Source organism: Electrophorus electricus, chromosome 10 (assembly GCF_041902795.1).
Source record: "Electrophorus electricus isolate QZ-2024a chromosome 10, ASM4190279v1, whole genome shotgun sequence".
Lineage (NCBI taxonomy): Eukaryota > Metazoa > Chordata > Actinopteri > Gymnotiformes > Gymnotidae > Electrophorus > Electrophorus electricus.
In genome coordinates, this window is record NC_137506.1 from 24,734,735 (window position 1) to 24,789,717 (window position 54,983).

A 54,983-nucleotide genomic window follows, 5' to 3' on the forward strand; every position below is an offset into this window, starting at 1 on the left:
TATGAGATCCACTTTAAGGGGTGTCTGGAATATCCCTCATCTTCTCCATGTGCCCCTGCCCCTCTCTTTTTCTTTAACTGAAGAGCCAGTATTTGTGATTTGCAAATTTTTAGATGGATTCTGAGCTAGGAACTAAGGGTTGTGCATTTATAGTAAGGTTGAGATATGATTTGTGTACACTAATCTATGGACTGTCATTCCCATGTGATCACTCTCATTCCCTTCGATGATCAAGGTGAGCAGCTGTAACTTTAAGCTAGTCACCACCCATATTCCCACCCCCACTATGTCTGTTAAGAGCTCTGTATGGGGTGAATTACACAATACTAATCAGTTAAAGGATCACATGAATAAGGATACGCATCATTCATGCAAAGATGTTATGGATTTCTGTGGTTTGGCAGCCATGTTTGAAGAATAAGACCTTTTTTTCTATGAGGAACCATCATATTACACTCTTTGAAAGTATTCAAAGTATATAGCATTTAATCACGTGATGTTAGAAGAATTAATCAGAGAGAAAGAATTTGTTTCTACTGTGTGTCACATGGTGCTGAAGTCAGGGAGCGAAGCATGAGTGGAGCAACAAATAGGAGTTTATTACAAATGAAAACACTGGCTCGCAAATGAATGGCAAATCAAAGGAAGTCTCTGAGAAAGACAAACAACAAAGAGAACTAGGCAAGCTCAGGCAGCATAAAATAATCAATTCAGAGTTTAGATATACTTAGATAATTCAGCATTTTAAAGAGCTCATTTGAAACTCTTCATATTCTGCCTTTAATTTAGATGTATCTGCTAATATAGCGGTGAGGTAGTTTCTTTAAAATTCTTTAATAGCATAATATAGTTAATACTACATTGTGTAAACTATGAAATGTATTTATTTAATTAAACATTCCACTGAAGAATATTCTTTAAAAATAGGTTGAATGCAAAAGATTTAAATATTTTCTTCCCAGAATATTAATGGCTGTCTTTATTTTTAATGCATTTTTAATTTTCCATGATGGTATTCAACTCTATTTAGGAATTTTTTGAGCAAAGTTTTAAACCTTTAATGTGTCTGTAAGATTTTAGTTAAATAATTCATGTATTATGATGGAATATTTCAGACCTTACATAGTTTGAGATCTGAGAGATTTCTGGGTTTCCTCATCACTGTTCCCACCATATACATTCTTTCCAAACCAGTTCAAATGTCATAAATACACGGCAGAGGCCACCCAAAGCATATAACTGCTGCCTGAGCGGTTTGGAAAATTACATATTTGGAAGTTTTAAAGCTTTGCATTCATGCCCCATTAACCTTCACTGTATGTCTCCTGGGGGATGTGTTTAACCAAATTACTAAATAAAGCCTCTGTCATCTTGAATAGGTGTCTGGATTAAATGACAGCATTCAATTAAGATGCAAATAAAATCATACATAGATGAATGACACCAAATTTGCCTTTTAAGTATTTGTTCACAAACCCATATCAGCTTATATTACTGCTTGGGTATCAATTTTGACACTGCATATGTAACTTTTTTTTTTTCTTTTTGGCAAAACCTGCCTGGGATGGTAGATCTTGGAATGTAATAAGGTTTGTTATTTATATTGACCTCTATCTGTGTAAATATAATGGTAAGGAGTCTGCCTTCCATCTCCCTCTTCTGACAGACCGCCATTGGTGGTAGCTTCTAACCCACCTTAGTCTGTATGGTCACCAGGATCTGCTGTACCACACTGGCCTGGGGTTCACTGTGACGTCCCCTTATTTGTAACCATGCCCCTCTTGTCAGCATTGTCACTTGTTACACTTACACCCTGTTAAGCGTATCATTTATATATGTATTTAAACCCCTGTGTTTATAGTGTTGGTTATCAGTCATTGTTCATGTTCCTGCTCATTGTTTATATAGTGTTGTTCTTTGTCTTCACTATTCACTAGTCCATTTTACGAGTGCCATACTGTTTATTGTTTGTATTTGTCATCTATGTTTAATTATCATTTTAATAAATGTCTGTGTGTGCCGAGAGACGCTGGAGAGTGTTCTTCTAACCACAGTTAGTCTGTGCTTGCCACCACATGCTGGTGCCCAGAATAATGGTGGTCTCTCTTCCAGGTGTGGGTTGTAAACATGTGGTCTACCCAAAGCTCAGGAGGACTGCCTTGGGAGGGGCCTCCATGATGGGCTTCCCTAGGCAGCTTGTGGTCATGTGTCCTTCCCAGCACGTCTGAACCCAGGGTGGACGTGTTGGTCATTGTTCATGTTGTTGTTCATGTACCTGTTCACGCTCATGTTTGTATTGCATTGTTCCTTATATATGTTTATTCTTTATCTTCACTATTCACTAGTATGTTTTATGTGAGTTCCATATTTTTATTGTTTGTATATGTCATCTGTGTTTTGTTTTCATTGAATAGATGTCTATGTACGTTACAATGGCATTGCCTTGCATTAATTAATTATTGTTTATTTGTTAGGTTATTATTTTAGTATTCTATATTTAAGAACTTTTAAAGGTTAGAAAAGAATAAAAAAAGACAGGTGTCAAAGTATGTTTTGAGATCACTGTCACTTGCTATTGCTCCTTCAATAAGTTTGCATGAGAAATCCCTGCTACCTGCTGGCTGTCATGCAATATTGAGGGTTAATTATGATAATTATAATGACATGAATATCTATCACATGAATGTTCATGGTGACTGTTTGATTGTGTACCATGTGGCCAAGAGTGTAACGTGAACTGGTCCATAGTTAAGGCTCGATTACTACTTTCTTCCTAGTTAGTTACACTGGTTTGTTATCTCAAACATTTCAAACGTTATGTCTAAAATAGCTGATGACTAGCCTGTTTCAGCATGCTGAATTAAATTATAACATCTGAAGCTGTTTTTTTAGTGTCACCATGGCATATTTATTCACCAGTGCATCCTGTTTAAAGCACAGATCAAAGCGACCGTGTGGCATTCTAAAACTAAATTAATCCAAGTTGCTATTCCCATCAGCTTTCTTACAGAGAGGGCTGGGAATCATTGAGTCATGGACATGGCTTTGCTTTGCTGTCTCAGTTTCCTATTTATAAAATAGGTTACTAAATTTTCATCCCATTTATTTTACCTTAAGATATCAGGTTAAATCTGTTTAATATTGGACTGGCTAACTCACAACCCTTATGTTCAGCAAGTCTGGAATTTAAAAAAAAATGTACAAAGAAATTAGCCTCCTTTAGACAGCAGTAACATTGCATGTGGCTTTGTGTTTATGCTTTGGCCTTTGTTGTATGTGTTCTGTTTTTCTTTGCTGCCACGCCTCCATCAGGTGGTGTGTGTTATGCCTCATTTGTCACAGAACCTGAGGTTTTTTGTTATGTTTATACTTTTTAAGCCCTTGTTTCCATGAGCATTGTCAATTAGTGGTGTTAAGTTGACTCTTGTCTAGTGCACTTTTCTGTTCAGTTTCATTTTTTGTTAATTTCATTTGTTTGCTTCATTTCTTTTCCTGCAGGTTCTATGCATGTGAAACCTATGATGGTTTAAAAACCATCCAAGTTTCCCTTAACTGAAGAGAGTATCTTGAAATATAGGCCTCTCAGTCCCTATAATCATAAACATTATGCCTTAAGAACTGTATTATGATTTATCACTTCAATTTCAGTATGATTTCCAAAGCTAAATTGCAAACAAACTGCATTGGGTTAACAGATCATTCAGTTATAATCTACCCTCTGGTGCCAAGCATGTAATGTTTCAGATCTGTCGCAATGTAGATTTTGTAAGATTTAATGATAATGATTATGCCTCATCATAATGTCAAGAAAATGGATGTAGTGGGATCCAGCAGCCCCTGAGGGATGGGTGCTGGGAATAGGAGCGATGCCTTGGGAGATCAGTGGCGTGCCATAACTTACCTGGCCTGCTCCTCCTGTGTGCCCAATCTCCCTAGTCTTTCCTACACCACAGACCCCACTGCTCCTTGTCTGGATCTGCATCTGAGCACTGCATCCAGGAAAGCAGAGAATCACAGCCTCCTCTTCGACAGCTGCATGTCAACACTTATGGGCTTTCCGGGCTCTCATCAGGGGATGCTGTGCAGCACTGATGTTTGATCCCTCCCCCCACAAAACAAAAACAAGACACATTGAGTGAAGCCCTCTGCAGGAATATACATCTTCCAGGCTGTGTTTCAGCTCTGGAGGCAGAGAAAAGTAAACATTGAAGGCCAAGTGAGAGGCATACGATCACATTACCATGAACTGAACACAAGCACGCACAGTTTTGAGACCTTGGTGCAGGTTTATTTTGACCAGAATGGTGAGTTGAGGAAAAGGTGCTAAAGACATTGAACAAATCCCACAGCTCTTTAAATGAGTGAGAGGAGGAAATGTTCTTATGTTAACCCTGCATGAAGAAAGTAAGCCTGCAAAAAGCATTGAGCTTCAGGTTGTGAATAACAGATTTAGGAAGCACACATCTTATTTCAGTAAGTAGTAAAGAGTAAAAATTTACAGTGTGAATTTGACTACAGTATTTATTCTGCATTTATCATACATCTCCATTGAAAAATTCTTATGGAGTACTAAGGATAAAATGCAGAGAAATTTATTAGTTTGGGTTTGCACTGTCTAAACTGAGTAAGATACTCCAGTCACTGAAAAACAATGAAATGTGAAAACATTGCTGTAACTGAAGAGGAATTATTAAAACTGGGTCATAAAACATGGATCCTTCATTTACATAATCATAATTTCCCTAGTCAGGAATTAATGTTAGATAATGTTTGAAAATAAACTAAAACCAAAGCTACAAAAAAAGTGTTAGTAAATTCTTTAATACTTTAAGATCTCTTATTAAATCTAACATTGAAACTCCCATTCATGCTCTTGCAGTTCAATAAAGCTTAGATCCAGCAGCAAGGTGTATGGAAGAGCAAAGTTAGATGCAGTTCAAATAACACCAATGCCTCACAAAAGGGTTTTAATGCCAACTACTAAACTGACCAAATGGTTGTCATATGTCTACTGTTCTCCACTGACACATCAAAAGTAATTTCAGACATGTTCATACTTTACCATATCTTAGAGGTCCAAAGAGAACAAAGTGCAGTGCCACCAGCAGCTAAGGAATCTGGTCATTAAATACAGCACGCAGATTAAATACAACAGCTAAGGTACCGGCACACATACTAAAGCATGCTCATTAAATGCAGCAGCCAAGATGCATGCTCCTCTACTACAGCACTCAGATTAGAAGAGTGTTAGCACCTCCCTGTTGCATCACTGCAACTCAATTCTCACTTCTGTTTGTTTAAAGCTCCTGGATAAAATAATTTAATAAAATCTCAATTATATAAATGAATGAGGCGCAGACCAAACTTGACATCATTTGGGACACTTCTAGGGTCTGGGTAACAGCTGAAACAAGCACCATGCACACAAACTCAGTTTGCCATTTGTCTTTGTAACATGAGGGAGGTGGAGGATGAACACACTTGCGAGTGCTTGTGCCGTGGATTTGATACAAAATGGTACCAAGTAGGGAAGCCATAATATGGACAGGATAAGAAATGAAAGAAATTTAACATAAACGGACTTAGCATGGACACAATATGGAATAGAATAGGCTAATAGGGTTAGCGCAAGATCAGACAAAACATCGACTAAAGCACACAAAGCATTACAGACTAGGGAACTAAACAAGGAAAGCAACAGACAGCAAGGGTAACTAACAGGGAGCATGGGAAGAGAACATGAATGCAGGGCCAGGAGCGTGATTAAACAGGACAAAGCAGGAGGCAGACAGTAGTAAGGACGGGTCCAGGGACAAGACTCAGGAGCATGCATGGGACTCGGGACCAAACCTTGGACAGGAACAGGGGTCGCAGCAAGCGGGGAACAGGAGTGGGACTGGAGATGGGCCCCGAAACCTGGTCTGGACTGGACATGGTCACAGACACGAGAGGAAAAGAGAGGAGAATTCCTGGTCTGTGGCATAGCTGTGGGACTGGGCACATGGACAGAAGCAAAGACATAGGACATTACATGAACTATGACATGGGTACAGGAACTGGGACAGGGTAACTGATGCCACAAGGCAGGGTAACGGGTTTAAGCACAGAAACACAAACATGCATGGATGTATGGACAGGAACATGGACAAAACCAGGAACATGAGCAGGCAACAGAGGAACTGAGGTAACAGGAGAAACAGTCACAGTGGCAGACAGCCTCAGAGAGTCCACCCGTAGCAGCCTTCTTTGGCACAGGAGAGTCAAAAGGAGGCTTAACCATGGTGCTAGGACCAATATGAGGCATGAGAAATGGCCTGACTACTTCCATTCCGTGAGCAGGACCAGGCCATGAGCTGTCCAGAGCACCTGAAGCAGGACCTGGCTGGACTGGAGGTGCTGCTGCGACATTTTGTGGTGGATACAGGAGTGCAGCAGTCAGTGGCGGGTCCACAGGCATGGCCGCAGCGACCAGCAGCCGCAGGTTCCTGGGGGTCTGTAGGCGTATGGCCACAGGAACAGACCTGGTAACAGGAATAGGTTGAGTGACATCTCAGCCGGCCTCCACTAGGCCAGGAACGGGCTCAGGACAGGCGGCAGCGTCTCTCGCCTCGGGAACGTGATCAGGATGGGCCGCATCTCTCGCCGGAGGCAGGGACTGGCTGGGCGGTTGTGATGATTGGGTACAGAGCTGGTCAGTGATGACAGGGGATTTTCAGGGTCTTGATCCTGAAAACTACTCCCTTAACAGACCAAAGAAATCCTCTAAACTACCCATCTCCAGTTCTATGAGTTATTAGAAGGTTTGCCCATTGTAATGCTTTCTCTTCTAAAAACTAACAAACCTTGAGGAATTCCAGAGAATCAGGACAGAGGTGGCACTTGAAAAATTTGACTTTGTAATATGAACCCCTCCAAGGAACCCTCCCCATTGTACTCATATGGGGGACCCATACTAGAAGGGAGAGACTAAGGCTCACCAGTCTTTAGCCAGTTCAACAAGTCCAAAAATATATCTGAATCCATAGCCCCAATGTCCATTACTTGAATAGCACCTACCATGCCGGAAACATGAACACTCCTAGAGACCTCTGCAGTAAGCGCATCCGTAATGCTAGGGTTGTGATCAGTAAGTTGTGAGCATTTACCAGGAGTCTCAACTGCCTTAGTGTCTGATGTTCTCTTACCCTTGGCAAACTTCTTAGACTTATGTCAAGAACTCAGTGTCCCCACAGTGCCAGGGGTGGTCCTGCTGAGAGAACTTGTCTTCACAGCTAGGCGACAATTCGCTGTGTTCTTAGTGGGTCGGTCATTCTGTAATGTGAGGGAGCTGGAGAACGAATGCACTTTAGAAGTGCTTGTGCTTTGGATGTGATGCAAAACAGTACCAAGTAGGGAAAACCATAATATGGACAGGCAGACCGCATAGGAGAAATGAAAAATAAGTTTAACAAACAGACCTACCAGGGACACAATACGGAACAGAACAGGCTAATAAAACAATAACAGGCTAATAGGGTTTAGGGTGAGACCAAGTTAGACAAAATAACAATGTTGACTAAAACACACAGAAAGTATTACAGACAAGGGAACAGCAGGGAACCAAACAAGGAAAGCAACATAGACAGCAAGGGTAACTAAACAGGGAGCGCAGGGCGAGAAGCGTGATTCAACAGGAATATACAAAATATATACGGCCACGGAGCATGGACGAACGAGATCTTACCGGAGACAACGAATGACAAACAAGAAGCAACAGAGACAGGACTTAAGTAGACACACTAATGAAGGCTAAACGATGAGCAGCTGGAGTCAAAGGGGAGGAGACAGGGAACCATGGAGACGGACGAAAACCCGGAAGTGACTCGGTTGCCAGACTTAGGTCTGCGGATGCTCAATCCTGTCTTTTTTTCAGTAATGCAGTTTCTTAAGAAAAAATGAAATCTTATGAAATCTTTTTTTATAGGTCAGTCAAGGACAGCTATCAACCAAATGTTGAAACATGAAATAACCAACCATTCAAGCCAGATATAACCAACCAATCGAGGCACACAGGTCAGCAAAATCATTATAGTGTCAGGATCATTTTATCCAAGGAAATAACATCCAGATTAGAATATCAAAATATGTGTGAATGGAGGCCTGCTCAGGAACTGAGCAAATATCTTCATCATGGACATCTGGAAATACAGCATAGAAGATTGTCTTGTAGAATACACATGAACCTGGAAAAGTATTCAGTCCTTACAGTTATAAGTCAACATTAATAGCCACCAAAATACACTGACCTTTACAGAAATGCCATCGTGACAATATTAGGATTACTTCAGAATTGGTGGAGGTCATTTTAGCAGGCAGGGCAGGAGAAGCACTGCATGGGTAAGACGTACCCTTGAGGCCATTGGGCAAAATATACTAACAGCTTTACACAACCACATGGAGCATATGCAGCTGGACACAATGTGTGCAGCCTCTGGGCCCCACCAGAGGCACAAAGAGAAGTATGTACTGAGCTACTTCTCAGGAGCTGACCTAGGCATAACTTTGGGAACTAAGGCAACACCTGCCCTTAGAGTAACCCAAGAAAAACCACCTGGAAACAGTATATGTGATAAATGTAGGAAGCATAGAGTTTATTCATATGTAACAAAGCAGAGAGTAAGACGGACATTTAGTAAGTCTTTGTAAGAAATTCATAGCAATGAAGGTATTAGAAAATGTTCATCTTTTTCTTCTAAATTTATTAAAGTGAAAGAGGTGTGCATCTGGTCAACCGTAAATAGCAGACACCCTTAATAAATCATGTGTGCATATTTCTGACCTACTTGCACCACATCTTGCACCCTGCGCAAGTTTTATGTATCTTAGATGTTTCTTTACACTGAAAGATTTTAGTCTTCATAGGGCAATTCAACAGGGCAGGATCTTTTGTTGTGCAAATTTTAGTGATTTTAGTGAAAATATAGACTACTATATGAAAACATACAAGCTTATTATTATGGTAGATAAGCATTGGCTTCAACAGAAATTATTCAGAGATGACTGGATTTCATATAGTTTCTGAGTGGTCAGATTGGTAGCAGACATCATGCACCTAGGAAGAAGTCCATAAATCCCATTAGCTCCTCACCCCCTCACACCAAATTTGAGGCCCAAACTCCATGGACGTGGTGTTGCTTGTCCAGAAATCAAGGCTACACAAACAGAAGACATGATTACCCTGCTGAACAACAAATAAGTTCAGTGTGCCAAAAACTTTTTAAAAGTCTAAATTCCAAGAAATCAGATACTCTGTGGTGAGTGGGATGCACTTTGCTTTAACATAATAGAGAAGAAAGTCATTTGCATGCTCTTTTAATGAGGTCTTTCACTCACTAAGAAACTGGGCTGGTATCAGAAGAAATGACCATTAAGTAATCAAATCTACCTGATCTTTATAAACTTCCAGTAATGTGGATGATTCATCTTGGAGGAAATGAAACAGACTGAAACGTTTTACAAATACAACAGAAATGGCACTGATTTATTAGTTAGTCCTTCAGAAAAAGTGAAATACATGGAGACTGGACCGGCCACCCCAGTCTTTGAATAAGGAGAGAATAATTTGTGCAGAGCACCGTGCTTACACAGCATCACACTTGAGGGCTAATAGTGCTCACTTGAGGATAACCTTCAGTCGTCTAAATGTGTGTGTGTGTTCACATGTGTGTCTGTGTGTGTGAGAGTGAGTGAGTGAGTGAGTGAGTGAGTGAGTGAGTGAGTGAGTGAGTGAGTGAGTGAGTGAGCGAGTGAGTTAGTGAGTGAATTTCAAGACAGGCCTCTGAGGTGCATCACACTGAAAAACAAAGACTTTTTAATTAAGAATATGTGATTCAAAACTATGGAAGCAGTGTCATGCACACACAGGAAAATGTCTGTCATTTGCCATTACTTAGAAGGCAACAGCATAGGGAATAGCATAGTCTTTTTATGGTTGTTTTTATTAGGTTATTATATTAGAACTCAGTTATTTTATGGTAATATTTATTTTGTAATTCTATGATAATTTTATAAAATTAACATTTTAAAATAAGTATATTGTTTGTTGTTGCTATGGAAGAACTCTCAAACTACAAACTGGGTATCTAGACTTTGATTTTATGCTACTATAATAAAAAAAATTAAAAAGATATAAAGTTGCCAACTTTCTGCTGTCTAAAAAGTGGACAGTTCCTGTGCTTCTGCTGTATAAGCCAATACGCGTGTGTGCCTACATACACTAAGCAAGCATATTTGTGTTTAGACACTCTAAGTTGCACTTTAATTGCTATAATATGATTACTTTTCTTTTTGTACTATGCTTTGTAAAGTGCTCAACTAGGAATGGTATTTAAGAATGAGAATTAATGATGAAACATTTATCATGTTGATAAAACAATTCACTTCACTGAAGCATTTGATATACCACAAGTGACAAATTAGAAGCTGCAAGGACTCCAAGGAAGAGGAGAACCTCGACCATAATCAACCTCACTCAGTCTCAGACAGAGATCTACAGGACCACTTTATTTGCCTTACATGTCAGCGAGGACAGGAGGATAAACTGCAAAAATGTTACCATATGCTTTTAAACATAATTATGTGATTTCACAGCTTCAGATAATCATAGCATGAAGCAAATCTCTTTTCCAAAAGCTTCCATTCATGTCTGCTGGGCTCTTATAAGCTCAATTTCTGACTGTGGGGAGCTACCTAGACCACTGAGAAGCAATAACGATTGTGTATGTGGTAGAGAAAAATAAGGCTCTATAATTTTGTGTCTCTGTTATATCCTAATTTCTAGCATTTATTCTTTTTTTTTTTTTTTTTGGAACATCACCCACTTTGGATTGAATGCCATTTACTCAAATATAAAATTGTCTGTAGCAGAAAAAAATGGCTGTAGCAAATTTTTAATAACCAAGAAATGCAGTTAAATCGAGGTTTATCAGACTAACTTTCTACTTAAAATATTGGTAGAACTACAGCCAAGCCACTTACCTAAATCTGTGTAACATAATTGCATTTACATTCACAGAAGGTTTATTTATATAGATACTGACACATATCTTTCTTTTAGGGTTTGGATCGCATCAGTTTATTTAAAACAATCTTTAAACATCTAAGCATCCCCCTCTCTATAGAAACTTACATCACTCTAGCTGAAGGATTTATGAGACTCCCCTCCTGAAGCAATCACATTTCCTCTTAGAACTTCTAATGCAGGTGGGGTAGTAAATGTGAATTAAGAGGGAGAGGCAAGAATTGCAGGGGGGTTGACACTGACACTAGGGACCTGCCTGAAACAGTGGGAGCCTTCTTCTGGGCTTAGCAAAAACATCCTCCAGTGCGCCTGATTCTTTATGCAGTCTGCCCTCATCAGTCAAGCATGCCATACTACATGTTTATGAATACAGAGTTCTCCCATCTTACTTTGGCAGGACTGGTGGACAGAGGTGCTCCCAGCGTGTTCTCCTGCAGGTACATGGAGAGTTGTGCAGAAGCACGCAACACAGCCCGGTGAGGGTCACAACACCCCGGAGGCACACAACATCATAAACTGTTACCTATGCCAAGACAGTCATCGCAGATAAACTAGATACTGTATCAGAAGTATACTGCAGGTTTCTCTTCACAGATTTATGGGCCATTTTCAACATATGATTTGCTACTCACAAATTCCTGAGCATGGTGATGTGATTAATACAATGCTTGTGGCATTCTCTTGTGGACTTTATGTGAACTCTAAGAGCTCTGTAATGGTTTCAAAAGAGAGGTGCAAGAAACTTCTTAATGATTCTGGTGGCCCAGTTCTTGACAAAGTTAAATTTCTCAAATGCGAAATTGGCACCAGGTATGAACAACAAGCCTTATGATCACAAATAAAAGGATTTGTTGTGCTACAAGCTACAAAACTACAGATTTAACCACAGTTGATGGCCATTCTTCACTTCCTCAGTGCTTTCAGAGGTTAAGTGTTCATCAGTTCTCCAAATACACTCTTTGTCTCAAATATCATTGGCAAAGGAAAGCTTTATATAATGCATGCAATCTACATCTTTAATGTTTTAATGCCTTTAGCCTTATTCTTCCACCACTGCATATTACCATATTAAAACATATGGAACTCATTGGCAATATGCCGACTCTTCTGCACTGAATTCAAATGCAAATTTTCTCACCCACATCACATGTGCTCCCAGTGTTAGAGATGGGTGAAACAAAATAGGGCAATTTGATCACTGTCAGAATGGGGCAGAACACAGTAAGAAAACATGGTAATTGCCCCAGCTGCATTGATTTAAAGGTGCACATTTCTCCACAAAAGCATGCTTCCGGAACTCCACTAAGGCTACACCAGCCCATCCTTATCTAACAATGGTTATCTACCACCAGAACAACAACTCTCCAAGAGAGCATTTCACATATTTGATGGCAAGACAAAAATGTTCTGGTGGGAAGGATAAACAGCACACGCAGCAAATAAACAACAATTATATAAACCCCTCCTTAGGAGCATACCACTTAAGACAATTTGGAGTGCATGAACAAGGATGGTAAGGTTTTGTTCAGCTTTTATCATGAGTAAGAGATTATTTAATTGTTGCACTTTTTGCATGTAATTTGTTTCTAGATTTGAATATATAAAGCAATCTTACACACTAGGCCTGGTAATGACCTCCTACAATAACATGCTCAAAAGAAACACCAAGTCTAATAGACTGCATTCACATTACAGGGTGTAAATGGACTAATCTGAATGGTTTTGCCTTCAGGTGACACATTTTTGATTTTGTGAACATAATAACCAGATATTTGTGAATCAGGTTTGGGCCAAGTCTGTGTATGACCTATAGCTATATGACCACAATATGAAAACTGTCATATTGAAATGGTGAGGTTTTTGTCATGCTTCACAGCACAGGTGCAGCTCACTGGCTACATGCTGGTCCCACCATGCCTGACTCCTCTCTCACATGAGCATCTTTCTGCTCATTTTGCTGCTCAGAGGTGCCAGCAATAGCAACAGCTCTGGCAAGTTGCCGTCTTTACGTTTTTTGCTGAAAACAAGCTGTGATTCTAAACTGGTACATGATAGGGACATGATAGTGGTGGTTTGTTGTGTCCAGGTGATACTGTACCATGACTAAGGAGTGAGCTGGGTCAAGCACAGCTTAGTGGTTTTTCAAGCATCTCAGAACTGTCATTAACAGTCACACTAGTTGATACCACTAGTTGATCATTGATATCTTTTACAAGCAAATCTACCAGCTGTCATGAAGCCCTATGAATCTGCATGCTGCCCTGAAAGCAGCTCATCCTTCTTGAGAAAACACACATAATATTAACAAAAGGTTCAACAAGAGTGGTCATGTGTGCACTGTGTTTCCCCCATAGCTGCACAATCATTTTTGTATGCTGTAATCTTGTTGACACATCACAATAGAAAGGAAGAGACAAAATCCTCTATTTTCAGCAAGACATAAATCAGAAACCAAAAAAATGTTTTAATGATTTTCACCATAATGTAAATTACTGAATTAAGAGTAAAGTTTAAACAAGATGTGCTGATAATCTTAACAAAACTTTTCCCATGAAATGCTTGAGTGAATAAAATCAACAATTCAGTGCCTTGTCAGTGTGCATATGGTGTTTATAAAAATATAAACAAAATCATTTGTTCCATTTTCCTCATAGGCCTGAAGAAAAGAGACTGTCGAGAAACCACTTTAGAAAACAACATCTCCAATAACAAGCCAGTGAGTTTCCATTCATGGTTTTGATATGCTTGTAGTCTGATGACTAAAAATGTAAACAAAGTTTATAAAAATGTTTGTGTACTTTTTAGCCATTCAAATGAACTTGGGAGCTGACTTTATTGATAAAATTTGCTTTTTGCCATCGCACATCTAGTTACCTACAAACCATTTACATTCTGCCCCAAATTCTTAACAATTGTCTTGTAAATTGATCATTTTGTCAGGACCCTGTACCTCATGAAACAATGAACAGTCCTCTGTAAGGTACTCTAACATTTCTTAATCTAATATCTCTGCAAGGTGGGTGTCATAGGCCTCAAAGCAGAGGTCACTGCTAGGGTTTTCTGACCTCCAGTTCTCAACTACAACCTGCTACCATCACCCAGCAGGGTTTTTCCTCACAGTAACCTTAGAGTGCCCTTGTGTTTTGACACAACCCCCCCCTCACCACCCACCCACAGGAGCAGAATGGCAATCACACATGGAAATTTGCCTCAGTAGCAGGGAGGGGGTACACTTGGTGGGATCTGACCCATGCGATTATGTGAAGTGTTAGTTGTATGCCTCTCTGTGTGAGTGGGCCTGAAGACAGGCAGCTTCCTTCTCCTGGATCTGCTGGATCGTTTAGTGCTGCTGGTGTTCCCAGAGGCTTTTCCGTGGAATTGGAGAGAATGGGTCTGCAAGCGAGTGGAACAAACACCACTGCACTGCTGTCTCCTCAAGCCTCAAATGGAAACATTCGCCCTGCTTTGCCATATACCTCAAACTTGTAGTGCAGGGAGCATGGTGCTGTGGCCAGAGTGGGGAGTGTGCTTTTCATACTTGAGGTGCTAAAACTTTCCTTCGAAACAACTAGGGACTCATTCACACCAGGCATAAACAATGAAAATATCAGTTTCTGAGAAGATTTGAAAGCATTATCACCAGTTATTTTTGGTGAATCTAAAAATGGATTTCTCTTCTCCCTCTCACTGACTATTCATGCAAGATGCCAAAAATGAAGGCCCATCACATAGTAGCCTTAGGAAGTGGTGTAACAGGTCTAATCATGAGTCTAAGCCTTTTGAGTGATCAGTGTATTGGGTCCCAGCCCAAATAAAGTTATTATTTTCACATATTGTACATTTTCACTCATTCACCTAAGGTAATAAGACATTGTACTTGCAATACCAATATATGCAAATCCTTCCAGTTCAACAAAAGGTATGAAATCATATATTTGCTCATTTAAAGAAAGAAAAACTGAATCCGTTTGCATGAACAAACACAGTCAGTTTGATTTTTGTGCAATCTTCCTGACCCCCAGACTTCACAAGCATCACAGCCAATGCGTCTTTTACTAAGTTTGTAACACTGATGTAAGATCTATGACACAATATGAAACACAGAGATCTGAATGCAGCTGACATGATAACATTTGGGATCTACAGCAAAAGCCATGAAAACATGAGAGACAAACAGTAGCGATGTGCTTTTCTGTGTAAGCCAGTCAACTATCATAACCCCTTGTTTGATTTTGGCATCCAAGTGCCTGTCTAAACATTTGCTAAAAAATACTGGAACCAATATATATACTCAGGTCTGTGTATTCTTGCTGGCTTGTTAAGAGAAGATCAGAAAAGCTTGTGTGAGTTGTTGCTTGTGTGACGCATGCGGTTATTTAATGGCTGTTTTTGTGCATGCCGCTCCTTTGGTCGGTTCTTGGCTCCAGCTGCCTTTTCCATCCCTTTGCTCCTGCATAAAAACAGGGGCTCGAGAGGAGGACATTGCATTCACATTCCCTCATTGTTTAGTTATGCAGTTCCCCATCTGAGAGCAAAAAGCATCTTAAGCAGAAATGTTGATTTTAGAAACCATATTTCAGTTATGTGTAGAGTCTGCCGTGAGGTATTTAAAGGGAAGCTGGGGATGGTTAAGCTATTCAATGTGGAGATCTCATCTCATCTGTGATGGCTTGATCAGATGTGGCTGTAAGTGAGCAAGTCATAGAGACGCGATCCTTGGATCACCCCAGACATGACATGATGGTAGAAACCTCATGAATTGAACCAGCACATGGAATAGGTTTAACATCTACATGTATTGAGGGCACAGATCAGCATATGACAGCCAGGCCTCGCCTACTGCCCTATAAATGTATAAACATCTCCCTCTTTTCCTGTGTATGTGTGAACACTGGGAGTATTGTTTATGGAAGCCTGAGGTGTGCATGATAACAGTGGAGACCTGGTAACACTCCTCTTGAAGCCAAGGTTTCCCTCTTTCTGCCTGGTGGGGTGTCTCACTATTTAAGAGTGTCTATTATATCAACCAAATGTCCTTGGCAGGCATACTCTCCTTTCATCACAAGCGTTTCAGGAACCTCAGTAAAATGGCACAAAGGCTGTTACATATTAATCCAGCTTCCACTCTGCTTTGGGCCTACGGTGCACACTGCTGCATTGTGTTCTGGCAATAACCATCGTGACCATCCTTTCTCCAAATTGTCTTGTCTACTAGATGTGATTCTGTTCACTTCAGGCTTCTATGGCACAAATATCCACCAGTGCCTCATCAAACTGTCATGTGGTAGAAGCCAAAGACACCACTGTTACATTCTCATGTGATAGATATTGTGCAGACACTAAATACATTTTCAAAATTTAAAAAATATCAAAAAACTTCAAAATATAAAATGCTTATTTTGACAAACATGGTACAATGAGATGTGTATAGATTGAGATAATGAGATTTTTTATACTATTACTATATTTACATCCTGACATCACCATCACTGACACTTTCAGATTATAATGAATGCATCTTTTCAAACTAATTTGCATGTAGTCCCTTAATTCAAATATACAGTAGTTGTACAGCTGTAGCTTCCCAAGATTTATTTTTAATGATGCTCATTCCAGGGTTTAGAGGTTTAGAGATGTGTGTAACTATTGGACCATTAGTCTTAAGTTGCAGTAAGAACATAAATTAGATTTATTTGAACCTTTTGGGCAGAAAATGTGAACAGAGCTAATACAGCCATTTCAATAATTTAATTGGTTATTCCAATATTGGGATCCTCTTGTAGGGGAAGAATTAGATGAATAAGATTTTGACTGTATATGTTAACTTCTGTGAACACAGGAATACACAAGGTTTAAAGAGTTGTTATACTTAGAGATTATGTCGCTAGTTGCATTACCTTTATAACCTCTTATAAAGTTATATATAAAAGATGCTAATTTACATGTACATGCTAATAAACAATGGACATAACATTTTTTAATGATGCAGTTCACATTATTTCCCAATGCATGGTTTGCATATATATATATTAATAATATCATGCACACAATTTTGCTGAGCTGACAGTTTGAGCATCCATGCCAGTGCAGTGTTTGTTGTCTTGGCGTGTATCACCACATCCCACATTGAGGAGTGAAAGAAATTAACAAGGGTTTTATTTAGAGAGACACGGCTGTGGGAGATAATGATGAGAACCCACAAACATGCAGGCATGCACTCAAACACACCTAGAAATCATGCCTGCTGTGGAGTGCAGCCCAGCATGCTGACAGTAACAGTAGAGGTGGAGCTGACAAACGGTGTGTGCCTCACACCTGAGGAGCCTGAGTGAACTTCTGTGTGGCACAACACGAGCTCCACTTCTGTTGTACAATCTTTCTCCAGCTCTTTCTTCAAATGTTTAAATGGGCACAAATCAGAAAAAGTGAAAACGTCACTTTAGTTCAAGTTCAACTTCAAGTTCGGTTTATTCGTCACATACATAGTCATACACAGTATAACACGCAGTGAAATGGTGGAGAGTGCTCTGTCCAAACTGAGGAAGAGAACCAGGGGTGCATAGAGAAAAAGATATATATACAGATAAATATATATATTCTAAATATATATATTCTAAATATATATATTCTACTTTATTAGAATGACTGACAAGTAGTAGTGTTATAGTGAATGCAGTAAATTGACTGACTTAACTAGATGTGCAGTTCTTATTCCCTCCTAGAGACCATAAAAGCAAGTTTTATCTAAATGCCTAGAAAAAAGAACTATGTGGTAGGTCCTCTGCTGCTAAGCAAAAAATACATTGATACCAGCTGTTGCCCAGTATATGACAAATAGTCATTAATCATTAAGAAGATATTTTGTCATATATTTCTCTAAAACAGTCCAAAACATTTCCCAGGATATCAAAAACAAGTAACAGGCAAAGATATTTCTTCATGATATTGATGTCTTAAACCTGTCAAAGCATCAGACTGAGACAATATTATGAATTCTACTTGTCGGCAATACTTTTTGCTGTTTCTTGGGAATATATCACTCACTAGACCACACAAAATATTTTAGTCTAACTAACAACTGCATTGCTTTTAAAAAATTTTATTCTTACAGCAAAAATATTTATGAGATTTGATTAATATATTTTAGATCTTTGTTGTATTATGATTTTGTATTGTATTGCAGTAGCAAATGTTTTCCACTGACTATAAATTTCAATTTATGCATTGCTAGAACCTTTATATCTTTTCAATGTAGAGAAAAACAGACAGATAGGGAGACGTACATTGCAAAAACTTATTTTTGCAAATCACATAAACTACAAAACAATCTGACTGAATAGCATAGTCAGTACACTTTTCCCAGTACTTTAACAGTACTTTGTCCTATTAGTACTATTAGTTATATTGACCTAATAATAGCTTATAGACCTAAGAGCTTTATTATTCTTTTATAGCTGTTCCACTAGAAGTATTAATGACTCTTGCCAATGAAGATAGTTAGAACTGATGTTTTGTGGACTTTATTTATGTTATTTGGATATTAATTTGATATCCCAAATGTTTGTAGGTAAGTAACATTTATTTACACAGCACTTTTCTACAATTATGCATGATCTAAAATGCTGTCTAAGAATGAAAGACATTAGACAAGGTCATTAAAAAGATGTGAAAGACAATCAAAACACATCAAACATAAAACTATATTTCTTAGGATTTGTATGTCATCAGTCTCCATAAACTAGCAGATAATAGTACCTTTTGAGTCTAATTTGAAAATTTGCTTAAGAAGAAGCAATTCTGATCTTCGGAGTCTTCCACAGCCTTGAAGCAATGACTGCAAAAGCGTGGTTGCCCTTTAAATCAGCATGAGGAACAACTGCTGTGGACATGATCTCAAAGATCTGAGAGCAGAATATGTACATAGCAAATTTAAAATATACCTAGGACCCAACCCATCTAGAGCTTTAAAAATGGAAAAAAAATAATAATAAAAAAATTATATATATATATATATATATATATATATATATATATATATATATATATATATATATATATATATTTATTTATTTATTTATTTTGTGGTGGTAGATGGCTAACAAGAGATGTTCAGCTGAGATTGGAGTAATAAGGTCCCTCTTTACCAATAAGAATTTGTGCAGAAGCATTTTACACCAATTGCAGACATGACAGAGATGACTGGCACAATACAATGTATAGTGAGTTACAATAATCTAACAGTGAAGAAATGATGGCACAAATAACTTTTTTTGATCACAAGGGTAAGGAAATTCATTAATTTTGTGATTATATCCTGAGATTAAAAAGCTACCTCTGAACACTGCTGATATTAAATCAATCAAATTTAACTCTACCTTAATTCATGTCACGGTACGGCCCCTCCTACCAGATGTCTGTGTGTGTGTGTGTGTGTGTGTCTATGTCTCTCTTTTTGTTTATGTGTGTGTGTGTGTGTGTGTGTGTGTCTGTGTCTCTCTTTTTGTTTGTTTGTGTTTGTGTGTGTGTGTGTGTGTGTTTGTTTGTATGGCCATGCCCTCCCCTGATCCTCGTTTTGTGTTGTTATCGTGCGTGTATTTAAGGTGCCTTCTAATCAGTGGTGTTTGTCTGTGTTTAACCTTCCGTTAGCCTGTGTGCTATGTTATTTTATGTTGTGTGCTAATAAATGTCACTGTGCTCTACACAGCTCACCTTTGCATCTTGCCTAGCCTCCCAGCATTAGAATTCAAATTTTATCAAATTTAAGTCAAGTGAATCATCAGGTGCCAAAGGAATGTATAGCTGCATGTCAACATAACAATTAAATGTTTCCTAATAAATTATGCTTCCTAATAAATTGCAAATGCAAATGCTGGAGACTGACAGTGAGGTTTAAATAGGGAAAAGGAGAGATTGAGAACTAATAAGTAGGTGACTGGGAACAAGGGAGTGGCTGAGGGTGGTGATTGACAGGAACTTGTGTGCTTGTGTGGCAGCCAGAGCTCGACAGACTGCAACAATGTTTTATCTTTGTATTTCATGTATGATATGCAACGTTTGACATTTATTATTCTGTGTCTTTCTTTCTCTGATAAAAGAATAGTTTAGTCTAGTGATATGAGCTGTGGCAACAGGATTTCACTTCTCCTTGCTATTATTATCATGAAAAATCAACAATCAACATTTAGTGTAGAGATAGGTCTGGATGACCCCAAATGAATATTTGCTCTCTTTCGTAAATGCTGATATTTCCCAAAGAATTTCCCTCTTTCACCCAGTTTATTTCACCCAGTTATATGTTGGCAGCAAACTTAGCAGTAGTTTTACTTAATTGTTTTGTACTCTTCTGCAGTGAACCTGTTGGTTCCAAGGGACTTATTAGGTGTGAGACTGGAGATTGCATGGTATAATGGATGAATTATGGCCTTGCAAGGCCCCTGTGCACAAACATCTTTGGAGTCCCTGTCCACCTAGCATTGATGGTAAACTTGCCTCATTGTCAGAGATTACCTCAGAGTAGATAATTGTAGAGAAGGCTGACTATATTTATATTTTATATTAGCAAAAGGTGAATCTGTGGCCCTTTTCCTGGACTTGTGCGTGAATTGGCACAAGAGATTCAGAGCTCCTTGCTATTATTCTCCTTGCTATTATTATCATGAAAAATTTTAACTGATGTAGTTACTGTAGTCTAAGGTCCCCTGAGGCCCTTGGTAGTCAAAGGTCCCTGGGCACTGGCCTCACTCACCTAGTAATCCATCCCTGGGTGTAAGTACTCATTGTTATTTCATAGCATGCTGTTCTGCTGTGACACAAGGAGTATTAAGAGATTGTAATAGGGGCTCTATTATAGAGCACTCCTGATCTTGTGACTTGAAATGTAGTTGTGTATAAATGGATTTAAGCATTACCTTTGGTCTTTTGCTTGTTTTCTTTATTTCTCATTAACATTTCTGTTCACGTGGACTTGGTAAGTTTCCTGGAAAATATTTTCATTTCCTTTTGTCTTATACTGTTTTTGTAAAGTATTTGTAAAGTATTGTAAACTATTTATAAAAATAAATTAAAAAAAATTAAAATACTACTAATAATCTATTCTAGAATAGATTGTACAAGTGTAGGTAATATGTATCACGGTGCACCAGGCACCCAGAGGGACGGCATACCCACTATCTCATGCACACACACACACATTCACCACACCTGCCAAGCTCCTAATCATCAAATTATTGATTCCCTGTACCTGTGTTGCACATTGCTCACCTACACAGCACCAAGAAGATGTAGACTGTCACTGCACCAACAGCCTGACTGCCAGCATTGTTGAATATGATACTTTTGTCACATTTTACTATTTTGAGTTTGTCTGTTTGTGTGTATTATGGATTTGGAGAATAAAGGCAGCAACCACACTCAACCATACTCAAGGGGTTAAACATGCAACGTTTCTTACCAATCCCATCTGCCAGATTATGCCAAGGTGCCGTTTCACATCTCCAGGTGCATGGGGAGGCCTAAAGCTCGGAGAACTTCACTGGTGTCTAGTTCCTCACCACTGCTGAAAGACTACCTTGAATTCAACAAATAGCTCAATTCGGTATTCCATCATCAATATCGAGGTAGGGTCTGCTTGTGAGCCTTGCTACGCCTGCAGCAGGGCTCTCCTTCAATGGAACCATGGAGTTCTGGACACTGGCCACTGCTACTCGCTGGATCAAACCAGTGCTTGAGTGCCTGTCAGGGTTGCACATAAGGGTCTCTCTTCTTTCATTTCAGCACTGATCAATACCAGAGCAGCTGGCAACCTGATGGACTGGAGTCTTGCGAGGAAACTGCAAATCCCTTCCATCCCTCTGATTCTCCACTACGTGTGTGTGCACTGGATGGAGGACCTGTAGACAAGGGCATTATGCACATCACTCCCTGCATCCTGTTAGTAACACCCACACAGAATATATATCCTCTTATTTGTTCACCTCCCTTGCACAACCTATCGCTCTAGGTCTCCTGTGGTTACATGTGCACAATCCTCGCATTTCTTGTGCGTAGACACGTATCGCTAAGTGGGCACCCTCCTATTACACACGTCATGGAGCAGTACATCAAAGAGTCTATGGCCCAGGGATATATCTACCCACCTCCACCTCACCTGCCTCGGCCAGCGTTTTATCCATAAAGAAGTACGGCAGTCTAAGTGTAAATTATGTGTAAATTATTGTGGTTTTAACGCTATACTAGTTAAGTACAGGTATACTGCATGATCTAGTAATTCTGTTTACATTACAAAGAACAAATTACAAATTGACATTCCTCTTATCATTCCCATGAACTCTGTGATACAGCAGAGGAACATTCGAAATTGAAACAACAGCTACAATAGAGACCACATAAACCCAACTGGAGTCCCACAATAGTCCATTCATAACATACCTTCAGGTGGTAACTGAGCTCCATAGTGAAAGCCCATCTCTCTGTCATAGAGGTTAAGTAGGTCATTATTATGACCCAGTTTTTGTAATTTACATATCAAGTTTATCATTCAGGGACAATTCTGTCCTTTACACAGCAGCTAGATAAAGAGAAAATATTCTAAATGTCCTCATGAGAAAAAATGGGAAATAAAGCAAACCTATTGTAGACTTGTTCAGCAGTTATCTGTAGATTGCAGCAATCTCGGCCAGCTGTTGTTCACTGTTCACTCAGCGCAACTCTGTTCATATATGCCAGAGTAAATCTAAGGTGGCAGCAAACTAGCAGGCCAGTATATTCAGCAGGAAGACTTAGAGGTGAATTTCGAATGAGGAATCATTTGTGTGGCTGAGTTGTGTACACAGATACATAACTTCTGTCTGTCTGGATTTTGCTCGGTATCTTTTTGTCTGTTGTGAATGCAAACAACTGTTAAAGAAAATGAGTAGCTATGTGGCTCATTTTGAATATGGAAATCTAAGACTAAAATCCAAATAAATTAGCAACTTATATATGTTATATATTGATGGGTATAAGTCTTTCCAGGCCTCCCCAATCGAAGTATCCAAAGTGCTTTCAGTTGTGTTTGCAAAGGTTCAAATTGGTTTGCCGGTTTGACCAAAAGGGAATGTAAGTCTTGGTTCTTCAAACATAGACAGTCACCCAATATTCTTCAGAATGCTGGTTGTTAGTAGTGATATTTGGCAGTCTGTGGTTTTCTTGTTTGCAGTATCTGCAACTGCAAATACATCTTCTTACTTTTTGTGTGGTTATAGGGTATCTTCAGGTATTCTTGATCTTATATTTCCAGTCAGACTGTGAGTCTGCAGCTGTCTACAGCTATGGGAGCAAATGGAATGCTAAAAGTAAACAGTCTATTTTCAGATGTCTGCGGTTAAGAAAGAGAAATTACTGAACATCTTATTCAGAAGCAAACCGTTATCCTTAGTAGGTATGACACCATATTTTGAACTTCCAATGTTTTGCCAGATGGTTGGAGTAATGTTCAGGAATGCTCTTATTTAAATGGATGATCAGTGACGCATTCCTAAAAGAGAAAATTATATTCAAAGTTGGAAGAAAGTACCTCATCTAGCAGAATACATTTACAATCTAATAAATCAGTACAGATTATATTTAAATTTCTTTATATTTCACTTATAAAAAATTAATTTTTACTGAAAAAGGAATAATGTTTAGTTTTTTCCCAGTAATATAACTGTTATATCATGAAACAGGAGGAGGGCTCAAGTTAATAAGAACAAAGACCAAAAAGAAATTCAATAAAACAGCAAATTTAGCTAAATCTGTAACTGGGGACTAGGGACCATCAATGCAAAGGATTGAAATTAGGTACTTGTGGGGATTAAACAGAGTGAGGAAAATGAGGAAAGGTTGTGGGTGATTAGTCAATAAGCGGGTGATTGTGGCCAGAGAAGTGATTGGTGGATGTGATCTGAGAGGGTTAGCTGGGTACTGGCCAGGGCATGACAATAATTTTTTAAACTTTTATCATAAATTGACCTTTTTATCATAGACTTTTATTTAATGATTTATTAACATTCAATTAAGTAAATTACAGTAATACAATGAATTAAATAATGTACAATTCAAATGCAATACACGTCATGGTATAATATTGAGGTATAAAGTGGTTTATAATTATTCATTTGTACCATACAACACTTTCCATAGATCTCTGATGTGTGCATTATCAGGAACGGACAAAGAAATGGACAGGGCAGATGATGGCTGACAAGATGACTATTAATTGCCCCACTTATTAACTAGTGCAACATATACAAAATGGTTTTGGTGTTGAAAATGAGTAAGATGTTGTAATTGGTTGAGGTATTTGACATACAAGCTGGACTTTGTTACTGACATTTCAGTTTCAAATATGGCAAATGCATATTTTTAAATTATGCTGTGTTTTAGTAATCAAAATGTCTTGGGCCTAATTTCAGTTTGACGATTTGTTTTGATGATATTAAAAAAGTCTCAGTTGCTACTCTGAAATACTGTCAGGATCACACCTGCTTTCATTTAATATAACTGTTATTTTGGTGGTGACTGAAATGTCTTTTGAACATGCGTCTCTAACAACTTGAGTGAGGAAAACAGAAGGCATATGAGCAACAGGTGTGATATTCCATCACAGCAAATTAATTCTGTGGAATCTTCTGTGGAAGTCAAGGAATCTGGCTTCATCACCTGACATGTTTAGACCTCATACTGTGACGTATTTAATGCATTTAAAGTATCAAGTTTGTTCTATGAAAAGCTGAACAAAGTATAATTCCATACCAAAAAACATATTACTGACATGAGCTGTGGTTGTTCTGCATCATGTAATCAGCTACAGTGATCTGTACATTTATCCTTATATTCATCCACTGCTTTGTGGTGTGGTTCCAGTGCCTTTAATAGCATAATAGCATAATTTGGCAAAGCAAGGAGCTACTCTGGGTAAGGCTAGGTGGATTGGGTTTAGAGATCTGCCATGATGTTGATACTGTCTTATTCAGATCACACCAGGAGTGTAATAAGAGATGGTTTCCTTTGTCCCATTAATCATATTCAAGTGTAAACAACCCATATTATCCCTGTACTTATGGGGGATCTGTGAGTTATTCTGGTTCCTAAAGAAAAGTAAACCGAGAATCCAATAACTTTCTCTGCATTTTAGTGGTTTTGCTTGCAGGTCTCCAATGAAAATGGAACAAAAAAAGCACCAGGAAAACAATCTTAAAAAGGTTCCACTCTCAAATTTGCCATAGTTAAACATTCGTCCATCTCCAGGTGGATTCCATCTTCTATGAATGTAATACATGTTCACTGGCCACTGTTGTGAAACACGAGTCCAACAGCCTGGGCTTGGTTTCCTAAATCCCTTACAGCACAAGGCTTCATTGTTAAACAGTAGAGTAAATATCTCTGACGATCACTGCACTGTTTTTGGAAAATAGTTGTCTTATTTCTGTAAAAATTCAACAAAAGCCCAGCTCAATAGCACAAATGTTTTTGTTTGTTTGTTTGTTTTTTTTACAATATTGTAGGTAACTGTATTTGTAAGGTAATTGTGCCAGATACAGGTGCGAGTGGTTTTTATTGTAGACCATTGTCATACCACCTGACTCTCTACCACACTACACTACCCAGTAGCCTGTTCATTCATCACCCAGCCAACAACTCAGCCAATCGGGGACATTCAATCAGATCGTCATCACCGGAGTATTGAATTCGCCTGTGTGTTCTGAATTATTGTACATAAGACTATTTCAAGCTCTCATTCATTGTGAAGCATTGCCTCTAGACTTTCTTAGCATACTGGGCGTTATTTTCTTTGACAAAGTACCCTTACTTTGTCTTTCTCGTTGCCAATTTTGCCTGACCCCCTTTTGGATTTACTACCTGGTTTTTGTATTGCTCTTCTGGTTTTGGACACAGACTTTGATCTCTCTATGTTTTGGATTGCCCCTTACTTTGCTCTTTCGATTTTGACTCTTAGTTATTCTGCTATCACCATTTGGAACATTAATAAAGTTCTTATTCTATATCCGTGAGCATCTGATTCTGCCTGGCCCATCACAACCATACTGAGTACATGAAGAGAAGCAAAGAACAAATGGAATAGGAGACATCAAAACCAGGAACTAAAGGCAAAGGAGTAACTAGATAAAGTGGCTAACCAAACACTGAACAAAGACATACAAACTAAACAAAAACATACATACTGAACAAAAACATACAAAGAGAAGGCATACACAGACACACCAGAATAAGTAACGACCAAGCATAAGGACATGAGGATTACATACAGAAGTTAATAGGGATAAACAAGACACATGACAAGACAAGAACAAAAGCAAAACACTAACCATGTGGAACCATGATGCCAGATGGGCAAAACTACATGTGGGCAAACCATTTCATAATTAGCAATAGACACTGACCACTGATGAATAGGGGAGAAGGGGACTGAATAATTAAGCATTACAACAGATGAACTGCAGTTTATAATTATAAACCTAGAAAATGCAACTGTAACGTAAGTGTAGATCAGAAAATGGCCAGAGAATGGAGATGCAAGGTGGGCAGTGAATTTAGGATTTATAGAGGTTTTGTCCATATAATTATTGCTATAACATATATGGTAATTAATCCAAGGGTGCTAATCATGTAATCAGTGAAGTATGATACAATAACAATTTTTAACCACAAAGCATGAAGATTTTCTACTATACTGTCTGTAATTTTGCATGTAGTTCATTTCTCTTACACACAGACTTTTTTCAGACAAGTGAAGGAGGTCAGCAGCTTTCTGGAAGGCTCAGACTAAAGAGTCTACTGAATACATGTCATTCTTTGTTTTAAGTGGTCAATACAGGCAGTACACTGCATTTGTTAATGTGTTTTCTTATGACAGCTTGTTTCATGAGCAGCATGGGTACATTTAATGTCAACCTCTTTGCATTGATACAGAGCCTTAGTAGACATGGAGTGTGCCTTTCAAAATATTATATCTTTAATTCCATGACTGGTACACACAAAAGACTGAATAGTCTCCTGGATTAGTGATCGTACAACCTGCATTTGTGTTCAACATGGGCTGAAATGGTTCTTGGATGCTTGTGTGTCTGATACCAAGGGCCAAGTAATTAACCACAAATCAAACCACAAATAACCACAAATAATTATGTGACTATGAAGTCACATAATTAAGAACAGCCTGTTTGGTTTTTCCTCAAATCAGTTTCTAATGACCTGATTCATGTTTCATTTATTTTGCTTTGCTTGTGTGAGCATGTCTGGATGTGCAATGTTCTACCCATAGTTAACCAAAGACATGGATTTTGGGCCATTTGTGTAGCCTGATGCTCGGAAAGAAGACAATGAGCATGGCCAGTCCTTCCCCCCTCCTCTTCTCAGGAGTAGCTTTAGGGTGAACATGTGTGGCTCAGACTGGAGAGCAGCACATCATTTCTGAAAATACTAGCCCAGCATCACTCCTAGGAGCCCTCATTCCCAACCTTGAGCCTGAGTGTTCTATTAGGCAAACAAAGCCCAATTCTTAGTCCACTACATGACAAACCGCAGCTTGTTCCTATGGCAATAGACGGGACAAAATGGGCTCAATACATTCCAGACATTCCCAGGGAGCATTATCGACAAATCCTAAGTTCAAGGTTCAAGCCAGATCCCACTTGACTCATACTGGCTACGTAATGAATGTCTGTCCCTGCCCCTCTCTATGCTATCCTATCACAGTGTGGATGCACCAGAAGTGCAGATGCTTGTGACCATATAAGGACTTCAGATTTGGCACTGGGAGCTTCTCAGTCTGTGTAAACCTGTGGCTGACCATGGTCTATGTTTGTGGTGATTTTTCCACTGCTTTTAAGTAGAAGACTTTCCTCATGATTTCATCTTAGTTTAAAAAAGTGAACTTGTACAATTTCAGTGTGAGAGATTCTTCTCTATATTGGGTAATTTTTTTGTAGTTGTAATATTGCCCACAGAAGAAAATGTTAGTTGAACACTTTAGATAAACGTGTTAATACTGATATCAATTCAACTGTTATTTCTGATGTTTGGATATTTTTGTTATACACATATTTTATTTGAAAACTAAAGTGTAAGGTTGAAAAGTATTCTGTGTATACCCATCTATATAATCTAAGAAATTGCATGTTGTAATATTTTGCACGCAGTGATAAATGTCACAGTGACCTCCAGACACCGAGCAGTAATATAAAAGCTATCTAATCCAAATAGGACAGAGTTTGTCAGTTGTTTGTCAAATGTAACATTGTTGAGAAGAAATAGCTTCTTAAGTGAGGATTTCTGCAGAATCTATATAGGTACATTTGTCATATCTGACCTTGTGGCTGCATTCTGCATTTGTGTGATGTGTCAAAGCTGAACACTGCACTGCAACTGCACCAGGCTACTGCACATAAGATTTCTGTTAAGCAGACCCTTATTTAATAACATCTGTCCTGTTACCATGGATACTTTGAGCTATAGCATTCTTTCCTATACTCCCTCACCAAATAAAATATTGGTATTGACCTTTCTTGCATAACACCCAAATCAGGCTTCTTAGTTTTACTATGAGTCACTGATCTGATCAGATAATAGCCACAAGCTGGACACTTTCCACCCCCCTTGTGCCCATGTCTTTCAAACATTTTCCCAACATTGAGAACGTCCTACTCACTTCAGACATCCAGCAGACTGGCTAGGTCTCAGCTGCGACCAGTGCAGCCTCATAACTGGTTAGACTTGGAAGGCAGTTGAGAGCGAAAGCAATACAGCCCTCTGCGTTTCCTCCCCCGAGGCAGTGACTCACTGATTCAGCAGCTGGGTCCTCTCAGCTGCCGTATCTCTCACACCTCAGTGGGATGGACCTTCCCACACATATGACAGCACAGTGACTTCCGGCTCTTCCTTTTATAGATGTCTGTGCAGAACGGAAGGGCAGCATATCCCTTTGGGCAGTGTGTGTCTCACACACAGAATACCACAAAAGAATGGAGCAAATCGGCCCTCAACAATTCAGCCTCCATAGTTTTAAAGTCACAATGTAACTCTTTCTAAGGTTTTGATATTTAAAATCTCTTTGAAAATGGCAGACCTTTTTTGTGTTTTTTTTTGTCTGCATTTATAGAATTTTTTTCTCTGTTTTACTTTGTCAAGTATTTTGTGAAGTATTTTGAAAATTGGCTACATTAGTTTTTAATCTTTCTCTGGTAGCTTTACAAAACTATTTAAATTAATTTGCTCTAAAGTACTTATACTTCAGTTTATTTTCGTCATGCTTTCCCCACTGATTGTATTAGTCTACAAATTATGTCATTTAAACTGTAATCAGTAAAATAATCCCAAGGATTATTTATGATCAGTAAAATAATTAAATCACATTTAAATATTGCTTTTAAGCACCAGTGCAGGCTTTAATTGGTGAATCCATTTAGTACTGCTAGGACACATTTTGTCTCCATTAGTTCTTTACTGTAATTGTTAATAAATCACTTATTAACTAAATTGGGCTGATTTCCTTTCAAAGCAAGACAAGCATGACAAAAAACACTTTGATATAACTGCACACATGAACATTCGCTTTGATGCAACTGTATACACTCATGTACATTTAGTATTTGGTCCACCCAACTATAGCACAGCTCCAGACTCTTTCCTATTGACAGTGATGGCAAAATCTTTATGACTCAAGACACCATCAGTGCTGTCTCAGTTGACAGATTAAACTTCACACTTCATTGTTTCATAGGCCTGAAGTTTATGATCAGCAACATCTGGCAAACACAAAGATGGCTTTACATGAGGGGCCTGCCATTCCTCATGAGGGACGAGAAGAGCTCGGCCCTTCATCGGGTCATTTCTGATGTCCAGTGTGGCTTGACTGGGGTCGACATGAGGTGATGCTTTGAACACAGGCAAAGCATGAAGCCAAAAAGCCCATCTGTTTTCTCTGACTGGATCTAATACAGTTTCCCATGCTGTGGTATGATGGACTGGGAATGACAGGGAAAAAAGGAGAGTGAGTGACAGAGACAGGGAGCGGATACATTAAACAATACAGTATAGTGTAAGTTGTAGTCAGTTGAGAATTTACTGCATTAAATGGATGGCTAAAACCAACATCATGAGAGAAGTAATGAAATATAACTTGTTACTATTGGATGCTTGTGGATAGCTCAGAATAGTTGTCTCGACAAAAGCATGGTCACTGCACTTCTTGTAACTTTGATCCTAACAAACATTAGCAATGTTTGGCAGATTGGCAGCAGAAGACTTCTGAAAAGCAACAATTCCTGAGATCATCAAAACCTTGCCTATATCAAGATGTGCCTTGTTACAAGATTTTCCAGGCTCAAGGAGAAAATCTGACCCTTAGATTACTGATATCCACTCAAGGCCAGTAGAAGTTCTTTTTGTTTGTGTATGACCTTAGCCAAGCCACATCCATACTAATATGGTGCTTTTCAGTCCCATCTGTCATTGGCAGACCCTGTGAGGGTGATGCAGATGATTCTTGAGCTAGCACAGTGGCAGTTTCTGCATCTATGATGTTGACATACCAACATTAAGTTAACTTTTTTTTTTTTTACCTAATCAGGTTTTTATTTATAAGCTTATTGATATTAATGGTTGTTACAATGGTTTTTACATGAAAATCACAATATTGCCATGAATTTTCTTTGTCAGGACTTTGATCAGGAAACAAATTCTTGCTTCATCTTCACATCCTTCCTCAGGACATGTACTGTCCCATGGCCAGTGTTCAAGGTGGCAATTAGTCATGATTAGTCAATATTCGAGCAGCAAGGGAGAGTGGATTGGGACATTTCCTAATAATGTGACCACTCTATGTCATGCTGCAGGGAACTAAGGGTAGCTGGACACATGTATATGGGCATCAAGCAACGTTGTCTCCAAATCACAGACGTTAACAGGGACAGATGCAACAAAAATGTTCACACAACCAGAACCTGGAGTAAGTCGTGGAATATCTCATTTGGAAGCATAGCCAAAAGGTTAGGCTAAACAGTTTTTTGGATTGTCATGACACTTCAGTACTGCTCAAGGTTTTGGGAGAAATAACGTATTAGGCAAAAAGAAAAAGTGATGGTTAAACATGGTCTTACAGTCCCTTTTCTATACATAGCAACAGTCTTTAATGCATTAATTTGCTTATGATTACTATACTATATGTAGACATGCATGTGGTAACTATAAATTCTGCTGTAGTTATTGGTAAGATCCTTTCCGACATGGAGAACATACTTTGGCTAACATTTCCAACCAGAGTTCAAATTCCATACAGCTAAAGGAACTTTGGTCCCATTTTGAAAGTCATGTGAAGAGGACCCTTCTAGTGCTGTCACTCACTGTCAGCAGTCCCAGCAGGAGAGCAGGAGAGACAGTGTGGCAGGCACCCGTGACTCTGGCTGCTTCCCATTTCTTAAGCAGCATGCAGACTGGGAAGTCTTAAATTACAAACAGGAGTGACCTGGATTTGCAGAGGCATATTTTTCTCTTCTATGGCTTTCTTTCACTTTCTCCTCGGTGAGCCCTGCTCGCAGGCAGGATTTCTTGCCCTTGGCTCCTTTTACTGGGCTTACTCCCTCCGGCCTTGGAGAGGATGAGGTGGCGGAGCAGTCTTAGTGCCGACCCTCTCCTATGCAGCTGCCCCAGGGCTAAGCAACTTACTGAGGAATGGGGGGGGGGGGGAATCCAAAGTGTGATACTGAGCATATGACCACCATCTGTATGAAGAAAAGATTTGTGTGATAATCTGTATATTTGGTCAAATTTCGTTCCTCTGATACATGCAATCCGGATCTTTAAAAGGTTACTTAATGTGCTGCTTTGCTGGCTTTTCTTGTTTAATATAGTAAATGTGTATAGAGACATGGGCTGCCTGCTTATTCTCCTTCATTTTGATATTCTAAAATAGAAGAGTCAACATCTCTCACACTACCTCACCTTTTTTTTTGTTTTGTTTTAGGTTTCTTTTGGGAACACCTAGTTACCAGTGCAAGTTGGCAAGTTCCGAAAGATTTCTACTGAATCTTTTTATGCACAAGAGAGGAAAGCTTTATCTATTACTGTTCCCTGTTGCGTTTGCTTGAGAGTGAACTGATGGGTTAGAGAGGTGTGGGGAAGGGTTTGCTGCCGACCAGAGTGCAAATAGTGAAAGTACAGAAATAATGACATACTGACAAATAATGACATACTACATTCATTAAAGGACAACCAACCTTGCACAGGAACTAAACTTGCAGTGGAAAACACAGTAAACAACAAATCAGCAAAGACCAGATTAATACAAGCTAAAGACAACAGAAACAATATAAGATTTCAAGCTTTAATATTCACTTTGGTCACTTTAAAACAAGATAACAGAGTTATTCATTTTATTATTATTCATTAAAAGGTAAAAGTACCTTTGTCACCTGTATGCATGGGCATTGTATGTATATTGGCATCATTTAACATGTTCTTTTAAGTTACTGAGTTTCAAGACTTGGAGGGTAGATGCTAAAGACTGTCATGGGCTCAGTCAGTGTAGCCGAAACCATCAAACCAATTAAACTGCAAACTTTCCCGATACTTATACTCACCTGAAATAGGGAGTCTGGACACAAACTGCTCTGTGATTACAAAACAATAAAATACATGCACAAGATTGGAATCACATTCTGTTTTTGCCTTGCGTTTTTTCATCTATGATCTAAAAACCTTGAATAAGAAGCAGAAAAAATATTTTGACTTACTGCACCAATGCCAAAATGTTTGTTCTTTCCCTTTTTTGAAGTTCATTATAAAAAATCAACATAAAACATTTTTCTTCTGCATTCAATAGATGGCTTGAAACATGAAAAGAAGTGACTCCTGCCAACAATAAACAAGAGTTAAAAAGCATTTTCAAAACAGACACAGACATTCCTAACTCCTGAGTGGAGGCAGTTCACGACAGCTGTCACCCACCACACAGAGGCATCTTACAGACGTCGCATCTTACACGGCTGTCAGCGATCGTAATCTAGTGTGCTGCAACCCCAATCAAGCGTTCTTCACTGAGACATCTGTAAATCCATTGGGAACTAAGGATAGCGCGTGCCAATGGTTTGCAATCTGTTCCACTCCCTGGAAAAAATGCTCTTACGCCTTGCTATAGGGGAAGTGAACCAAACATCAATGGCAAACATATGCTTATTTTATCACAGCAACATCCTAATGGCCGAAACAAATGCAATGTCGGGGCAACATCTGGTGGCATAAGTAGCATTTATCTGATTATTGATATTAAAAGATTATAGATACAATCAAGGGCTATATAACAAATTCTGGGTTCCTACTTATTTCAAGTTCACAAGGCTGGTTCATTTTTCACTAATGACAAAATAAGCACAGTGTGCGGAAACATTTGTGCTGATATTAGAGACATGCACTTAATGAGCATCATTTAGGCATATGCATGTGGCCCTAGAGGACCTCGTACACTTCTCACAGACATCGGCTGCTGCTTGTGATTAGCCAGAGCTAACATTATTGCTGTCTGCCTTTATGCTCACACTGCTTTTTGTGTGCTACAGCTATGACCTACACACACACAAAAAAAATTCAATTTTTACATGGAGTGTAACCAACCAATAAATCATTGGTTGGATTTAATGGTTTTATAGGACCACAGCAACATTGGGCATATGCTTGTACACACACACAGATGCTCAAAAATGAGCATAAGCATATTCAGCATGGGAAGAACTTTAACAACAAATCTGCACACAAATGACCACATCATTCATTTAGTTGGTCTGTAATAGTCAAATCTATCCAGCAAGGCCTAGAAAAAGACATTGACTTATGTCATTAGCCGGCACAGTAGCTTTTCAGTTTATTTTTCAGGCAACATGCTAATAACCAAATAACTTATAACAAAACCTATATCTCTGGGCTTGGTGAATAACAGGGAGAATGCGTCAACCTCCTGATTTCTCTATGTAGCCAATAATGATAGCACAGAAGAGGCTAGCATCCTATCACGTCCGGGCATGCAGTGATGGAGAAAGCACATGTGGCACTGGATATTTTTGAAGCGGATTCCTTACTGGAAGGAAGCAAGAAGTATGGGATCCAGGTACATGTGAAACCTGTGCATCCCATTCTTGCAGTGCTTTAGAAAGCCTCCTCATAAAGGGATCTTTGTACTGTTAGGGGAGATAAAGGAGCCATGTAGCTTCTGTGAAACCCTATGTTATGAAAACAAAAATAGACAGGCACAGAGGAGTGAATAGCAAAAATAAAGATTTTTTACTGCATATTTGCCATAAGCAGAGACTTTCTTTTAGCAGAGACTCTCCTTTATGTTTGATAACAATGAAAAACTCATCTTTTTTGGAAACTAAGTATACCTAACGTGACACAGTTTAACATAATTTAGTATAAGTGCAGTACAGGATGGCATTTTTCAACAGCTCTGACTGTTGTGTCTATACTATAAACACCTTGTAAAAAAGAATGGGTACTGGCATCAGCTGTTATAGGAAAGGAGGATCTCTGATAGATTGAGTCATAGGCTTTAGATTGACAGTCCAATGTGCTGCATATATTACTTTTAGGAAATTGGGGTAGGATAGTTAGTCTTCTGCCTGACATTTGTAGGAAGGCTCAAGTCCTGAAGGACTTATATGTGGGGTTTACCACAAGGAGTATGTGACCTCCCTAGAGGATCTCCATTTCTTAAAGGATCAGGGTGTGGAGAAGAGGCTCATAAATATCTGTGTCAGTGTGTGTGCTGCTTTATGCTACACACAGTCACATACTTCCAACATCTAGATCCAATCACAATCATCTCGAGAATGAAGGACTGAAATTCCTGCTATCCGAACCCTCTGGGCACCAGCAGCGTGTGGTTTTACCCACCACATTTCTTTATTTCCTGTGATCTGGGATGAGTTAATCATGCAGCTGTATTGCTCTGCAAATGGCATACCCAAAAGCTTTTACTTTGCTTTTTGGACTCCCAACCTTCACAACAGAACACATGGGATTTCTGCCAAAATCGTCCTGACACGGGTGAGGCGACTACGTAAGCCTTACTGTAGTTTTCTAATGGTGAATGAAATGAGCCTAATGGCAAGTAACAGAAAGACTTACATTGGAAACTTGTGTGGACAGCTGTTTCCTCACTCGTGCCCTGCTGGTCTGTCGAGGAAATCGGCTTGCTCACTCGCTCAGTGGAGTACCGATATATCAACGGCCCCATTGTGTGTGGCACTCCAGGTTTCAGCTTTACCCTCGATGGTTTAGGTGTCCAGCGCCATTTAATTGAGCACTCTCAAGAGCCTGCCAGGAGGAGACGAAAAACAGGGCTGAGTCCAGCATTGATCGCGGTTACCACATCTCATGTTCTGCGAAAAACGGCGAGTTACTTCACCAAGCACCGCCAGGACCTAGGTTTAGTGGGGGTCGGTGTGATTTCCATTAGGCAGAAAAAAGGATCTCTTACTGTGGGATCTTTCCATAAGACACAGTGATGTCTGAAGCACAGTTCAGCTTCTATACTAGTTTTATACAAGTACAAAAACCAACAAAAAGATACAATAATCACAATAATCAACATGGACCTGAATGCTGCATGTTGCATGTTGATCTTTACTTCATATGCAGGTTGAAATTTAAGATTTGATTTCTAATTTAGGTTACATACTTCTTTAAAGTTGCATCTAAAAAGTGTACACACAAAATTATCAAGCTATTCATTATACAAGTAACCGGTTGGACAGAGAGAGAATGCAGTTAAATATCAAAATTATCTTATTTTCACTGCTAAGCCTCCTGTAGCAAATGTTATTGTCTTTTATTAATGGTCTTCATTAGAATTTCAAGTAAACAACTAATCAACATATTTGGTATGATATTGGTATGTACATGCTGTTTATGGCACATACTGTAGTTATTTGACTAAAGTACCCACACATTCAAGCAGGCTGTGTAACTTCAGTGTTCACCATTCCAGGCGATGAATGTAATGTAATCATCCAACACTACTAAAAACTTCCCTACAACACATTCATTCAACAAAAGGGCATGACTATGACTATCTGTCACAACCTACACTACATAAAATACTATACAATGAGCCCATGTCCTAGCACTGCAGGCTTGCTATTACATGTCCATTTGTTTGAAACAACACTGAACCTTCTTGGTTCATAAGTGTGGCATACCAATAGTGACTCCTTAGTTGATGCCTAGTAGAAGAAATGTTTCCCTCTTTCTGACTGTGATCCTGCAGATTCATACTTGAAGGTTCAAGGTGTAGCCTAGCCTCCTGGTGAGCAAGGTTCCTTTACCAATGCAGCTCCCCTGAAAAGAGGGAGGGAGAAAAAGTTATTCTTGAGTCCAAAATAAGAATCTCAGTGCACATCGTGTATTTGACTGATGCTCACCAGACATCAGCTCATGGGTGAGGAGGTCACAGGCGAACGCATCCACTGCCAGAACTTATTTTTAAAAAGCATTCTTTAGAAATACTGCCCTCTAGTTGGTCAAATACTCCTTATTCAAGTCTGCAGTTAATTACAAGGCTTTAGTACGTGTATTAGTGCAGGGGAATAACCAAACACTGCTTGACTCCAGTCTTTCAGGAAAACTGTAGTGACAAGAAGACATTACATTGTCAAAGCAGGTTGGAAAGCCAAGACAGTACGTAAACAGACAGATATTGGAATTCATTGGATAGTCCATCAAAATTTAGACAGGGCTATTTAATGTTCAAATGAACATTGAACAACAAAGATTTCAGCCAGGGAGAGGTGAGTCTTAGGTGTTTATATTTTGACCATAGTCCAGTGTATTTCATGCCTCAAATTTCCTTTTAATTAAGTGGTGACACCTCTGAATTCACTCAAAAAGAGAAATTATTTAGAAGTTTATGAGAGGTTATGTTAAAAACTATTTTCAATATGGATCAAAATGAATTTTTAAAAATTAAAATTCCCACAATTTGCACAGTTAAAAATGTTTTCTCCATTTCCTCTCAATTTACCATACCTAGTTCCTACTACAGAATATCCACTTCTCCATGCACCATCACATGTCAGCAGGAGAAAATGTTTGTAATGTTTTTTCAATTTTGTGAAAATTTTGAAACACACTGCCATCACTGTTTTATTCCTATTAGTATACTGTAGACTTTCAACATTTGCCCTGTCAGTAGTATTCAAAGACACCGTGCTGAGTCCTCCTGTTGATACTGCATTCCTGGATGGTCATTAAATGGAGCTCCACGGCGAGAATGTCTGCAAGCAGCAGAGGCTCTTTGTAGTGGGCCAGTGGAAAGCTCCCTCCAGAGAAATGGCACTGTGGTTGAAGGCAGCGTGTTGGCTTGCAGGGTGGATGTAGCGACCGCAGGCCATCTGGGCTCCGTCGAGCTGGTTTATGGAATGGCTTGGAGGCAACTGTCAAGCTCGCCTTAGTTTTCATCACTTGCGGGAGGTGGGGATAGTGGTAATACCACCCAGTGCTTGTTTTGGGCTGAGGGAACACCAGAGAGTTAAAATAACACAACCAGCTCACCGCAGTGTGCTGTACTGCAGAGACACAGCTCGCACTCTTAACATCTATTCTGCCTGCTCGACATGTTGGTTTTTGCAAGACCATTCACAATTGCTGACTCTTTTAAGGTAGTCCTCTTTTAAGGTAGTCCTAGTTTTAGTCAGTCTTACACCACCCAATACTTATTAGCCTCCACATGTGAACTATTTGCTTCATTTCTGCTTTAGGTTTGGTTTTACACAAGAAAAATGTTTAAGAAATCTCATCTTGACATACAGAGTACTGGACCATATGTAATGCCATATGCCATATGTAAAACTCTAGGTCAATTTCAGTGCAAATGCAAATTTTCCTTAAAAGAGGAAGAAACTTCTGAATTTGAACGTTAACAGTCAGATGTAAACATTACCCAGCTGTCCTGTCATTCTTGCAGATTCATGGGAATGAAGTTAGGGAGGATGTGATGACCACTCTGCTATGCTACATGACAACCAAAAAAAGGGGAAAAACATAGGTGACAAAGCAATCAGGAAATATTCTACCAACTAACAAATGTACTCTCACTGAACACTTGTGGTCTCTCCTTATTCTGTGTGCCAAAAGAAGCAAGTCAGTCACTGTCAGATCCACTCCACTTTGAACCTATTTTTGTTATCCTTGTCTGTTCCTTTGGCTGGGACAGCTGGGGACAACAAAAACAATCATCCAGCTACTGCAAGTGGAAGTTTGACCCAGCTGAAGGTTGTGTGTGTACTAGAACAGATAACAGAAACAGAATTCATTATAGGTCCATGCTTCTGGAGAGCCACTCAAAAGCTTCTTTTTAACTACCATGGATCTAATGATTCTAATGAGCCTCAAGCTCATTCATGACAAAGGACAGTGGAATATCATGTTTTCCATTGAAAGTGCTGCTTTGCCTTTTGTATAACAGATAAAAACAAAGCCAACGATTTGAGATGATCTGTATGACTATTTCTGTAGGTAAAATGCCTCTGGTAGCACCATAGTACTTTGGCAGTCTGGGTAGATGACATTTTATATTACTAATGAACCAAGAACATTATTTCTTGAGGGTACAGCTGAGTGAAAGTTCTAATATTCACAAGTTCTCTATAACTAGCAACAGCACAGTCCAACAGAATAGATTGATTTTCATAGTCACTCACTTATTAAATAAGCAAATAATGGGTTACTGTATCACTCATCTGCTAGACTTGCATTAATCTACTAAAGTGATTTTCACTTTGATCAGGTATTTTTTAACCTCATTATTCCTTTTTCACATTTCAAAAACATCTTTAAACCCTGAGATTTAGTAGTTTTTTTTGTTGACTCCTGACAAATATTTAGTAAAAAAACAAACAAACAAAAAAAAGCCTAATCTTTAAAGTGCAGAATTACCAACCACAATGTTCAAAACAGCATTTGACATGAGCACATGCGTATTAAATTTGAAGTGGTCAAATTTACCCCCATCCCAGCCTTTTTCACTATGTAGTCCACAAAAGCATGCAGTGGAATATCAGAAATTTATGATAACAATCCCAAAAACGTGAAAGGGTAAAAGGGCAAGAATTTGGCAGTGCTACACTCACCCAAGTAGAGATAGTATTACAACAATAACAACACGTGGGTTAGCTGTTAATAGGCCACAGCCAAACAGCAGGGCCTGCCTCTGCAATCAGTGGATATAGTTTGGCCTCGGGTTTTCTGTACCTTTCAATCATGAAACAGCACAAGAAAAATGGTGGTGGTGTCTGTACATTGTGTATATTTATCAACATTGTTTTTTTCTGCAGAACAGTAACCTAAGAAAAGGAGGGTGCTACGTTATGTTCTTGCTGTCCTTGAATGATGCACGTTGCATATCAGAATCAAGTCATTCTTTTAAAATGTTTAAAATTTACAGGCTCTTCATTGCTCTTTACAGGGCAATTAGAAAGTGGCGGCTGGTGTCATGGCTGGGTACTCCAGAACACAGTATTTGGAATGAAACAGAGTAGGAAGGTAAACTGCAGAATGTTGGCACAGGGCACCGGAAACAAACAGGAAACAAGCATTACAGGAGCCTGCTCAGTGGACATAGACATCTGAAGTAACTCCTGGGTGCTTCAGATGACTGCAAAAGCAATGAAGCACTATATTTTGAGTAATGTAATTTTTAATTGCAGTAAAATGTCAGCTGTAATATCCAATGGCAGCAGCTTGCAGTATAGATTAACCCATATGCAAGCTTTCACAGGGCATAAAACTGCATCCTGTTCTAGGGTTAGGCTTAGTAAGTTCAGCAACATCCTTGAGTTGTTTTGATTAGCAATCGTAACGTATTAGCATACATTTAGCATAAAATCATCATTTACATATTTGATTGATATTCTGGCTGTACAGTCAGTTTTCTGTGCTTCCCTGTGCTTGTTTACACACTGTGGTTCACATGCTATACTGCAGTGGAAAACAATGACTCATTGCCCACAGCAAGCAAATTAAATCAAAGCAGTAGTCCCAGGCGACTATAAAATTATGTGTTCTGTTCGTTATTAGGTCAACTGTTAGAAAACATTGTGTCACTGTATTAACTGCATTAGAGTTGCTGAAAACTGTTCTGAATGTCTTATGTGCCCTGCGGTTCATGGAAGATAATGCTTGCCACATTATACTTCAGCACATTTCTCACCGAAACAAAATGAAAATGTGCAGAAAGTCTGGTGGTTTTTTTTTTTATTATTATTTTGGAAAATAACTTGGAATTTTGCTATATCTGCCAGCACATCAGCCAAAAGGCAAAACCCAGTAAGGCCTAGTCTGCCTTCCTGCCTAATTGGACCATAGCCACGTCAGCATCTTGAGCAGCACATGTTCATTAGAAATGAGCAGCCTGGCAGCAACTCAGCCAGCTACTTGGACGCTGCTGCCTCGAGCACACTGCTGGCTTATTCTGCAGGTCTTCACTAACCACAAATATGAGTGTTACATAACCTAGCTTCTGCGCTGGCTGCCTATAAAAGCTCAAGAAGGTACTTCATCCACCAGTCATGTTTTTTTATATAGGACTGACAGTTCAGATCAATTATTTTATATAGCCAAGGTACAATGCAAGTTTGGGATTTTTTTTGCTCAAAGAAAGCATTGTATTACCTTGAGAGTATAATAAATGGTCTATCCCTTGAAAGGCAATGAAAAAGGAGGATTTATTGAGCTTAATTCTCAAGTTATAAAAGTAGCAACATTCAGTACTCCCGAGACAGAATCGTATAAGAAATTATACAAATTGCAGACAGTATCAAATGTCCCTGTTGAGTTTAATCAGTGAGATCCAACAAAATGATAGGTTAATAAATTGTATGAATTTGTAATTAACACACACACACACACACACACACACACACACACACACACACACACACACACACACACACACACACACATATATTTTCTAATCATATATTCACTGGTGTATTCATTTTTGGAGCTGATCCTCTAATAATAATTTAAAATAATAATTTTTCATTCCAAGAGAGATATCAGGCCTAATATTTTTGCAGTGATTTATATCCTTAATTTAAAACAATCCTGATTCAGTTAAAGACATCTCATGTTCTTTAACCAGGTGCTTACCAAGAAGTGCACACTCGCTATGTGGCCAGAAAGGGCTCCAAATCGGCATGCCAGCCTCCACTTTGAAACACATGCATGCTCACATGCACTCCTCATGCTCAACCAGCTTTACCGTTTGTTTTGCATAAAGTGCATGAAAGTGTCCGCTTGCTCATCCGCTAAAGGCTGTGGCTCTAAGGTATTAAAGTGTGGTTTTAGAGTGCAGGATCCTGAAGAAAAGTGGTTTCTGTAAGCTTCTAGTCACCTTCTCAAAGCTGATGAAGGATTCAGAGCCAGGCCTCTGGTCCGTGAACATCCTTTATTAGCAGGAGGCTGTCTATTACTTTGCCAGACTAGGAATAGAGTAAATGTTTTGTTAAATGGAGCCTTGGAAAGTACTTTATTCCTTAACTTAACAATACACACTATTTATATACACTGAAAAAACTACTCATTATATTAAATGACAATATGGTAATAATATCCTCTGTAATCCATAGACAATTACATTTTAAAAAGCTTTCCATAAAGCAGATATAAAAGGGATGCTGTAGTCATTTAGAATCTACTGCTACACACAGCACATAAAACCAGATATATTAGGACCAAATGGGATTTGTTGTGTTATTTCTCTAGGCACAGATGTATTTTCTATTAAGCATTTGGAATTGTAGCATTATCTTAAATACAGCCCAGGAAATGAGTGGGTTTGTTACCTGGTCGTCGGACACCTGCTCCAGGTAGATGTGTGTGGAGTTGATGAGGTGCATGCGGGTGTAGCCATAATCTGTACTTCTAAATGCACTCCACTCTCTTGGCTTCGGAATAAAGCCATCATGCTTTTCCCGACAGCCCTGACAAAGACAAACCACTGGCTTCAATGCATCATGTGGTCCATGGAAAGTGCTAGCAGTTTGCTAGTGTTATTTTTGTTTCAGGCTTTCACAGGTGAGATCTTATGTACTGATTATAACAGTAAACAGAAAGGAATTCTCGTAACCCAAACTAGGTGATGAGTATTCCTCAAACTTGTTTTTGTTTGAAGGAAATGTAACTAATTAGATCAATAAATTATTATAAATTCACATTGCTCTGCAGAATATAGACTATTAGCCAGTGATGTTTAACTTGTTGCATATTAAGCAAGTATGCAAAAAATAAGTAAGTATTTTGAACATTTTCCCATTTCATGCTGCAAATAAAGGGAAAAAAACTATAAGACATGGGTAAACTCAGTATGTAAGCACAGTATGAGGTTTTCTGCTTTGGGTAATACAGGAATTAATTTTAATTGAAATCTTGCAAATGTGGTAATGTAAATAAATGTAGATTAAAGCAGCTACACATCTGATTAAACAGGTCTCACTTACAGCGGAGCCAGTGATAATATGCACGGGTGCTCTGGGGTTCATGTATGGTTCCTCAGTGCTCCCATTAAACACCTGAGACAAACAAGCCACAACAGAGAACACACTATTACAGAGCAATAAAAACTGAAATTATGGGTAATTATGGAAGCTCTTTTAAAATATTACACAGAGTTGTGGTTGGAAGATATCATTAAGACTCATTCTTGCCTTGTGTAGTAGCAAAATGCTCATTAATGTGACAACTAATTTACAGTCTCATAGCATGCGGTACGTCTCATTGTGGAATTCTAAATACACAAACCTTGTAATTGTACACAGGCCACAGCCTCTCATAGGTGTGCTCATGTGCCCAAAACTCCAAGTCCACGCCTACAATGACATATACACCCAAACCACACATTACTGCACCTTTAGCATTTAAAACACATTTTGCACAACCAAGTATCAAAAAACACAAAAACAAAGACAGGATATAATTGACTCCCCTATTCTTATACCTCATTATTCAATCAAACCACATCCATTATGGCTGTGAGGCTTCACCCCAATATTATGAGACACATTACCATATTTCAGTGGAACTCCCAAAATGCTCAGTGATAGATTAAATCCCTGATCTATGTGGACCGGGATTTCTCTTTCCATTTGCTTGGCCAAACAGGCCTGCCTTCATCTGTAAATAAACATTTAAGTTGATCCCCAGAGCACGTGAGGCCTGAGCTCATGCACTCTTAGCCAGTCATGGAGGCTGGGGAGGGGTGCTGCTGCTGTGGTTTTACCACAGCAGAATGGCCTCAAGCTTTGAGTGTATCAGTTTGCTCCTTTAAATGAACAGTGGTGTGCTCAAGTTCTACATGTCAGCTCACATCTCCTGAAGCCCTTGAGGTCTACTCTATGAGGTAATCAGTAACAGTGTGGTTAGCTGAATGCTAAGTGCCTCACATTAAGTTTGTCCTAAGAAGTGAAGTTCCCCGCAGTGTTTCAAGAGATGGGAAAATATTTTTGATTGTCATTATATGTGTGTGTGGCCTGTCACGATGAAAAGCATGATTAAAGGGATACCTTGGCGATAGAAGAGGTCCTCCAGGCCAGGGGCTGGTGGATCGGTGTCGTTGCGTCCAAGTCGTACCTGAAAAGAGGGAAGGGGGTGAATCATAATCTTTCAGCACTATCAACAGACACCACAGACTTTATTGCTGAATTGGAACAAAATATATGCATGACAGTGTATGCTAAACCAAATGTAATGGAAGGTCAGTTTAAGAGAGAAAGGCAAGTGCTGGTTAAAATAGCTGTGTGGATGTTCTAGAAAGTGTGGAACGTCAGGCTTCTTTAGGATTGAAGAGTTGCTTGTAGGGGCTAATAAACCTGTCCACAAATGGAGCACAGTGCAAATCTTCATAATAGGCTTCCTTTATGAAACACAAGAAAGCCTCCTGAGAAGCTGCAGGACCTAGCATTTCCCCCAAAGAGTAATAAACAGCCAGTTTACATCAACTTATTATTCCTTTAAAAGTGGCTGTGAAATTAGACTGTAATTAAAGAGACTGGGGTTCTTGGTACACTAGTGAAAAACCAGTCAATTTATTTCAGCAGTATTTATTTTTTCACAACTGTGCATTTAGGAGACACAACAGGTAGTAACACAGTACTACAAACAGGGATTTATGACTTCATAAGACGAGTGTGTGCAATGAAGGGTCAGGGCTAGCGCCAAAGGGATAAACTTGGGACCTTTACTGACACCTGTCCTTCCCTCTCTGTTATACTGTTAGGGAATGGGTGAGATACTGTATATGCTACAGACAGCCTGAAATTAATGTTATCTTCCTGTATGTTTACAACTTTGGGTATATGGAATTGGTGCCCTGGGACTTGCATCCTGTGCCATGCTGACAAAGAGCAACAAAGTATTTTGGTTTCACTAATGGCACAGTAGACTGCTTGTAAAGATGTTTGATTTAGAACCATACAGCTCTCCTCATGACAACACAGGCCATAGGAGACCTGTTTGTACGAGCATTAGTAAATTATTGGGCTAATGCATTCAGTTGTTTAGGCGCGAGGCTCAGGAAAGGCCCTTACATAGCTTTCAAATTTGGTGCAGTCATCGTGGTCATTGTTGGAGCAGTACATGGGTCTGTGTGCCATGGTGATGATCCAGGGTCGCGCTGCCCTGTTCTCTGGTTTGTTCGCTTCCTGATCAGAACAGAGCCATAGCAGTGAGTTCAGTGAGTATCATTCAGATACCAAATATATATTTTACACACACATGCACACTTTATTTATAAATGCAAGATATTACCAGATTAACAAATTCTGGTAAAATATATAACATTAGAAAGATATAACATTAGAAAGATATAAATCAACAACACTTTTGGTTCAGCAAAATTAGGCATCACAACTCCATCGTATATGAATAAAATGTTTCCTAGATGAGCTAAAATAAGTCCAGGCTGACCACATACAGTGTTTCAGTGTAAACCTCTACCTCCAGGTCCCCCTTCAGCCACTCATACTGCCTGAAGAGGAGGTCCAGGCCATACTCAAGGTAGAAGTAGACCTCAGTGGAGAAGGAGATGATGTGTGCTGACCCAATGTTCCAGCTGCAGGCAGACGTGCAGACATAAACATGCTCAAGTGCTTTCCAAATGTTACAGCAGGCAGAAGGCAACTCACCCTTTATACAAACAGGCACACTGCTCTGACGGTGATAGCAGTCCTCATTTTTTTCCTCGGTAATTATTGAAGAGGGACTGTTCCACAGACCAGATGAAAACTGTCTGTTCCCATGTCATTAAAGCTAAACCTCAACAGTCTCTCCAGCCCCTCAGGAGTGAAACTATAACACAGCTAGGCTAAAATATTTGAGTTACGAAGGATTTATTGGTTAAATCAGGAACATGCTAAATACACCCAGTGAACCTAAAACAAGACAATAAACACAGGCAGATCATAGAAATAAAGGGTCTTGAGTTAAGCTGATTTACAGTTATATTATTTTGTTCTAAAATTTCAATTCAGAGAATGAAGGGGGGCTTCAAAGGGTATTTAAGTTTTGATGTAAGGCTCTCAAAAATAGTAATGCATTAACACTGTCTGTCACCAGAGGCAAAAAGGGAATTGTTGTTGGGAGTTATCATATTGTTTTCCTTTTGAATCTGCGCTCTGACTAACAAAGGGCCTATGATTTGATCAGAGCCGTCTGAAAGATTCAGAGCATAGCTGACGGTTTGAGCTGCACAGGCCATTAGGCTTTTGATTAAAATCTAAACTGAAAAGGAAAATGAAAAGGCTAAGCTACAGTCAGTATATATTCTAAATATGAACCTGCTCTGAGATCGCTATGGACTAAGCAGATCAAAGATGTCATTGCACCACCTGAAAAATCAACGACTGCCCACTGCTCAAGGCAGTCCATGTGTCTGCGGATATGACTTTCATTAGTGCAGTATTGAAGAAGAATGTGTTGCTCTTGTACTCCACCAAGACAAACCATGTAGGCTGTCACATGGCCAGCAGCGTGCAGAGTGAAATTACTGCTGCGTTATGACGAATAGCAACTGAAAAAAAGACTAAAGAGAGTGCTAGAAGTGAGCAAGTCAATGTTCCCATTTTAGCCTGGCCAATGAGATGGGAGCAAAGACAGATGAAACCTTTCCTGCACACGCTCCTTTTAAACTGGAAGCCATGCTAGCAGGCCAGCAGTCTAGCAGCATCACTGCCACCACATTTCTTGGCATAAAGAGCATTCACTGCAGACCCACGCAGCAGCTGGATGTATGGATGATGGTTCCTACCTGTACCACAACCCCTCCGTCTGGCCCGGCATGTTGAAACGGCTCCTGTAGTGTGAGAAGTTGCTGAAAAAATTAGCAGAGCTACTGTCACTGTCACGTCCATCAACTGCTCCAAGCACCTCAAGTTTCTATGCTAAACATCTGTGGCCGACTCATGTCCTAGGCCTGGCTAAAGACATGCCAACCTGCCCATCAAATATTTTGGTGCTACAGCGTGAATGGCTTTCTAGCAGATACAGTAACTGCCCGCTCCCCCACCTTTGGCCATAAAAGTAAAGGCCGGCTTTGTGAGGTACAGTGGTAAGATAAATATTTATTACAATAAATAAAGAAGGAATATCACCACAAAGCTGCCAAGTCAACCCAGGTATTCAGTGATTAACAAGCTAACAAGTTTAGGGTCATGGCCACTGACTACAGTTAGGTCAAGGGTCAAAGGTAAAGGAGCAGGCAGAGCCATTTTCTTGCGGTTTTGTGCACAGGACCTAAGGGGTGATAGGATTTCAGATAGTTTTCAGAGGATTTCAGAGTTACTACTATAGCTAAGACAAAGAAGGGCATAGAAACAGCATTCGCATCCACTGTGTAAAACTAAACAGGATGGAGATAACCATGTAAGCCTGTACTTCAAAGCACAAGCTAGATCAGTGGGACACACTTCTAAACAATATCCACAGAGTTCTCACTAATTATTAGTGAATACAGGATTAAGTTTCAAGACACTAAATTCCTTTAATTAGGATATGCTTTCAAAGGACAATAAAATGGGAATAAGAAAATATATAAAGGAAAAATAATATGACTAAAAGGTTATGACTGAGCAACTTAATGTGAAAAGAAAGAGCAGGAGCCACATGCATAAAATTTTCATTTAACGGTATTCTTTCAAGTCCTAACAAAACATTTGAAAACGCACCGAAGAAGGAGGATCATCAGCTTTATAGCTCTCTCTTGTGGCTAGGACAGGGAAGATCAGACATTCACAAGATGATCAAGTTACTGTAATAAATGTGAATGTATTTAAAACTGCACACCTAGTACTAGCTAGTACTAACACTGTTACAGTGGACATATCATTGGTTTAGGTTAATAAATGCAGTCCTCAAATGCTCCAAACAGTCAACAGTGCTTGAGTACCTGCTTGTTAGTTGGTCAGTATAATGTATTACTAATAAACTATTACCGATACTAACACTCTATACAAGCAAAGTACAAATATATGCTGATGTTTACACAATTGAGGGTTAAGGGCCTTGCTCAGGTGCCCAACAGTGGCAACTTGGTGGTGGTGGGGCAACCTTCCGACAACAAGTGAAATTCCTTAACCACTGAGCTACCACTGCCCATACAAGTGAATTCCTATATGAATCATACACTAAAAAAAAATACATAAAATGAATAAAAACTATATAGATGAGTAGCCTGAGCTAGCATATACTACGGTGTCCCGGGCTTCCTTAAAAGTACACCCAACACATCATTGCTGATGTAAGAAAACTATCCAAAACAACACAGCACAGTGGCAAAAATTGAACACAGGACATTTCCCTCACTGCTCCAGCCTGAGCGTGAGAAGTTATGGGGAATGTTTACCTCAGGTTTGCTTATCTATTTTTTTCCTCAGTCAATTACTATAATAATTCCCAAAGCATTCCTAGTTATCCACAATATCTTCCTCTTAACGGTTTAAGTTTATCTGTCCACTGAGCACCACAAGCATCTTCCTGGAGCAAACTATGTAGCTAATTTGCTAGTTTGAGATAAAAACCATTTGTCAGTGCTGACAAATATTTCTAACAAGCGGTAATGAAATTATAAAATAGTTTAACTCTTTCTATTGTTTATCCTGATTTTTTTTAAAAACTACATTTGAAGTGGAAAAGTATGCCATCTTCAGATGTGTATTTACAATGGTTACGTTATAGTTAGACCAAGCTATGAAACTAATATTATTCATTCAAATTTAAAAATTAGAAAAATCCTCCACAAAATGTCCTTAATCTCTGCTGGGTAAACAGTTTTCCCTCCTCCAATGTACTCCTTTTCCAGACAGTAGTCGCGGCTCATGAGAAGAGTCCGAGTTCAGCCGGCTACTTTGCATCCGTTTACGGAACGCACACCGAGCCAAGAAGTTAATGGCGGACCGACTGAGAGCAGAGCCGACAGGAATGTGGCGGTAGCACGGCATGGCAAGCACTAAGAGCCGCGGGCAGATCGAAAACAGATATCGTCTAGACTGCAGAGCGTCTGTTTAGCCAAAGAATGAGGCGCTTCAGGAGCTATGTCATCACATCAACACAAAAGCATCAGAGCTTCAAAAAAGGGAAGATTAATACCAACAAGAAACTCTATAACTGAATAAAAAAGCGCATTCATTTTGCATAACTAAATGTGTATGCAGTATTGATATATTAATATAGCAAGTTTACATTAATATATTAAACACAAATTCTAAATACAACATAAAATGCTGAAAAGCGAAATGCTGCAGAAATGGTGCAGAGCCAAAAGAACTCAGTCAGCTAATGAAAATATCTGGATATAGGACCAAGTGTCTTCAAGGGCCTTAGTGGATTCTAGATGCATCTTGATAAGCATAAAGGGGTTATCTGGAATACTTACTAGGCCCACTCATGATTACCAGGGCAAGTCATATAGGGCACGTAGGCTGCAATGGACTCTATCTGTTTCATAAACTCATCTCCAATTCTGCCTTCATCCTGAAACAGACGTGCATGCACACAGACACAGACACACACACAAACACATACAGGAAGACATAACATCACAATGAGCCAAAAGTCTAGACTCTGTGCTCATATATTACTGAAACTATAACTGAAAGAAAGGCAAGTGTGCTTTCAAACTGGCAAAAAATGTAATGTATGTTAAGCAATGCTGACAGCCTAAATATAGCAATATTCATTAATGATGTCATATAAGCCATAAATCTGCTTAATGCTCCTAAATGGCAAATGGCGAAGGGCAAACTGTCAGTAAGTCTGACTGAGAAACCTCAGCAATGACGGAAAGCAAGCTGAGTGCAGGCCTGGGCCACTATTAGGTTAAATCAGTTTTCCAGGCAACTTACCCAAATGATCTACCATTAAACAACAACAACAACAAAAAATCCTTGATGAAATCTGAACCAGACGTTAAGAAAAATATAATGTTAGGCAATTGTGGGATAAAAACTGAACAGGGTGGACTCAGGTGGGGGTCACTGAATTTCAGGGCCCTAACGAGTTTTCTGACAGCTAGTTTTCTGTTTTACTAGGTGGCCGACAAGGGGAACAGTGGAACAGAGCTGTTCATATAACTGCTTCTAGTGGGGTGTTCAGACCTTTGCGGTCATCTGATCTGCACGCCCATGGCAAATTTTACTGCCTTTAGTGGAAATACAGATATCATGACACAAGCGTTAGCAGCATTCTTTGGAGAATGAGTTTTACTTTCAAAAATGTGACAAAGTATGACTATGAAAAACAATGTTTATACAACATGTGATCCAACTGGATGCTGATTTTATGGGAGCCTTCCAACCAACATATCATCAGAACATTCCTCAGCAATATATTACCATTACAAAAAAAAAAAGAAAACCTTTTTCTCTGTATTCATTACTTCCAGACCACGATTACTTTCTAAATATTACCTGCCACTTTCAGTTCATTACCTGCCTGTTATGAAAATACATTTTTTGAGTGAGACTGCAATCATGGGAGTCTAGGCAGTGCTTTGCAAAATTACAACATGCTTGGACCACCTTTGAGCACCATATGAAATTATTTCACATTAATGTTTTTAGGCATCCAAATGATGATCTCGTTGAATGTATTTGTTTATATAAGCAAAAAAAATCTTAAATGGTCCACATCAGGAAGGTGTTTGACCCTCTTATATGCAGCAACATTACTGCAAGATTCATGAAAAAGGTTTAGAGTAACTTTACCTCATGCATGTCGTAGGCAAAATCTCCTGTAAATTAAAACACAGAGAAAAACACTCAGATTGATTAAAGATTGACTGATCAGCTCACCCACTCTGTTCTAGCAAAACTTGCCAGTGGGTAGACAATAAGGATGGTTACAATGTTATATAATCTTGTAACAAAAGAAAAGGGCTGGAATTCCAATGAGGCATTTCAGGCGGCTACTCACTCTGCAGGTACTCACTGATGTGTATTTTGGGCTTTGTAACTTGAGCTTTGTCACTTTGCAGACCATTTACATGCACAAAAAAACTATATAAGACTAAATTAGGAAAAAATGGAAAAGCACAACAGGTCCCTTTAATATACTGATCATAAACAAAAAAAACAGTATTTCCTCTCTCTCGCCAATAAACTGTTTAGGCCCTAAACACCTAATGTCTTGAACAGTGTGGAAAATTGTTTCTTCTGTCTTTGAGAATTTTGTACTACAAAATTCATAGTGCTGTGACCCATGGCACATATGATATCATGAAAGCAGTTTTAAAAGTTGGTGTTACCATCATCAACTGCCTGCTTTGAGACCTTTATACTGAGGGTGCTAGTCAACACTGATGGAAAATGATGCACTAATAAAAAGAAAACTTAAGTTCAGAATTGAGCACAACTACGTAAAAGGGTTTACCGATGTGCAGGATGACATCATACATCCCGACCTGGGTCTCCTTTTGCAACCTGGCAAGTGACTGAGGGTTTTCATTGCCCATGTCTCCAAACAAAGCAAATTTAGGGCTAAAGCTTGTGCTCTCAATTAGAGCAGTAAAGTATAGGACATCACTCCAGCCTGCTTCACTGCCACAGTGATAGACTGTAAAACACACATGTGCACACCCATAAACAAACATGCATGCACATGTGCACACACAAACAAGACATCCAGCAAGTGTAGTATGAACATACAATTAGACATCCAGTAAGTATAGTATGAATGTGATTTTGTCTAAAATGAATTATTTAAATCTTAAAAGTAGTTGCCACATCATAGCTCTTTATAACCACAGTCTGGATATCAGACACCTTTTGCCACTTGTCCAATTTAGCTTTAAACAGAATAGGCTTAGAATAGGCTTACCATATGTAAAGCCAGGTATCAGCTCAGACAGGGTGACCCTGTGAATGTATATTTTCCTCTTCTCTGACCCTCCATCTACAAACGTGGTGCAGTTTCCCCTGGCAGACTGAGTAAAGAGCTTTCCACCCCATAGACCATATTCCACAATGCTCTCAGTCGCATTTAAGGTTGTCCAAGTGATCACCATTGAACCCTTCACACCTGCATGGTGGGGGTTGGACTACATTACCCACAGTACACAACTGTTCATACTTATATCACACAGCTTGGTAACATAGGCAAACCTTTTGTTTTTTCAAAAGTCTAAGAGGCTTTCCATTTCCAGCCACAAAAGAATATTATTAAAACAGTGATAGTGAAAGTAAAAGTGACTTGACAAACCTTTAAACTATATACTTGTTTTAAAATAATCAATCAAGAATTTGAGAAAGCAGTGAAAGAGAGAAAGCAGTGTTTTCTGGCAAGCATACTTGTTATATAGCAGACTGAAGGCCTGCCGGTAAGAAAAGTATTTATTGTGTCAACTACAGTTTTCTAGGCTGCTCTGGATAACAGTAGTAGCAAAATTACTAAATGTAAATGTGAAATGTATTAACAGTATATGAACCACATCATGAAAAGTAACTACTGCAGCTTTGGTCAAATGTTTTCTCATAACTTGAGTGGAAAGACAAATGGCTATTAACTTGAATTACAAAACCCAAAAATAACTTGTAGACTTCCATCTTTCCAGCCTTAAGACTGATTTGTACTAGGTAAATTATATCTGAAATATCCCACGTGTCCTGTGGAATGACTAATCAGTTTTCACTAGCTGGAAAACTCAAGAAATGGAAGTCTCCATCATGCATACACTAAAGTACTAAGATTTTGCTCTCACCTGGATAAGATAAGTGCACTTGCTCAGGCTGGCTTCCAATAGGCAGCACACACGAAGCCACACAGATCTGGCCAAAGAGTAAAACATACAGAGCAACCATCTTTTCTTGGTTTTGTTCTCCTTTGCTTGTCTCACACTCCTGAGAAACAAAATAGTGCTCAGACCTGTTAACTATCAACCAGTCTCATGACCTGCTGCATAAACTCATCCATATTTCACAAGACCAGTGACAATAACATAACAATACTGTTATGTAAGAGCTGCATTAACTCCAGCAGTGAATTTCTGAAGCAGATCTTCAGTAAGCGCTTATTTGTAAAGTTGGATTATGATGTTTTTTCACTTCTGTTAACCAAGTTCGGAAAAATGAACAATTCTGACACATCAAAAAAATGTGCTGTTGTATGGTGTATGAAAAAAGGAAATCTCTAGCCTTTGACACAGATTGTGAGCTTTAAAGAGCTGAAAATTATTCAGTTATTCTTTGTTTCTTCACCTGTTTGCATTGACTTTATGGTGCTATTCCTCAGCTCAACTAACTTCATGCTGCTGGATATCAATACCAAGACGTCTGTGTGTCACAAGCCGCCTTCTGTTGGGAAGAACAGTAGAGTCAGCTTGTATATATCAGAGCGCACAGAAACAGACCTCCAACCCCTCGTGTTCAGTCTAGCATCTGCCTCTCTAAAATGTCACTTGCATTACACTTTCGTGTGAGCAAGAATGTGATTTAAATAGGTACAACGTTTATATATATTTGAATACAAGACCCACAAATGTAAGTAACAGGTTAATGTTAACTTAGCCGACATTATAGTATGGTTTTAAAAAAAATCTAATTCAGATGAATCATGGAGAGCTTAAAATATAAGAATATATATGAAAATATAACGCACTGTTAACCGTTAACATGATTTTAGAATTCAGTGGCATACCGACCAGTCGAAAAATAAATCCATAACTTTTGTTTTTATCCTAGCTTGCTAACTGGCTTCATACAAGACTAAGAAAATATATAGAATAATGCTAGCTCGCTAACTGGCAAGCATATTAGCTAAAGGGTTATACTGCCTAACAATAAAGGCAAATTGCAAATGACCTACTCATATTGAGCTAGGGGACTACATCTCAAGGTTCCAAAACAGCTAGCTAGCTATAAACCTGATTTCAGCTAACTTAACTAGATTAGCTGTTAACCAATCCATCTAGCTACCTAGCTAACTCTAAAGTATCTCTAGTGTTATGTTGCTAGACACCACTGCTAGCAGGATAGCTAATTCGAGAAGTAAAAAGACCAAAAAGACACACCTTAAAATACAAGTTTTAGTAGATTCGGGATGTTTCTGGAATCGTGATGTTAGCTATCTGCTTTAGTTGCGATACTAAAGGCAGCTAACGTTACTAACGCTACCAATTTGGATTCACAACCACTCCAGTCATATGCGCCTGTACCTCGGTAGTTTTGTTTTGAACACGTGACATGTAGCTTTGCACGTGTGGAGCGCATGCAGTGACAAAGTATAATACTGGTACGCCACCCAGCGATGTGCTTGAGACTATGCCTTTTGATGATATCTAAAAGCGCTGGTTATTTAGAATGTGATAAATGGGAATAAGGCCTGACCAGAAAGTAAGAAATCTGCACGATTAGATTCATCAGCAGATTAAGCAGGTACAGCCTTTGACGTTTGAGAAATGAAATTCCAGAAATTTCATACAGGATAAAAGGGAGGAACTGAACTGAACTGAAGTATCATTGATCAGACTGTGAATCTGAAGGAAAGCTGTTTTGGGGTATCCCAGTAAACAGTGTTGGAAGAATTGCAAGGATATGAAAGATCATACCACCTGGGCACTGCCTAGATAAGGTTCTCCCTCAAACACAGAACAAGAAAAGGACTTGTGAGGGAAGTCACAGAGAGGCCAGCAACCACTTTGAAGCAGCTAAACAGTTCTCTGGTTGAGACTGGACTGAAGGAGTACCAGTCAAGAACATTAAGAGCTCTGCACACAACTAGCCTATTTGGGAGATTGGCTAGAAAGAGACCATTACTGAAGAAAAAATGCAGGACAGTGATTACAAAGCCAAAGCAAAACAGAATGGATGAAAATTAAAGGGTGAAAGTTAGAACAATGGCCAAGTCAAAATCTCAGTCCCACCAAGAATCTGTGTCACTATTTGACCATTGTAGTCCACAAACATTGTCCAACCAACCTGAACATCCTAGATCTGATCTGCCAAGAAGAATGATCTGAAAATCCCAGACAGTCAAAGTTGCAAAGTTGGTAGAAACATACACCAACAGATTTACGGTTGTTATGGCAGCAAAAGGTCGCTCTATCAAGTGTTAATCTGAAATAATTGAATACTTATGCAAGCAGTATTTTCTTTCTTTCTTTCTTTCTTTCTTTCTTTCTTTCTTTCTTTCTTTCTTTCTTTCTTTCTTTCTTTCTTTCTTTCTTTTAAGATCAATTGAGAAATATATTTTTTTAATTGACTTTGAATATTTAGGTGTGGATCATTCCTTTTTTTGCAATAAAAATGTTGCCTGGAACAGTAAGTGTAAGGGTCATTTGTAATCTGATTACTTTTAAGGGGGTCGTATATGTTTGCAAGGCACTGTATATTTTTAGTGTCGTTTTTACCAAGTC

The 54,983-nt window shown here is 39.0% G+C and overlaps 1 protein-coding gene across 8 annotated transcripts; it reads right to left on the minus strand.

The window, feature by feature from the left end:
- Positions 1–27,255: 27,255 nt before the first annotated feature.
- Positions 27,256–53,802, minus strand: acp7 (acid phosphatase 7, tartrate resistant (putative)). 8 transcript variants are annotated; one of them, XM_035533022.2, is made up of 18 exons: positions 53,640–53,800; positions 52,828–52,923; positions 52,332–52,470; positions 51,452–51,652; positions 51,005–51,187; positions 50,549–50,641; positions 50,341–50,366; positions 49,011–49,108; positions 46,389–46,451; positions 45,080–45,194; positions 44,671–44,784; positions 43,648–43,714; positions 42,887–42,954; positions 42,586–42,657; positions 41,932–42,069; positions 41,481–41,568; positions 36,289–36,427; positions 27,256–35,404 (listed from the first exon to the last, which is right to left on the minus strand). In XM_035533022.2, the coding sequence occupies exons 3-16, from the start codon at positions 52,429–52,431 to the stop codon at positions 41,503–41,505; spliced, it is 1,404 nt and encodes a 467-aa protein (XP_035388915.1). In that variant the 5' UTR covers positions 52,432–52,470; positions 52,828–52,923; positions 53,640–53,800; the 3' UTR covers positions 27,256–35,404; positions 36,289–36,427; positions 41,481–41,502. The 8 variants fall into 8 exon arrangements, with proteins under 8 accessions (XP_035388915.1, XP_081577808.1, XP_035388913.1 ...); XM_081721682.1 differs by lacking the exons at positions 27,256–35,404; positions 36,289–36,427 and adding exons at positions 36,804–37,597; positions 38,028–38,098 and having other exon boundaries at positions 52,332–52,398; XM_035533020.2 differs by lacking the exons at positions 27,256–35,404; positions 36,289–36,427 and adding exons at positions 36,804–37,597; positions 38,028–38,098.
- Positions 53,803–54,983: the final 1,181 nt, after the last annotated feature.

Excerpts from the sequence above, each read along its gene's own strand:
- acp7 (XM_035533022.2), bottom strand. The coding sequence starts at position 52,431 with ATGGTTGCTCTGTATGTTTTACTCTTTGGCCAGATCTGTGTGGCTTCG. Across the intron at positions 51,653-52,331 it reads AGTGCACTTATCTTATCCAG|GTGTGAAGGGTTCAATGGTG; the intron begins GTGAGAGCAAAA and ends CCCACCATGCAG. Across the intron at positions 50,642-51,004 it reads TGATGTCATCCTGCACATCG|TCTTATATAGTTTTTTTGTG; the intron begins GTAAACCCTTTT and ends TTCCTAATTTAG.